The sequence below is a fragment of the Zingiber officinale genome, chromosome 6A (assembly GCF_018446385.1).
Source record: "Zingiber officinale cultivar Zhangliang chromosome 6A, Zo_v1.1, whole genome shotgun sequence".
NCBI classification, from domain to species: domain Eukaryota; kingdom Viridiplantae; phylum Streptophyta; class Magnoliopsida; order Zingiberales; family Zingiberaceae; genus Zingiber; species Zingiber officinale.
Window position 1 is genome coordinate 39896042 of NC_055997.1, and position 72089 is coordinate 39968130.

The following is a 72089-nucleotide window of genomic DNA, read 5'->3' on the forward strand; positions in this document are numbered from 1 at the left end:
TAATTCTCTGAAAGTTTCTTGCATAAAGTTTTATGTTTAGAAACTTCTTAATCTTGATGTCAATGACTTAGAAATTTATCTTGACTTAGAAATATTTCCCTGAAAATTATTGAAATATAGTTTTAAAATTTTTTTTGTCAACCCTTAGATTTCGTTTGTACCCCATTTTTATTGTGATCAAAGGGGGAGAAGGGAAAGTATAAGTCTAGGGGGAGGTAGAAAACATTGAAAATTAAAATTTGGAATGTTTGAAATTTAATTTTTTCTATCATGTTGCATGTTATTGCAATAAACTGTTTAATTTCATATCTATTGTTGACCCTAGCTTAACTTGGGTTGATCACACCAAAAAGGGGGAGATTGTTGGAACCCCAAGGTTGTTTTGGTGTGATCAACAAGTTAAGTTAGGTCTTGCGTTGTTTCTAACCTTGTGTCTAAGTGTGCAGGAGCTTAGGAGCACAGGTACTCGAGCGGAAGACGTAGCTAGCGAGAAGGACGGCACGCTGTGCGCCCGAGGGACGAGGTGCTGCGGAAGAGTACACCGGCGGACGAGAAGGAAGTGTGCGCGGTGGTTCCGAGGTACGAAAGCTGGAGCGGAAGATTGCTCGGGGAGCAAGAGACGCAGCTAGCGCGAAGGTCGGCACGGGGTGCGACCGAGGGACGAAGTCTGCGGATGAGTACGCTGGGGACGAGAAGGAAACACGCGGCAATTCCGATGGACGAGAAGCCGGAGGGAAGCACGCTCGAGAAGACCGGAAGATGGGTTCGGGTGAGCCCTATTCCGGATGTCAGAGATCACCCAAGCAAGCGGAGCCGGAGCAGAAAGACCCGGACCAGAGGCGAGCTGAACCAGAGAAGAAAGCACGGACCAAAAGTCAACTGGATTGACTTTTGGCTCCGGGGCGCCCGGAACTATCCGGGGCGCCCGGAGCTGTCCGGGGCGCCCGGAATGGACTTTTCAACAGGATCGAGTTTTGACTCGATCCGACCGTTGGGGGATAAAATTTATCCCCCCCAGGGCGCCCGGAACCCTTCCAGGCGCCCAGACCAAGACTATAAATATAGCCTTGGTCCAGAAGCTTAAATAGAACTCACTGATTGTAAATCCAGTGCTTGCACACTCTCTTTTAGTCTAAGCTTCTGTTTTCTGCACTTCAACGCTGTACGAGGCTTCTCCGCCAGAAGGAGTTTTATTGAGCTTAATCTTCCTTGGATTAACAACCACATTGGTTGTAACCAAGTAAATCTTTTGTGCCTCGCTTTTCTTTATGCTTTTAATTTACTGCTTAGTTTATTTATGCAAGTGTTAGCCTAAAGAGTTCGAGGAGGGTTTGTTTTCCTTTTTGTGTTAGCAGGATATCCAACAACCCCCTCCTAGCCGGCCCAACGGTCCTACACCGAGGACTGATCTACTAAAGGATCAAGGGTTCGTCCACCTCAATAATACGCCGTGGAGTAGGTGCAAGTAATCTCCGAACCACGTAAAAGAATCGTGTTAATGTTTGTGTTTTTACTTATTGCTTTCATTGTTTTAGTTTTTGTATTTCCGCTTGTACACTAACATCTTGTTGAGAAGAAAGGGAATTGGGGGTGACCTAGCTATCCAACCCCCCTTATAGCCGGCCACCAATCCCCTACATATTTCGGTATATACTGAAATACTAAAAAGTATTAAATCTCATGCCAATATATTGATATGGTATGTATGATATACTAAAATTTTTAATATTTTTTTCTCCCTGAATAAAACATCATAAAAATTGAAAATTAAAATAAATTAATATTTTTTTATTAATTTTAATGTCTTTAGATTCATTAAATTTTCAGCAATTAACACATGCACCTAAGTTTTTGAATTTACCAAAAGGCGCATACTACTTTGGTATTTATTAAAAGACACACATTTTTAAGTGCACTTCCCATGGACCTAGAGAGCTCCAATTGCACTCGTTTCAGTTCCTATGGATTTATGAGGTTTCAAGGATTTTAAATATATTATCCATTATTTATTTCAACTTTTTAGAGGTTTTAAAATATAATAAAAAAGAATCACTAAAAACCTTCACATTGGGCATGATATGGAATCATATCAGACCTAATGTTAGCCTGATATCATTTCATATTAGGTCCATGCCTAACGTGGATATTTTTATTGATTCAAGGGTATTTCAGCTTAAGACAATAAAGAATTCAGCTCAGACATATGTGTCATTTAGCATTGAAATGATTAGGGATCAAATTTAAGTTGTTAGTGGCCAGAAAATACAATAGAAATTCGCACACTGTTGATACATCAATTTCTATTCTCGTTCTATTTTTTCCCCTCTATGGGAATTGGTGTGATAGATGCCACTTGTTCCCTAACCTTCTTGAGGGTTACATTTACTTCACATAGGTAAAGAGCCAAAACAAGGTATTAACAAAAACAACAACTTCCTGCATTCACATTTCTGAAGTACCATTTCTGAAATAAAGCCCAGCAGAATTCCTTTGATGAATCTGAATGCTTTTAAGACAATAAAGAGTGAGTTCATTGGAATGATGGAATAACAAATGATATTACTATTTTTACGAATGCTTGGCACAAAATAATTTAAACTTGATACAAAGACTTTGTGCTGCTGTTCTACCTCATGAGTTGAAACAATATGTTGAGATGGTTGTTGCATGTGGTTTAGACAATTTGGTGATTCAATCCCAGAGAATTGTGAACTAACTTACTTGCTTTCAGCAACCTTTGAGATAGGAATTGCTCACCCCATTACAGTAGCAAGGTTTTTGTACAATTTCAATTCTATTTTTTCAGAATTCTCCAACTTCTGTTCCTAAAAATTCTCTACAACATATCCACAATACATTCTCTAGGACCAACTTACATTAACACCTCTGAGATTTTTGTCGATATCAGGCCCAATGTGGATTGCACCCATTTCTTTCTTATTATATGTTAATACCTCAGAGAAGCTGAAATAAACAATAGATAGCATATTTGAACTCCTTACAATCTCAGAAACCCACAAGAACTAAAATGAGTACAATCTGAGGTCTCTAGGTCAACTAGTGGGTTTTGATCGAAATCCACTGATGGATCTACAAAGCTTTGATAATACCCATTTTAGTTCCTATGAATTTCTGAGATTGCAAGGAATTCAAATATGTTATCCATTGTTTATTTTAGTTTTTTGGAGGTGTTAAAATTAATAAAAAAGAATCGACAAAAACTTCCATGTTGGGCTTAATATTGGGTCTGATATGATTCCATATCAAGTTCACGACATTTCTTAAACTATTCAAAGCTCCTCACCTCCACCTCTGAATAATGCACATGTCGAAAAAAATAATTCACGGTTGGTGAGGTTGGCTCAGTGCTGATGAGTTTCAAGTTCAATTTTTATAACCGACCTCTCAAATTGTGAAGAAGAAAAATGGTTGATGGTTCACCAGTATCATACCATTGTTATGAAGACTAAACTTTGCTTTTGACAGTATCAACAATTATAAATGTATGGTAGCATAAGAGAATTCATTCAAATTTATAGTGTAGAGTTCATATTTTCACAGAATAACTGACTATGATTGAGCTAAGATATCATGTTTTGTTAAGTTGTTGGGCTTGATATGAAATCATATCAGGCCCAACATGAACTTGATATGATTCCAATCAGGTCTAATGTGGAGGTTTTTAGCGATTTTTCTTTATTGCATTTTAAAATATTCAAAAAGTTGAAATAAATAATGGATAACATATTTGAACTCCTTAAAACCTTAAAAATCTACAAGAATTGAAATGCGTGCAATAAGAACTCTCTAGGTCCATTAGTGGACCTAGAGATCTCATATTGCATCCATTTCAGTTCTTATGGATTTCTGTATTACAAGGAGTTAAAATATATTATCCATTATTTATTTCGGCTTCTCAGAGGTGTTAACATATAATAAGGAAGAATCATTAAAAATCTCTACGGTGAGCTTGATATGATTTCATATTAGACCCAACCTGATATTATTCCATATCAGACCCAATGTGGAGATTTTTGTCGAGTCTTCCTTCTTATATTTTAACACTTTCGAGAAGTCGAAATAAACAATGGATAACATATTTGAATTCCTTGTAACCTCAGAAATCCCCAGGAATTAAAATGGATATAATTTGAGATCTCTAAGTCTATCAGTGAATATTATGGACCTAGAAAATTTCAATTACATCTATTTTAGTTTTTATGAATTTTTGAGATTATACTATCTATCATTTGTTTTAACTTTTTCAAATATATTAAAATATTATAAAAAATCAATTAAATCTTATAAAATATTATTTATATGTTATACGTGTATGTAATAAAGAATAAAAAGAAAGAGAAGAGAGATAAGAAAAAAATAAAGAGAAGTTGTATGCAGAAAAAAAAAAAGCAAAGAAAGAGAAAAATAGTAATAAAAAAGGAAAATGACGGAAAAAATTAAGATGGTAATGATAAAATGGACAGTGCCCTTGAAACGGCGCACCTTTCAGAAAAAATTGCCGTTAAATTTTTATAAACATGCTCTTGCGCGGTTTGGGATCCAAAGCGAGGTGCCCGTCTGATAGATTGCAATAATTTTGCCAGATTTGTTTGCTTGGTCGGAAAGCAACAAGCGTAAGTTTCCTCCGATCTTCTCTTTCTTCCTCGGTTCTTCGATCAGTGACTCTCCATCTTCCTTTAAGATTAGGGTTTAGGCTAAGTTTTTGACTCTTGGCCGACGGAGCGAGCCAAAGATGTACGCGAGCCAGGCTGATGGCGGAGCAGCCTCCCTGTTCTCTGGAGGCGGATTCATGCCCTCGCAAGCTACCCAAACGCCTGATACTGGCTTCTTCAAGGTCCTGAATCTTTACTAAGAAAAAGAAAAAGAAAAAACGCCACTTTTTCCACCTTCGGCCTGCTTTCTCTTTAATTCTTTCTGTTCCTTTTCCTTCTTCTGTTCTTCAGAGCCGTGGCGGCGTTCAGGCTGTGCTTCCCCTCACAGTGAAGCAGATCAGCGAGGCCTATCATTCCAACGATGACAAATCTAATTTCGTTGTTGATGGCGTCGAGGCTTCCAATGTAAATTTCGCCGAAACCTTACTCCGACAATGACCTTTGATTATTTTGCTGTTTTCATCATTTGTGGCTGGCGACAGGTGAGGCTATTGGGGCTTGTGGTAAACAAGGCTGAGAGGGTCACAGATGTCTCATTTTCCCTTGATGATGGTACCGGAAGAGTCGATATCAATCGCTGGTGTGTTTCACTGGATTCCCTTCTCTTAATAACTGGTAAGTGTGAGTGTTAATATCTTTGTCAATGAATAGATCTTGTTTTCTCCAGGGTGAATGAAACATCGGACTCAAATGAGATGGCCATAATCCAGTAAGAAGCTGATATATCCTGATTTTTTTTCCTTTGTACTTGTTCTTAGGCATTTGCTTTGCCTCTTGACTATTAATTGTATTTTGAAAGGAATGGGATGTATGTTACCGTCAGTGGTAGCTTGAAAGGTTTCCAAGGAAAAAAACATGTTGTTGCCTTCTGTGTCCGGTGAGATATTTGATTGCCCTTCTTATACTGGTCAATTGGTTATCCTCACTAGTCAAACTTTTATGAAAACTCAAGTTCATTCAATAGCTAGTCTCCCTTGGCATCTTGTAATATTGTTTATTTAAGCCCATGAAGCTTGAAGCAATCTTTAGGAATTTCTTCAATGAATATGTAACCATTGTAGAAAGACAACGCACATGTAAAGAAATTGTAGTTCTTTTTTGTGGTATGGAACAAAAATGATTAACTACTGAAATTAGCTGATTCATTAAATTGTTTATGTTGTATACCAAAATATGTATAGGGTGTAAAATGTAAATACTACAATAGTTAGGGAGCTATATGTAATTTTCTTTTGTGAATAATAGAAAGAGAATAGAGGAATGCAAAACCTAAGTTTCATTCTTTTTGTTATATGGTATTCGAACATCGATCCTTCTTTTTGTTGTGTTCGACTGACTTTAAATCTCTGCTCCTCTTTTTGATTGCTTTGCAAGTGTCACTACATGGATGCTTTCAGTCAATGAGGCATCCCTCTTCCCATCCATAGTGGAAGGCCTCACCCATTTTTTAATTTTCTCTCATCATCATCTCGCCTGCCCTAATATAATCTTCCACAATGTCGCTGCCAACTTCAAGCTTATCCTCCTCCCTAGTAGACCTCCAAAAATAGTATCCTTTTCTAAACCTCAAGTTGACATATTCTCCATTTCTCTTCCTCTAGAAATTGTCAACGCCTACCATAAATTTCATCTTCGCCATATATTGTTGTAGCATGCCATGTCTCCCGCCAACTCTGATGTTGAGTAACTTCCCCCTAGCCTTCTTTCATCTTCCACTCTCCGTCCTAGTCCATTGCCAGCATTGCTCTAGGTATTCATTTGCATATGTTCCTTGCATCCACATGGATGCAATTCATCCTAGTGCTTCCAATGACACAACTCTAGCTTCGCTCCAAGCTTCCTCCAGCTTATCTTGATGCTCCAACTACTCTAGTTGCGCTCCACATTAGAATTGGTGCAGATTCTATGATCTTGAAGAATTGATTTGATTTCTCAATCATTGATTAGGAGTTGTTGAATTGTTTCTCCTCAATCAACCTATGGAATTAGTTTGGTTCTCCTAATTGCTAGGGTTTTTATTTGGCTTATCTTAGTGTTAAAAAGCATGCCCATTTTTTCTTTTCATACGTCAAGACCATGTCAATACATCTCCATTGATTTATAGAAGTATATTTATTGCTTCTTAGCTCACATAGTCGGTTCCTCATTATGGATTTTAGATTTAGAAGCCTTTGAACACATTTTAGATAACATATACTCTTTCATATGCTACTTCCACTAGCTAGTCATCTCAATGCCACTATAGTCGATGGGTCTTGTTGGTTAAAGGTATTGATAGTGTTTCTCTTTCATCATTTTTACATCTATTGTTTGCCTTATATCTTCTTGAATTTTCATTGGATTTGTTGTTGACCACATCCTTGAATTATTTTGTCACATCTAATGTTACTTTTGTTGTCATCTAGGATTTATGCTTATTTTAGTTTGAAGGATAGATAAGTCAAGCAGTAGATTGCACGAGAGTTGAGATGTTGTCCACTTTTTGCTAGATGTGGAATCATTCGAAGGATGGATTATCAATGCATTTGTGAATTAATTTTTTGGAAAATTTGACCCACCCAAAATTGAGCAGAAATTCCTTATAAACCAAAAATCCTAGGAATTTTTGTTTGAGAGACTTCTCTTTCTTCTTTTGCTTCTGTCAAAGTCATTGGCTGCCTGCAAGTCACTTGTTGCTAGCCCCTCCTTCCTCTTCTTCTTTTTCCTCTTCTCTTTCCTCTTCTCGAGTTCTTCAATTGTTGCTTGCTCAAGAGCTCCTGGTCCACCCCTCCCTCTTTTACTTCTCCTCCCAAGCCTATCAGTCGTGCGTGAATCTGCCGTATAAACCTCCTTCCTCTTTTGCTTCTCCTATTGAACTTGTTAGTTGCAAGGAAAATAAAAAAAATGGCATAGTAGGCTTTTTTTTTTAACTCTCTTTTTCCTGCTTCTAGTGCGGTAAATCAGAAATGGATAATCTTTTTTATCTTCCTTTTTGCGGCAAATTAGTGCCCCTATGTGTGGTCCGCTCCTCCACCATTCTCTCTTGTAAGAAAATTAAGGATCAATAAAGTGATTAACATATGATATTGTTCTTGTGGAAGATGCTAGTTGGATATGGCTCCTCTGTCTTCAATTCTTGTGGTCACTCCATCACTCTCAGAAATTCACAATCGTCGTGGTCACCTTAATCTTCAACATTTAAAACCGATGATACCCTCTTTGTCTAATCTCTCTTGAGTGTGAATCATTTCAACTAGGTAAACATGCTAGTGCCTCATTTCTGAATAGAACGCATGAGTTGCATTTACACCCTTTACCTTAATTCACTTTGATATTTGGGATTCAAGTTGTGTAAGTTATATCCTTGTGTAATTGATGACTACTTTTGAATGATGATGATTTCCAATGAAAAAGCATTTTAAACTTTTTCTTTACATTTTGAATTTTATGCTGAGATTAAAACCCAATTTGGTGTGACAATTAAATTTCTTTGCAATGGCAATGCTAAAGATGTCTTTTCTTATATGTACCAATCATTTTTGTGAAACCATTATGTTGGTGCTGCGGAAGTGATTTTGATCGCTAGAGGAGAGTGAATAACAACCTGCAATTAAAAATGATTTATTTCTCTTGCAAACTAACGGGCAAGGACACATATTAAAAACAAAAAGCAATCATAAAAGGAAAAAGGACATGAGAGATTACTTGGTTATAACTCGGGTTGTTAGTCCAAGAACGATAAAAGCTCCACTATCTTCTCCTTCTTCAAAAATGACTTGGCGGTCGAAAAGCCTCTTAGAACGGTTAAACACGAAAGCAATAAAACAAAATTGAATGAAAATGAATACAAGTGTGTTGTGTTTTTTGTTTTCCGAGCTTCAGTCATATTTATAACCTTTATCTCGATTTAATCGTTGTGTTGAATCTCTGGTTAATCGTATTCTCTTTGGTCACCTGTACGATGTTGATGTGTCCTCAGATTTTATCTGCTTCGACAATGCCTCTAGATAACCCAGCCCTATCCGGGCTCCCGAAAGCGCTCCGGTCCTCCGGAAGCGCTTCGGGCGCCTGGATTCTGCTAACGTGGATGTCGTCCTGATCCGTTTCGGTGACGGCTACTACTGACATGGCGAGAGCATCCGGGCGTCAGGAGAGTTTCCGGGTGCCTAGACTTCGGCCGTTTGGAAGTGATCCAAGCTGGAATGGTCAACTTCTAGACTTGACCATTTGCTATCTCCTAGTCGCCTATATATATATATATAACTGGTCACCTAGACAGACTTCGTCTTGATTGCCGTTAATCCTGCTTGGGAACGCGCTGACGAACAAATCACCAATGAGTTGGCATGGATGTCAACTTGTCGCTAATAGCCTAGGGACAACGAGGATCGACGAGGAGATTTGTTGGACCTGGACAAAAGAAAACCCAGGAGAAGAGGTTAGAATGACAGTTAGGGTTCCCTGGTATAGTCACTCCAACGTTGAAGTTAGGGAATGGAGAAGAGCGATAATTAGGGTTTGGATGCGTCTATTCGCATACTTGTAGCCGTGTCCCCTATGTCCTCCATGTGTCCTCTCCTCTTGTGAGATTGTTATTTACTTCCTGAAATATTCCGAAATCTCGAAATCCACATGAGCATTATTTTCATCTTGAAATAGTCCTGAATCCCGAAATCCACTCAAGCATTATCTTCTTCCTGAAATAGTTTTGAATTCCGAAATCTACGCGAGCTTTATCTTCTTCTTGAAATAGTCTTGTATTCCGAGTAGAGTCACCAAGGAGATTGGTTGTTAAGGAGATGGGGCACCTTGGAGTCAGGGCGCCAAGGAGTTTAGATCGTCAAGGAGTCGAGGCACCTTTAAGTTAGGGCACCACAGAGTCAAGGTCGTTAAGGAGTTGAGGCATCTCGGAGTCGGGGTGTCGTAGAGTTGAGGTCGTCAAGGAATTGAGGCACCTCGGAGTCGAGGGCGTTAAGGAGATGGGGCACCGAGGACACTTCGGGATGGGGGTCGATTTAGCTTTTTCCCTAGCCACTTTAGCCACATGGCACTCTCATATTACTTCCCGGATCATAAGTCTCCCCTTCAAGTCTAGTTAAAGGAGGCGAGAGTCCGACCAACTAGACTTAATTATGTTTAAACAAACTAATCCTAGCCATCTCGATCGTCCAAGCCACATGGTAGATCCGTTGCGTATTTTTGAAGAGATTACACATTAAATGTCAGCATGCTTCTAATGTGGCACCTTTAAATGCAGCAATCCCTTTTAAATGCGCTGCCTACATCATCTCCCTCGATTCCCTAGCCTAGAATGAGCCAATGTGTCTTCAAGGTTGCATCACATTAATGTGATGTAACCTAAGGCAGAGAAGACTAAGCATCCTTCATCACGTAATGATTATTAAACTTGATTCGTTCCATGTACCTGATTCTACGGTTGAAAATTTGTCCCACTATGTAACTGCGAGGATCAAATGACTCTAGTTAACCGAGCCGGGATATATTAGGCTAGATAAGGATGCCCTTCTCCTTGCGCCCTCGTTAATCCTGTGTCCGTCGTTAATCTTCTTCATTTTGAGCCTTCTGTTGGGGTTCAATCAAAGTCCCACATTGGAAAGATTTGGTAAAGATCGTGACGTTAAAAGGATACATGATATCTGCATTGGCATGAAGCTTTTTGGGTAGAATCCAAGAGCAAAGCTATGAGGGCCTAGGTCCAAAGTGAACAATATCATACCATTGTGGAGATATACGGACATCCTTTGGGCACAACAAATTGGTATCAGAGTCATGGTCCGGACCAGATGTCATGTGGGGTGACCTTGAACGAAGTTGAGGGTGGACCTGGAGCAGGTCAGGATGACTGGATGCTTGCGAGTAGGCTGGAGCAGGACAAGGTGATCGGATACTTGCAGGGAGGCCCCGAAGCAGTCTGGGTGACCGGATCAAGCTACTTAGGGGGAGGTCCGAAACAGGTCAGGATGATCGGATGCTTGTGGAAAAAGCCTTGAAGAATGTCAGGGTGACCGGATACTCGTAAGGAGGCCCGGAGCATGTCAAGATGACTGGATGCTTGCGGGGAGGCCTGAAGCAAGTCAAGGTGATCGGATACTTGCAGGGAGCCCCCGAAGCAGGTCAGGGTGACCGGATCAAGTTGCTTACAAGGAGGCCTGAAACAGGCCAGGATGGCCGGATGCTTTTGGGAAAGACCGCAAAGCAGGTCAGGGTGATCGGATACTCGCAAGGCGGCCCGCGGGGAGTCCTGGACCATGAGAGTAACTGTGGTCCTTCGTTTGAGGGGAGGATTGTTGGGGTAAAGTCCCACATTAGAAAGATTTGGTAAAGATCATGGGGTTAAAAGGATACATGATATCTCCATTGGCATGAGACCTTTTAGGTAGAACCTAAGAGCAAAGCCATGAGGGCCTAGGCCCAAAGTGGACAATATCATGTCATTGTGGAGATATGTGGATATCCTTTGGGCACAACACCTTCTACACCTCCTTGCTCAGTAAGTCTTTCAGGTCCTCTTGGTAGTTCCTTGTTTTAATCGACCTTCGATCAGGTATCCTTCTTAGCTTATGATATCCTTCATGGTTGGAGAATTGTCTTCTGCCCCTTGGTATAAGTCGGTTGAGTCTAGCTTCATCGGCTACGCCTTAGATCAGTTAAAAATCAAATATAGGATCCCGACCAATTACCTGATAAGGCTCCCTAACAGTAATGACCGGCTGGATTGTCCTCCTGGTTTTGTGACCGTTTTTAGAAGTCATTTTCTGAGTGGGTTGCACTTTCCCATTCCGATGTTCTTTGCCGAAGTGTCCCAATATTTCCGCATTCCCCTATCATAACTAGGTCCTAATTCGGTCTGGATTTTGACTGAAGTGGTCATCCTATTTTGACTGTATCGAATTCCTTTATCCCCTAGGTTCTTTCACTACTATTACCCAAAGAAAATGGAGGATGAAGTGAGTCTTCTTTTTCTCCTCAGGGTGGGGCTCAAGCTTATTGACGACCTCTTGTCTTCCCACAAGGGATGGAAACACCTGTTCTTCTTTATCAAATCTCCGAGTCCAGTGTCTTGGCCGACCTCGTGGTAGCGCGAGTTGCTAGCACCTCCTTCTCTGAAAGATTGCCACTTGGAATGAGGTTATTTCAATGCATCACATAAGCTTCAAGATTTGAAGTTCGACAACACTCTTTACTTGAGGAGGAAACTATTTACTTTGCCGAAGTCCCAATATTTCCGTATTCCTTTGTCACGGTCCTACTTCGTTTCAGATTTTGACTGGAGTGGTCATCTTATTTATCGAATTCTTTTATCCCATATGTTCTTTCACTAATACTTTTACCTAAAGAGATTGGAGGATGAGGTCTTTTTTTTTCTCCTCCAGGACGGGGCTCAAGTTTATTGATGGCCTCCCGTCTTCACACAAGGGATGAAAACCCCTGTTCTTCTTTGTCAAGCCTTCGAGTTTAGAGTCTTGGCTAGCCCGATGGCAACGCGAGTTGCTAGCACCTCCTTATCTAAAAGATTGCCACTTGAACGAGGTTATTTCAATGCATCATAGAAGCTTCAATTTGAAGTTCGATAACACTCTTTTACTTGAGGAGGGGATGCTTCACTTGTTAGGGCGAGTCCCCTTCCGATTGACAACTTCGTTCAATAAGAATTTTCATAATCACGAGCTTTGATATCTAAATGAAAACGTATCTTCTTTTGTAACCGACACCATGCTGAGGTCATCGTTGAACAAGGTGATGAAACTTACTGCAACATAGTGGGAAGTTCGCAGGGTCACCATTGTTGATCTCGCTGAGGAGGCAACACCCGAAGAGAGGGCACTCCCGACTCTGACCGAAGCTCCCACGGCGATGGTTCCTTGGGAGGTGATGAAAACGCTAGAGTTGGGGACACCTCTTAGATGCACTAGGAAGAGGTGACGCTTGCCAAGAACTTCTCCTGACCATTTGGGTCCATCAGCCTCGTCACAGGTTCCTCCCATCTCCCGAGCCTGCTGATCCCTATTCCTGTTCATCCTTCAAGTGCACCAGTCGAATTGGAGAATCGCCCAACCTTGGTCGACTCTCCTCAAGTGTAATCCAAAGGGTCACGACTCCTACGCTCCTCGTGGAATTGGGAATTCCTATACTGGAGTCGGTGCCTCCCATCGTCTTGTGAGTCTAGGGCTAGTTGGGCCTTGGGCAGATCGACAAGGCGAAGATGACGTCCTGGTTGCTATGGAGGTATCCCAAGAACCTTCCTAAGGAGTGTGCAGGCTGGATCTCTTCCTTTACGGTTTGGCAACCTTTGGGTGGAAGAACTCCGAGGAAGTAGTCAAGGGCATGTCCATCCGGGACTTGGCTAAAGAGCTACTGTTGAATGGGGCAAACCACATGTCCCAACTAATAGTGTTTGGGCCTGTGTAGCTGAACTAGAGTCTCAACTGGCTGTGGCTCCTTCTTAGGAGGTTTTGATCGCAGTCCAAGAAGAAATGCCCCTCGTACAGTCGGAGATCAACCATCTGAAGCGACAACAAACCAACCTGCTTTTGATCAGATGACGAACACCCGATTGAGGCATGGAATAACGAAAGCAATGGTAGAAAGGATTAGGATGACGTATAGCGTGAGTCAACTGCAGATAGAGATAGACAAGTTGACATTTGTTGCAACCACACACCAAATAGAATTGGATGCCGCCACAGCTAAGGCAATGGTCGTCCAGGTTGATTTGGAGGCCGATTGGAAGGAGCTTGGGCTCCTGAAAGTGGAGCTAGGAGCCACTCTAGAGAAGGCCAAGTCGGTTAGGGCCTTGGCGGAAGCCCAACGATCCGAGTTAGAGGTTTCCCTTATTGCAATCGAGGATGCTCGAGCTGAGGTGTGGCCCCATGAGTCCTCCATGGCTGAACTATAGACATTGCTTGGTGTCTCTTAGTCGCAGAGGGGAGAGCAAGATGTCCGAGCTTCAGGAGTATCAGGTGGGAGAGAACGAGCACTGAGGTCATCAGGAAGAAAGAATTCCTGCGATCTGTTAGCACTTGCATCATCTGAATGGTGCAATGCGGAATCGATGACACCCTCAAATAGCTAGTGGAGAATGAGATTCTCCTTTTCTAGCTATTGACCTGGTAAAAACCAACAACAACATTTTCGACGGAGATGTAGCCGACGTTTAGGAGATGTTAATATAAGACTATCCTTTATAATAGTTCTTTTGTGAACTTAATGAAATTGTTTTAGGAGGGTTGTACTGCTTCCTATTAATATTGTAGCGACTGGAATGATAAGGTATCCATTCGGTCCTTGTACGAAGGGGGAGATAACTATCATTGTTTGGAGGATTTCGACTTCGACTATGTCCGAGTCGGAGGAGTTTAGACCTTGAGAAGGACAAGGCGATATACGTACGGTACACGCTCTACCCTTGTATGAAGGGTAGGTTAATACCGTAGCCTGGAGGATCTCAACCCTGACTATATCTAAGTCGGAGGAGTATGAGCCTTGACAAGTCAATATGGTACATGCTTGACCCTTGTACGAGGAGGGTTGCTACTATTTTAGCCTGGAGGTTTTCAACCCCGTGAGTTTAGGTCTTGAAAGGACAAGGAGATATAGTACGAGCTTGACCCTTATATGAAAGGGAGGTTGCTACCGTAGTCTGGAGGATCTCGACCTCGATTATATTCAAGTTGGGGGAGTTTGGGGCCCGAAAAGGACAAGCGCGGTACGGTACGCGTTCGACCCTTTATGAAGGGGAGGTTACTATAGCAACCTGGAGGATCTCAACCCCCACTATGTCCGTGAGAATTTAGGCCCTGAAAAGGATAAGACGATAAGGTACACTCTCGACTTGTGTATAAAGGGGAGGTTACTACCGCAGCCTAAAGGATCTCGATCCCGATTATGTCCGACTCCTGGGAGTTTGGACCTTAAAAGACAAGAGGATATAATACGCGCTCGACTGTGATCCGAGTTTGACAAAAATGCCAATTTATTGATAGAAAAAAGGAAATACAAACTTACTTTGCTGAAAAAAAAAATCCTAAGGATACTGAAACTACTTAAGATGAATAGGGTTGGCACTCCATGGTCGATCAAGCTTCTTGCCATTGGCGTCTTCCAGATAGTATGCTCTTTAGTTCCTCTTGTGGATCACCTGGAATGGCCTTCCACTGGGGTTGTAGCTTGCTAACATCCCGATAGGCTTGACCTTTTTCTAGACAGTCTCTGGAAAGCGAGAGGAATGACCGATTTGTTGTACTTGAAACACATCCATTGTCCATAGGCTATGAGTCGAGTAGCTGCCTTTTCTGGGGTTTCTGAGATCAAGTCAAGATCCAAGAGCCGCTGCTTGGGGTTATCCTGTCCATAGGTGCTTTTTCGAATGGACTCTTCCCCGATTTTCATCGGGACAATTGCCTCCTCATCATAGACCAGGTGAAAGGGAGTCATCCTTATACTCTCCTGAGGCGTGGTTAAGCCCAGAGGATACTTGATAACTCATCTACCTAACCACCCTCAACATGACCAGCTTAATCTCGAGCTCTCGAACTATCTCTCAGTTAGTCACCTTTGCTTTCCTATTACTTGTGGGTAAGCCGGCGAAAGCATGTTGAATTCCAAATCCTTCGCACCACTCCTTTAGTGGGCGACCCTAAAATTGACGGTCATTATCTGAAACGAGCTTACGAGGTATGTCGTATTGGCTCACAATATTCTGCTATAGGAACTCCTCGACGTTCTACTCCGTTATACGGGCTAGAGTCTCAACTTCTACCTATTTGGAGAAGTAACCAACGGTGACTAGGAGAAATTTCTTCTATTGAGGCTAAATTGAGAAAGGGCTTACAATATCCATGCTCCATTGATCAAAAGAATATGATAAGGTCTTTAAGAGCGCGGTTAGGTGATGAGAAAGGTTCTAATGCTTCTGACACAAGCAGTAATAAAACGGGCAATGTCCGCTTCATAGTCGGCCAAAAATATGTAAGACCTTTAGAGCGAGTGTCCTCCCTCCATCGTGATTTCTGCAAATACCTTTATGAATCTCTCGCATAATATAATCTGTGTCGTCAGCACCCAGGCAGGAGGGGGCACGAGAAGGAATGTCCATACATCATGTCCTCGATCAGCGTGAAACGAGCATCTCTTCTTTCGAGCAGTCAAGCTTGTTCTGGATCGACATGCAGAATTCCGTATTTGAGATAAACAGTAATGGATGCTTTCCAATCGACAGGCTCTTCCGTCTCGATGCTTGATCGACCTGTGAAATTAGCAGTTCGAGATACATAATTGTTCATTCTCCAACTGGCCCGCGCTTGCCAGTTTAGCTAACTCATCCACCTTTGATTTTTTGCGTAGGAATTTTTTTGCTGAGTCACTTCTTGGAAATTGCCTTTTCATTTCTTGAAAATGTCCATAGATCGTCGTAATTGATCATTCTTTATCTCGAGGTTTCCTTTTATCTGTTGGGTAACCAACTGGGAATCTGAGTAGATGATTACTTGGGATGCCCCGATTTGTTTTGCTGCGTGAAGTCCCGCAAGCAAGGCGTCATATTCGGCTTTATTATTGGATGCCCGAAAGTCGAGTCGTATAGAAAGCTAGAGTATATCCTCCCAAGGAGAGATTAATAATATTTCAACTTCACTGCCTTGCCGAGTGGAAGATTCATCCACGTAAACCTTCCAAGCCCCATCTACTTCCCGCTCATCAAGAAATCCGCTAAGGCTTGAGCTTTGATGGTTAATATTGGATATTGTATTCGTTGAGCGTGGTCCACTTGATTAGGCTCTAGAGGCTTCTGATTCGTTAACATCCGACATAGAGTACTATTGGTAAGGACTGTCATTAGGTGAGCGAGGGTCAACCCAAGAGCCAGCTTTTCCATGTTGTTGTACCCACTCTCAGCATCCTTCAAGAAGTAGTTAAAAAAGTAGACGGGGTGTAGGTAGCCATCTTTCTGTCGAAGTAAGACCATGGCAACAATTCCTTCATATGCCGATAGATACACCCATAGCATTTCTCCTGTGATCGGCTTGGAGAGGAGCGAAAGACGAGACAAATATTCTTTCAACTCAGAAAAACTTCATCACATTTCTTGTCCCATTCAAATTTGGAAGTTTTCTTCAGCACCTTGAAAAAGGGTAAACTTCGGTCGGCTGAATGAGAAATGAACCGAGAGAGGGTTGTAATGCGCCTGACCAACCTATATGCTTTCTTAAGGATTGAGGGAGGCAGCATATTTTGAAGCGCATGGACTTTATCGCGATTGGCTTCGATCCTCCGCTCGGTCACTATACACCTAAGAAACTTCCCACTTTTGACCTATAATGGACATTTATTGGGGTTGAGTTTGAGCCTGTATTGCTTGAGGGTTTAGCATGTCTATTCAATATCTGAATCAAGGTCTTGGATCGAGAAGATTTGATTAAAATGTCATCTACGTATATCTCAATATTCCTTTCGATTTGATGTTTAAACACCCAGTCCATAAATCGTTGATAAGTTATTCCTGCATTCTTTAGACTAAACAATATAACTGTATAATAAAAGATTTTGTGAACAGTGATGAAATTAACTTTTTCTCGATCTTCATATGCCAAAGGAATTTGATGGTAGCCTTGTTAAGTATTCAATATGCATATAAGTTTGCAGTCAGAAATAGAATAAACTATCTGATCAATACGGGGGAGAGAATAACAATCCTTTGTTAAGGTTCCGAAAGTTGATGCAGACCCTCCACTTACCCTTCGACTTGGATACTAATACGATATTGGCAAGCCAAGTCGGGAATTGAACCTTCCAAATATGTTCGACTTCCATTAGCTTATTGATTTCTGTCTGAATCACTTGGTTTTGTTTGGGCAAGAAGGTTCTCTTCTTTTGTCTAATGGGCCGAACTGCGGGCAATGTGCTTAATCGATGAACCATCATAGTCCGAGGAATGGCTATAACATCCTTCAATGACCAAGTGAAGACGTTATGGTTGCGTGAGAGACATGCAATTAATCTCTCTTTGAGCTCAATAGGAAGATTAATGGCAATCCAGGTGACTCCGTCTGTCCGATCGAGATGTGCTTTGCACATTTTCATGGTTCTCTATCGGTGGGGCTACCAACACCTCCTGAATGGCTTGCATAGCAGTATTTTGAGTTCGGGAAGTCTTGTACGAATTAGTTTGGATCACGTCTATATAACATTTCCTAGCCACTAACTGGTCACCTTTTACTTTCCCGACTTGGCTTCCCACTGAGAACTTGATTTTCTGATGGAAAGTGGAGACTGTTACCTGAAAGGTGCTCAACGTCGACCTTCCTAATATGACGTTATAAGCGGAAACTATACTTATAATAATGAAGGGTGTACGTCGAGTCCGCATTAGTGATTCTTTTCATAGGGAGAGGGAGACTTCATGCCCTGCGAAACCATACAGGGGTATAATTGGGATGGAGTACCTAGTCGAAATCCATTTTAAAGATGATGTTAACAGAACTGCCCGTATCTATGAATACACCTTTTACATGGTAGTTGGCGATGAAAGCCTCAATCAACAAAGCGTCATTATAAGAAGCCTCAATTCTTGTCAGATCCTTGGGCCCAAAACTAATTGAAGCCCTTTCCTTTTCCTCGACTAATACTTATTACATAGCTCTCCAAGCTTCTACCGCGCTTGAGTGGAATCTCTATCCATTGGTCCTTCTGATATCATGTTTATAGTCACTCGGGGATCGATCTTGCCTTTATCCTTTTTCTTTTCATCCTTTCCATCTGCCTGCCGGCGGGATCGGGAGGAGCTTTGGGTTTCCTTGATGGGGGAGTGAGATTGCTGACTTGAGCGACAGTCAACGTCGGTACCATGATTAAAATGACATTTGTAAGACTTGGGAGATCTTTTCTTACTGGACCAACTCCAAGCCTTCCGTTGATCAGCGACTCGTCTCAATTCTCTTGCATATTGCTGGCATTCTCTAGTGGAATGAGTCTCTAGTGGAAAGTACAATACCAACCTTCGGAAAACTCCTATCGAGACTTCGAGGTCGGGACCACTTCTACCATCTGCACATCCTTTTCTTCTCTTCGATTTGTGAATTCTTGGTTTTGTAAAAGTGGAGGGGCCCTACGATTTGGCTGAATAGAGTCAGGAGCCGGGGTTGGCGTTTCTTTTCTCTTGGCGGACTAGACCTCCTTGACTTGAACATACTTAAGTGCTCGGGCCTGCAACCTGTCGAAGTCAGCTAAAGGCTTTTTCACTAGGGACCTGAAAAAAATCCCTATCGTTTAAACCGAAAACAATGACTTGTACCTCTAGAGTGACCAAGAGAGCATCCATGGCCACTCGATTAAACTGTTGTAGATATTTATTCAGAGGTTCTTTGGGTTTTTGTTTGAGCGCAAATAAATCATGTGGAGTTTTTATGATACCTTTGGTTGGTGGCAAAATGTTGCATGAAGATAGTTTTGAACTCCTCAAAAGTTTGAATAAAAGAGGTAGGAAGGCGGCTAAATCACCTCTGCATCGATCTTAAGAGCGTTGTTAAGAAGAATTAACACTTGACGTCATCCGTGTATTGATGTACTACATATATGATCTTCTGATTGGTAGTGTCATTATACTCCCCAATCTGTAATGCTCGAAAGTCTCATGGCAACTCGTCTAGGAGGATGCTCCTCGAGAACGGAGGATCCCAAGGTGCTCTCGCTCTTGTAGACATGGGGGTTTTTTCCTTCAAAGCATTTCGTTGGATCTTCTGTCATCCACCTCAACGTTTTGGTTTAGGTCTTAACTTAGTTTTCCTGCGTACGACGCCAATGCGATCCTACATCGGAACGTCGACGAATGAATCATCGGGAGTTGGTGTGGATGTCAACTAGTTGCTTGGCGACAATGAAGATCGACGAGGAGATATGTTGGAACCTGGATAGAAGAAAATCGAGGAAAAGCAGTTAGAATGACGGTCAGGTTTCCCGGCATAGCTACTTCGACGCTCAAGTTAGGGAATGAAGAAGAGTGATAATTAGGGTTCGGATGCGTTTATTCACGTACCTACAACCGTCAAGGAGGACTACCTTTTATAGGACAAGAACTAATCCCAATGTCCTCCATTTGTCCTCTACTCCCGCAAGATTGTTATTTGCTTCCTGAAACATTCTGAAATCTCTGAATTCCGAGTAGAGTTTGCCAAGGAGACGGGGTGTCAAGGAGACGAGACACTTTGGAGTCGGGGCGTTGTGGAGTCGAGATCATCAAGGAGTTGTGGCACCTCAGAGTTGGGCCGCCATGGAATCGAGACACCTTAGAGTCGAGGCGCCAAGGAGACGGGGTGTCGAGGATGCCCCGAGATAGGTCCTGGCCACTTCAGCTAAACTACTATTCTTCCGTATACACGTGACACTATCATATTACCTCCTGGATCAGTCGTCTTGTGCAGTCTTTCTTTCGGCTTGTCGTCCCTCGGATGCACCATGCTCTTCCGGCTCGCTCCCATGTGTTCTTATTGCTCCACTGAAGTACGTTTCCGTAGCTCTTTGTACCTCGGCTGCACCAAGCCCGTTGACTCATTTCCTGTGTCATCCTTCTCGCTCGTTTGCATCTTCTGCCATTGCTAGCTGTCTCTGATGCTCCTTAGCCATTGCATACATGTGTGTTCTCCTAAGTTCTTGTATACTTAGACACATATTAAAACACCACAATGACATAACTTAGGGGGCGTTTGGTTTAGGGGAATAGGAGTGGGGAATGGGAATGAGAATCATTGATTGCCATTGTTAATGTTTGGATTATAGGAATAGGAATGCAAATAAGGGAATGAATCCTTGAAATTGGGTAATAACTCATTCCCATGTACCTCCCCTTCAATGAGTCATTACCCTATTTTATCAATCAAAATATTCCCTTATTCCAAAAATACCCTTAACCTAAAACTAAAATTTTCTTCCTTAATATCAAATATCAAAATATATTTATTTATTTTTTCTTTCATATCACTTCTCTCTCCTTGTTCTCTCTCATCATATTTTCTCTCTCATCATTTTATCACACTTTCTCTCTCCTATCACACTCTCTTTCCTTTTTTCTCATTACACTTTCTCTCTCATCATACTTTCGCTCTCCTCAATTTCTTCCATCGCACTCTCTTCCTACTTTCTCTCTCATCATACTTTCTTTCTCCTCAATCTCTCCCATTACACTCCCTTTTTTCTTTTTTTTCTCATTACACTTTTGCTCTCATCACACTTTCTCTCTCTTCAATCTCTCTTGTCACACTCCCTCCTTTTTTTCCTCGACATACTTTCTCTCTCATCATACTTTCTCCTCAATGCTCTCTTTTTTTCATCACACTTTCTCTCTCATCATACTTTATCTCTCACCATACTATCTCTCTCATCACATTCTCTCCTCATTTTTTCTTATTACATTTTCTCTCTCTTCATCCTCTCCCATCGTACTTTCTCTCATATCATATTTTCTCTCTCATCTTCTCTCATCATGCTCTCTTATCACACTCTCTTTTCTCATTTTCTCTCATCCACTTTCTCTCTTCATCCTTTCACATCACACTTTCTCTCTCTTCATTCTTTCTCATCACGCTTTCTCTCTCATCATACTTTCCCTCTCATCATTCTCTTTCATTCATCTTTCTCTCACATCTAATTTTTTTTCTTATTTTTTTTTATGGGTAAAAAAGGAAATTTTGATTTATTCCGATAGAAAATATGCAACTAACTAAACATTACTTTTAAGAGTGATATCAATGCTCATACCCATTCCCATTCCACAATCCAATGATTCCTATTCCGATTCCTATTCCTAGGAAAGAACCAAACGCCCCCTTAAACTTATTTGACATCACATCAAAATACCACTAGGGGTTTTAACATTCTCTCCCTTTTTAATGTTCATCAAATTAAGTTTAAATTAGAGTAAATCACAATAAAATAAGAATAATGCAAATTTTAACTCCCCTGTATTTATGCCTAATTTCTATTTATCTCTCTTTTGATGACAATAAAAAGGTGGGGTCGAGATTAATTCAAAATATCTCTCCTTGGTTTTGAAATTCGTAAAAAAATATCTCAGAAGTATAAAAAAATCAAAAATATTTATCAAGGGTAAAACTCAATATTTCCTACCACGTAAAATTAGTTCCATAATTTTTTTTTTAAATTTCAATATACATATTTTTCTAAAAATAATTTTAGAAATATTTCTGTGTCCAAAAATCATGAAATTGTACCAACTCATAGAAAAAAATGCTATATATTCACAAAAAATATATTGCATACAATTTCGAAAAGAATATTTAGAAAATAAATTCTTGATTTCGTGTATGCACATTGAGTCAACCATTTGTAAAAAAAATATTTGTAAATTTTTTTTTATGATTGATCATTCTAAAATCTTTCTATATGCTTAGAACAAATTTAGACACCAAAATAAATTCATACTTATTTGATTTATTAAATATTTTTGCGGAATGAAACATTTTGGCATTTTCTGATTTGTCCCCTAGGGTATTTAAAATTACATTTTAATCTTTCATACCCTAATGTTAGCTAAATTTTGTTCTTTGATTCTTTAACATCATATTCAAATTATTTGAACCAATGAAAATATTTTCTACATGCTCCCTTAATTGTGTATTTTCATCTTTGACTTTTTTGAATTCTTCATTATTAGAGCATGAATTTTCCAATTTATTTTCTAAGTCAAGTTTTTATCTTTTTCAATTCTATATGCTTAGCCCTTAGTTTGCATAATGAATTAGAAATCATTTTAATAGCATCGTACAATTAATCTGAGGGAAGATTATGTACCTCACTTGGCGTGTCGGATTTGTAGGTCGAGGCTCCCCCTTCACTTTCTTCGCTTGCGCTTTGTGACTTCTTCTTGATGAGTTGTCATTAGTGCAAGACCAGCTATATACTTCGTTTCTGAATTTGAAGATGAGGTTTCGCTCTTAAGTTGCTTTTAGCATTCTTTCCTTGGGCTTAGCTTTACTTTTCCCATCTTTCTTGAGTTTAGGATAGTTGTCATTGATGTAACCTTCCTCGTAACAGTTAAAACATCTTACCTTCCTCCTCTGTCTTTTCTTTAATAGTTTCGATGCTTGTCTCTTGTCAAAATTGTTAATTTTAAAAAATTTACCCATTTTTTTTACCAAGTATGCTTGTTATCTTTATCCAAAGATGTGTCTGATCCAACTCGCTCTTCTTTGCTTTTAGAGCTATGTCGTGGTTCGTTGTTTCTGTTTCTTTCATACCTGCACATCTAGATTTCCTGTAATTCCTTAGTTGAAACAAATTTTTCTAAATTACTTACCTGAGATTTTTTGAAATATAATAGGAGTCTACAATCGATAACCATTCTTGTGTTCTTAGAAATGCAGTGAGTGCAGATCTAAGCATGTCTCGGTTTGTGATTGCTTCTCCGAGGTTGCTGAGGCGGGTGAGGATCTCTTACAACTTCGCATGGAATTGTGCAACCTTCTCACCCTTTTCCTACTGGAGGTTGCTGAGTTGATTTTTGAGCATATCTCGTCTTGTCAGTTTTGCTTTTGAGGTGCCTTCATGGAGTTTCTAGAATTTTTCCCAAAAATCTTTGGCAGAATCATAGGTGCCAATCCTGAAACTCAATCTTACCATTAGCCTTGAACTCGTCTCGTTGTTTTTTGGTCCATAGTTGTTCCTCCATTTCTTCACTATCCTTATTCTTGGGCACTTTGAAGCCATGTTTTATACAAAGCATAATATCAAAATCAGTTTTAAATAATACCTCCACTTTCTTTTTCCATATAGTGAACTTGCCCTCAAACTTAGGTGGATGGATATTTGATCTAGCCACTCCTCCTGATCTAGTTGCTTAGTCGGTAGTTAGTCCTTCTGAGCAGTCTGGTTTTGATACCAATTATTGAAGCGGTTGAAATCGCTAAAGGGAAAGGGTGAATAGCAACCTGCAATTAAAAATGATTTATTTCTCTTGCTAACTAACTAGCACATTATTCTCCACCGGTCTTCATGCTTGCATACACCCTAATAAAATGCTGTAGTAGAAAGAAATGAGCTATCCCTAGTTGAAATTGTTCCAAGTCTTCTTCTCCATGTGCATGCTCCATTTCCTTTGGGAAGATGCACTTCTTGCTATGTTGTCTTATAAATCGTATGCAGTCTTCCACTCTCCATGGAAAGATCTCTTTTACGCTCCTCTTCCAAGAATACAATATATTCTATTTATGAGTGGTTGGGTGCACTTGTTTTGTTCACTTAACATTTATATGTCAAGAAGTTTACTAGTTTAGAGGATAAACTATAAACTACAGTTTAAAAAGTCATTTTATAGTAAATATTGTGGTTTATAATTTTAACTATCTTAAAATCAATAAAGGCAGTAATTAATTAATATAATATTCATGATATGTTTAAAATTAATATTGTATTTACCTTGATTAATATAAGTTATATTAATAACCTTGATTAATAGAAACTTTGTAAACAATTTGTTGATTATATTATTTATAATTTAGATTTTCAATTAAAACTTGAATTATTTATAATTTTTATTACTAAACTCTATTGGAATTCAGAAATTTCTCTAGGTTGAGATTCTTGAGACTTGGCATTCCTCAAGCTAATGCTTTTGTGTTAGCTTGCTAACGCCTGATTTGCCTCCTCCATGCGATGACCTCGTCTCATCTTCTTGATGATTGAACTACACCACTCTCTACACCACCTAACAAATGGGCCCCTTTATGTCTTCTTCGAAATCTCCTCTTTTCAAAACCTCAATTATGCTTGATGTCTTCTGCTTTTTCATCTACTCCTATATCTCTTTCTTCCCCATCAAACGTGAGAAATGACGTATCTCTATTCAGATGATATTATAGAAGGAAACAATAGCTATTCAAGCAAAGCATTATGATTAGGTCAATATGCATAGATGTCTCCTACAAGTAGCTATCGATATGTGGAGGTATGACTTATTTTGGAACAAGGCTGATTAGAGTGAGTTAAGCATTATGATTAGGTCAATATGCATAGATGTCTCCTACAAGTAGCTATCGATATGTGGAGGTATGACTTATTTTGGAACAAGGCTGATTAGAGTGAGTTTATTCTACATTGTGATGTGGTTCATGTATTTATTAAGCTTATGGAGTATGGTTGTGCACATGATGGCGTACTTAGCGCAGCTTAATTTATTCATAAGGTCTCAACCCAATTTAGGTCCTACTTGAGATTCTGAATATCTAGGACAATTTGGACCTTTGGTTTGAAAACCATGATATTCCCTAAAACATGATGGCCCTTCAAGATGATAATGGGATGGCCATGAATTTGAGATGAGTTTGGTTTTAATGGATTGAATAGTGGGTACTGAAAACCTTTTAATTTAATTTTTTTGGACAACATATTAATTTGATGCTAATGTATAAATACTTTATTTGAAGATGGTAACATTGTGACTACATTTTGTGCTTTTACTTCAATTCAATCCAACTAGACTTATTCAATGGTTACTGCTAATCATTTTTTGTCCCAAATTTTTGAGGTTGTTTTTTCTATAAGCATCGCTTACATTTGTGTATGCTATTTGTATCCATAATTGGTTAATGTTTGAGTATTATTGGGGTAGTTGGTCTAACTCTAAATCTACTTGCCTTTGATTTTGTTTCCCCATAATCTGTGTAGTGGACGTTCTTGAATTTGAAACTTTCTAGGCCAAAAAATATTCTCTTAAATGAAGGTATCCATGCTTGGCTGCTCAGGATGAGCCTCATGAAAACCTTTATTTCCTGAGGAGGTTCTACCACCACCACATGGAGACACTCTTTAATGCAATCTTTTAGCTTTAGCTGGTTGTGACCAAGAAATCACAGGATTTACTTGGTCGGTTGGAAATGTTAGACACATTAATTTGTCTTGTCAAAACTACTCAGAGCTCATGCAGTCCATGTTGAACTTATCAAAATCTGGACTGTAGCTGTAAACTTATCTCTCCACTACAGATCTAGTGCAAAGCCTAGCATTTCATATTCATCATTTGTGTTCACATGATAAGATTACATCCCTATTGTTCCCTTATGCCACTTAAAGATTAAATTTTGACAATCAGATTTTTCCACATTTAAATCCTTTGAACTAAATTTCTTAAACTCTTCAAGAAAGTTCCAGTCAAAGTAATTATAAATTATTTTGCCAACTTGTCCTTGAATTATCCAATAGTAGTTTTGCTAATTAATTAAGTACTTTTTATTCTATTCAATTCGCAAAACAATTTCATAATTTTCTTTCTCATCAATTTCATAGTTTTGCTAGAATTTTCCAAATTTATCTATTTTTTCAATAATTTTGATTGACTGGATTCAAATTCAATTTAATTCATAATTATTATTGTTATTTTGTCTCTCTCAGTGTTCTAAAACACGCCTTAGGCGGCGCTGTCTAGGCGTCCGACAACTGCGTCGGAAAGGTGTTGGACGACCCAGCCGCAACCGCTTGGGCGGCCTAGCCGCAGCCGTAGCCGCCTGGGCGGCCCTGGGCATCACAAAAATTCAGTTTTTTTTCCCATTTAAATCCCTAAATCCTATCTGATTCATCTACTCATGCCGGTTCAACTGTCTCTCGCCTCCTCCGGAAGCATCTACTCGATGATCGATCGACAAGTTTTTCAATAATTTATTTTGTGCAATTTTTTTTCCTCCTGCGACGCTTCCGGTGTCTCGGGATGCTGGCACTGGATGCGCCCCCAATGCTTCTGGTGTCGCCGGAAGCCTCTAGTGAAGTGTCTGGTGCCGCTAGAAGCTTTTGGCGTCCTCGGACGTGTCCGGGAATGACGTCTGCCGTCGTAGGATGCGTCTCGCGAGCATTTAGCGCCGTATTTTTTTTATTGCCTCTGGAAGCATCTACTCGACGATCGATTGGTAAGTTTTTCCAATAATTTATTTTGTGCAATTTTTTTCCTCCTGCGATACTTCTGATGTTTCGGGACGCTAGCGCTGGATGCGTCCCCAATGCTTATGGTGTCGCCGGAAGCCTCTAGTGAAGTGTCTGGTGCCGCCGGAAGCTTCTGAAGGCCCCGGACGCGTCCGGGAATGACGTCTGCGTCGTCGGATGCGTCCCACGAGCGTTTAGCACCGTATTTTTTTTAAATTTATTTATTATTTATTGAATTCAACAACTCCTCACTTAAATAGGGTAATTCTAATAAGATTTTGTACACCCTAATTAAATTATCCCAATAAACTATATAAAAATTATATTTAAAAATAAAAGATCTTTATAAATTTTATTAATTTATTTATATTCTAATAATATTATATTTAAAATTTAAAAGTCTAATAAATATTATTAATTAATTTATATTCTGATATTTTTTAAGAAGGGGACCTTGGCACAATGGTAAATATTCTAAAAAAAAAAAGGGCAGCCTAGTGCATGAAGCTCCCGCTATGCGGGGTTCTGGGGAAGAATCCATTGTACGTAGTCTTACATTGCTTTTTGCAAGAGGATTCTAATAAATTTTATTAATTTATATAAATTACATTTATATTTTGAAAATAATTTACTGATTTATATTGTTGTAGCCATGTAATCCCCTATTATTTTTCTCCATGTATTTTGGAAACAATATTTTGAAAACAATAGCCTTGGCCCAACACTATTATTTTTTTCCATGTATTTGTGATTTCATTTTTTTTTGCTCGATTTTATGTATTCATGCTTATGCTTGTTGTCATTTATTTAGAAACATGTTTTTCTTTTGTTTAAATGTCATTTTCAATTTCTCCCTTTGTTGATGGCCTTAATATATAAATTGATAGAGTAATTAAATTGATATTGTTCTCTCTTCTGGTATTAGAGCACTAGACCATCATGTAGTAGTGTTTAACAAAATTACTGTTTGAATCTAAATTTGTTCCAAAATAAGCTAATAGTTGTGTTTTGTGTACTTTACAAATTCCCATTGTGCCTTTTTTGTATGAGTTATTTAGGTACATCTAGTAGTTTGACTAAATTTGTCAAATTTTGCAAACGAACACTTTGTTGTTACTTTATTTTCTAATTTTGACTACTTTAGGTTCTCTTAGTAATATTGACTAAATTTTATAAATGAGACTAATGAGTCGTATGTTGTCCTTGGAGTTTAGTGTCATTCCATGCTCTCATTTATACTGTTTCAGTACCATAAGATCATCTAGTAGTAGTTTCGACCAAATTGCTAGATTGGCTAAACAATTCAAATCACTTTAGATGAGCATATATATTAAGTGATTTATATCCTAAATTTATTCTTAAATCACTTTTCAGGTTATCACAATTATAATGGTAAGCAATCCATCTTCGACAACATCCGTCACTCAACCCGAATATGGAATTCTTAGGAGAAAGTCAAATGACATTGGATGAATTATGAGATGTTGATTGATTCTAAGAACTTCGACAAAATTTAAATGCAAGTTGTGTGAAAAAATGATATCGGGGCAGTGTATAGGATCAAGGAGTAAATAGGAAATATTTGGAAATGTATCTGGTTGTCGAAAAACATCTCAAGAAGATAAAAATAAGTGCAAACAGGTTATTTTAGAAGGGAGGAACAAAGAGAAAAATAAAATAATGAAAGAACAAAATTGTAGAGCAGAGGTGACTATTTCTCTAGACAAAGAAGGTCCTGAAATTGAAGGGATCGATATGCGTCACTAATTGTTTCAGAAAAATGTAGGTTCCATTGGGAGTAAAGTGCCTCGTCAAAAAAATACAAATGAGGCTCTTTTCAAAGAGAGAACTCAACAAGTTCAACAATATGTTGAGAGATGGGATTATGAAAATGGAATCCCATTCAATGCTGTTGATAATGATAACTTCAAGCAACTAATGGAGGCAGTGGGTCAATTTCGACCCAGATTCAAACCTCCAACTTAATATCAGCTTAGGGAGCCACTGTTGAAAGACGAAGTTGAAAGAACAAAGCAACTCCCGAAGAAACATGAAGAATGAACAAAGAATAAGTACTCGATCATGAAAGATGCATGGAGTGATAGAAAAAAAACATCTTAAATTTGTGTTAATTGCAAGCAGGGTACTGCATTTTTAGTCTAAGGAGTCTTCAGATGAGGTACATACAACTGTACTTATTTTTGAATATGTTGACAAGTGTGTTGAACAAGTAGGAGCTCAGAATATTGTTCAGATTGTAACAGATAATGCCACCAATAATATGACAGCAGCTAAATTGATGAGAGAAAAGCGACCTGAGATCTTTTGGAATTTATGTATAACTCATAACGTTAATCTCATGCTTGAAAGTATTGACAAACTTCCACGATATAAAAAGGTTATTGAGCAAGCCAAGTCTTTTACCATTTTCATTTATGCTCACCATAAGACTTTGTTATTAGTGAGAAGTTTCACGAAGAAGAGAGACGTAGTCCGGCCAGGAGTTACTAGGTTTGCATCAAATTTCCTTACATTATAAAGTTTGATTGAAAAAAAAATCTAGTTTAAGGGTCATGTTTACAAGTGATACGTGGGAGAAATGTAAATGGTCAAAAACAAACAAAGGGAAATTGATTCACTCTACTGTGATGAGGATGAGTTTTTAGAATGGTGGGACACTTTGTTTGAAAATATTTGCCAAGAGTTCTTCGATTGGTAGATAGAGATAGAAAGTCATCCATGAGGTTTCTATATGGAGAGCTTCTTCAAGCTAAAGAAGATATCAAGGTGACCTTGAACAACGTGGAATCAAATTATCAGTCTATCATAGTGATTATTAGTAAAAAATGGAGGATAGACTTGATACATCATTGCATACCATTACATTTTTATTGAATCCCTATTTTTACTATAAAGATAGTTCCATTACTTTTTATGAGGAGGTCGTGATGGAGATTTTTGAATGCATAGAAATTTTGCATGCCAATGAGTTAGATCTACAAGATACAATTATTAACAAGGAATTTACAAAATACAGAGATAAGACTGGGTTATTTGGAAAAACATTGGCAATAAAATTATGTGAAAAAAAACGATGATACATTTGATCCATGTGCATGGTGGAGTACATATGGTGCTGACACACCCAACTTGCTAAGAGTGACGTTGAGGATACTTTCATTAACTATAAGTTGGATGTGAAAGAAATTGGAGTGCATTCGAAAGAGTAACTTTTAAACTTTAAGTCTTTAATTAAAATACAGTATTAATTTCATGTTACTGACTATAATATTTACTCTCTTTTTTTAATTCATACAAAGAAGAGAAATAGGTTGGATTTCAATAGGTTTAACAATCTAATATTTGTCCAATTTAATGCTAGATTGTTGAACAAATAAAAAAGAGAAAAAGAAAGGAATGTCGATATGTTTCTTGCAAAAGATGCTTCAAATGCACAAGGTTGGATTGTGGATAGTGGGGAAGATGATGAAGTTGAACTAGATTCCGGGATCACATGACAAATGGTTAATGAAGCAAGTAGAGCAAATGAAAATCTACAAACCAAAGAAGCTATAGAGTGAGAGAACTTAGGATGATTTTGCATTCGAAGAAAAAGAGGAGGATCACAATGATCATATTGAGTTTGTGTCTGATGAAGAACAAGTTGTTGAAAATTTTGGAGAAGAAGTAGAATAAATATGTGATATTTGGTTGTGTAATTTTAAACTCATTTTAAATTTGATGTTATTGTATTAGAGTATGTGATTTATTATGTAATTTACATTGATACCATATAATCTGCCTAGCGGCGCCTATTCCTCGCCTAGGCGCTAGGTGCTGGTCTGGTGCCCGATTAGCGCCTAGTGAATTTTAGAACCTTGGTCTCTCTAGTTCTAATTACTTTGTATGATAATATTCAACTCATGCTAGTAGTAGAACTACAGTAGAACTACAATGACTTGTTGATTTAATTTTGAGCAATCAAATAGTCAATGGTTAATTAGACTCATTTTATAAATATATTTCAGAATGTTATAAATCCAAATCATATTCATGAGAATGTGACGAATGGGAGCATAAGATTCAGGTCTTAACCACATTCTTAGGATTCATGTATTTAACATATGATTTAGTGATATACATACAATGCTTCTGAGCATAGAACATGCTCATAGGCCATGTCAATGCTTTGCTGGCTCAGTTTATTTGACAATCTTTTTATCTTCCGCCACATCTAAAGTCTTAAAAATAAGATGGGGTACATGAGTGAATTTCTATGAACTTTTTTTTTTAATTGGGAATGTTGGAAGTCTGAACTTTGTTAGAACCTTGTACAATCCAGTTGTTTTTCTATGGACCTTGTGCTTTCAGAGTTTCACTTCAATCATAATCTCTACTGTGACCTTTGGTACTTTTTTTTTTCAATATGTAAGTGACTAGATGGTTTTATCTATACACAAAACTAAGGATAGATGAATGCTGAAAAGAATGCCACTGAATTTAGTTGCTAATTGGAAAACATTTGCCTTTTCTTGTTTCTTAATGATTTTCTTGTAAGTTGGAACAAGGGGCTTATGCATTTCATTGGTTTTAAGTATTATAAAAAGAATTTGATCTTGATGTTCTTTCGGTCTGTTCTTAATTTCTGCATTTGTACCTCTCAGGCTAACTTAGCTAAAATATAGAGGTTGGAATTTATTTTGTGTTCTCTTATTCAAAAGCTAAATGGTTCTTTTATCCAACGACAGCCTCCGAATGATTCAGGAGCTGGTTCGTATCAGTTATTAGTGCTCTAATTAAACAAACATCTAATTTGTGGTTTATCTCCTCTCCTGCCAGACCTGTTACTGATTTCAATCACATCACCCTTCATTTCCTCGAGTGCATACATGTCCATCTGGATAACATTCGAGTGAAGGTAATTGACATTCAAAGTGTTTTTTTGGCTACAATGTGCATAGCTATTCTAGCACGCCATCATGTTTTAGTCCCTGCTAAAACCTCTGTTTTTTCAATGATGGTATGATCTTCAACAACATTTTGTTTCGTTTCAGCCTAATGTGGCTGTGGGAACAGCAGCTCCCTTTAGGAATGATGCTAAGGGTTACCAAATGCCTACTGCAAATCAGGTAAAGATGTCATAATGCTTATTTATTCATGCCATTTGTGTTGACAGATGCTTTAATTGCTATTTTCATAAGTTGCGTTCTTTTCTTTTCCTTACAGTTCCCCACGCATTCAGGTAGCAGTGGTTCGAACAATGTGCTGAAGTTGGTCTTAGATGTTTTTCAGGAACCAGCTAGCCTGTAAGTAATGCATCTTGATTTAGTTTCTTCTCTAATCAAATGAGATCTGTGTTTTTGTTCTTTTGTACCGTTTAGCTATCACCGTCTTGAATTATTGTCTTCAGAGCACGTGAACATGGACTTCATGTGGATGAAATAATCCATCGCCTAGGGCTACCCGTGGCGAAGATCAAGTCTCTCTCTTCGCTTATTGATTTATCTATCTATACATCTTCCTTAATTTTTCTTTCTTTCTACAGGGAAGCTATTGAATATCATGTTGACATAGGCAATATCTATTCGACAGTTGATGAAAACCACTACAAATCCGCATGCAATGGTTGACCATTTCAAGTGACCTTCTAGAAAATTATGGGATTGCCCTCTCAAGCTATAGCATTTTAGTCCCCCTTTTTGTTTCCCCGTTTCTACTCGTCTTATTTAACTATTTTTTTTTTAATTATGGACTTTTGTTCGACATTATGTAACTAGCGTTTACATGGTTTTCAAGGAAATTGGCGAATCTGATTTATTTTGCTTGAACCTGGATCGTTATTATTAGTTTGTCTAATAATTCCATTGAAGTTTCTGAAATGTCTCACTTATTGTCTGCTTTAAAGAAAAAGGAGAGAACGCTAAATTTGAGAATAGGGGAGGTAAGCATCTCCTTTTGGATGCTATTAACTGGGGGAAATAAGAAAAAAAAATAATTAATCAAGTGGGATAACGTCGAACTTGAGGTGACTGGTCCAGTTTTATGAAAAATTTTTATCGGCCATTAAGATAAATCAGAAAGTACTTGTTGCGGGTGATCTAGAAGTTTAGTATTCTTTAATTATAAGTTTCATCTAGAGGAAAAATCTTTGTAAATACGTTGTATTTATTGTCGTATTTGTAGGGATATGAAAGGATAGCAAAGTCTATAAAAAAAGGTAAAAAGATAATTGAATCATTTTCATCATTTCATCTACATCCAACCTAATTTATCTATCATTGATAAGCCCTAAACAATTTTATTTTTATTTACTCTCACGGGTATAGTAAAATAATTTTATTTTTATTTACTCTCATGGGTATTGAATTGATATTTGGATAGTAGATTATCACATGAGAGTAGGGATTGAATTTCTAAGGAAATAATATCTTAGAGAATAAAATCTCTCATACTTAGAGAGGCTGTTTGGTCATTATGATTTATTCCTTTTATTTTATTGTGAGGTCGGGACGTTTGGAATGAGCGAGTGATCTTATGTTACATAAATACTTTTATTTGAATAATGATTTGGTAGGAGGAACAAATAAGGATGACTTTGTATTTATAAACTTGTATTTTTTATAAATAAAAATTTTAAACATTTATATCAAAAATTAGATATAAAAAAAGGGAAAACGATATTTATATAATAACTAAAGCGAGAGAAGAAGATAAGAGATCTTATTCAAATAATATGTATTAAAGATGAATGTTATATGATATTAGTAAACAATGAGGAAATAAAAAGTGATGGAAGAGATATTTTTATTAATTTTTTAATAAATGTTTAGATGATTAACTTAACTTAGGTAATTTAAGTAGGTTAAATGAGTATAGAAATTTAAATTTTTACCGTAGAATTTAAATTTCAGAAGTAGAGAAAACTTTAAATGAGATATAAAATGAAAAAAATAGTTGATCATATGATATTTTGATAGAAGTATGAAAGTGTTTTGAGAAACAAGATATTGAATGATTTACAAAGTTATTCAACCTGATATTGAAAACTATACCTAATTAATGAAGAATAAGTACTCTACTTCTCTTATATAAGAATAGAAAAGACGTACAAAATTATGTAAATTATATAATATTAGATTAATGAGTTATGTATGAAATTTTAAGAAATAGTAATAGAAAAAAGATTAAGAAAAAAATCATGGTTACTACAAATTAATTTGGATTTATGTTTGGAAAATCGATAATTGAAGTTATATATCTACTCACAACTAATTTGAAAAACATGGAGAATAGAAGCAAGACTTACACATGATATTTAGAGAATTCCAGATAAGAAAGTTGTTATCATAATATATATTGAACTAATTAAGGATATATATGAGAATGTGGTGACAAGAGCAAAGACTTCAAGCGGATCAACCGAAGCGTTTTCACATAAAGATAAGGTTTCATCAATGATCAACTCTAAATCATTATTTTTTTATACTAATTATGGATGAACTTACTAAACACATTCAACATATAGTTGCCATGATACATGTTATTTGTAGATAATATTATTTTGATAGATAAGACACGTGAAAGAGTAAATGCTAAACTTGAATCTCGGTGAGGAACGCTAAAAGTGAAAGACTTTAGGCTTAATAGAGTAAAGACATAATATATATAATTTAAGTTTAGCAATATTAAATGTAATAAGACAATTGTTAAGATATGAGATGACAATTGTCTGTAATTGAGAGGTTTAAGTATTTAAGATCATTTTTGTAAAAGGATAGAGAGATTGAGAGAGATGTCTTATATAGAATAAAATGTGATGATTGAAATAAAAAAAAATGTTAGGTATTCTTTATGATTGTAAAGTATTTCTACGACCTGAAGGAAAATTTTACAAAACGATGGTAACCTATTATATGGAGTTGAATGTTGGACTATGAGTCGAGTACATAAAAAAATGAGAGTTGTAGAGATGAGGATGCTAAGGTGAATGCACGAACATACAAGGATGGACAAAATAAGAAATGAAAATATTAGAAAGAAAATCGAGATTGCATCTATTGAGGTTTAAATTTTGAGAGACATGTTTAAGATGAAACAACTATGTACTTAGACGATAATCAATGATTCAGATATGAAACTATGATAAATGTGTTGTTGCAATCAACTCCAAGATTTTGGTATTTTGACAATATATTTAATGGAGTCTAGTCAGATCAAGATTGACTAGATGGCTAGCAAGGGAAGGGTAAGAAGTCTTCCGAGTGACTAATCCTAATTATGATTAGGTAAGGGAAGTCCTAACTGCGGTTAGGCAAGAAAAGTCCTCGTCGTGGCTAGGCAAGGAAAATCTCGACAGATCGTGGAAAACAGATAGAATTCGGTAAGTCTAGGGGATTCGATATCGAATCCCTGGTGGGCTAGTGAGTGAAGTCAAGTGGTGAAAATCCTAAGGGAAGGTAACCCTAGATCTTAGTGAGTGAAGCCAGGTGGTGAAAATCCTAGGGGGAGGTAACCCTAGATCTTGGTGAGTGAAGCCAGGTGGAGAAAACCCTAGGGGGAGGTAACCCTAGGGGGAAAAGTCTTGGAGGAGTGAACTCCAAGCAAGGTTGACTGAAAGGCTTCCGGTCGAATGTGCATGGTCGATCAGACCAACGAATCTTGGTAAATCTAAGTTTAGTTTTACCATATTATTTTGCATTACTATTATTGTTGTTGGCTAATTTAGTATTGCAGGAAAAGTCTTAGTGGATCAGACGATCAGACACTGAGCAGAAAAAGTCCAAACAGGTTTTGAAGGACCAACTATTTGGCAGGTAGGTTGAGGTAATCAACTGGATGGAATGACAAGGAGGTCTTGTACCCGGAAGGGACAAATCCTAGGTCACTGATCCAACTAAAGAAATCGGGAGGTTTCCAAATTGAGATCAAGACAGGTTTTACTGTCTATTCCTATTCATACATTATTATGTTGGGCTAACTTTGTTTTACAAGAGTATTTTTATACTTGAAGAACTAACTCTATTTTGTAGAAACCAGAAGAATCTGTCGACCGAACCTAGGGATCGGTTGATCGAACATAGCTGACTAAGCACAAAGTTCATGTCGAGCAGAACAAGTTTGGTATGCATGAGGATTGGTCGACGGAACCCATCTATCAGTCCATCGAACCTATTTTGGAGAACAAGCTGGAAGATCGAATCTCGGCAAACTTGGAATCAGGAGGTTCGGTTGACCGAACCCAGGGATTAGTTGACCGATCAATAAATGCACATTAATCGTGCGAAGATCCGATCTCAGCAAAGAAGGAAGTGAGTGTGTTCTATCGACTCATAAGGTGATCGGTCAACCGAAAGGATCAGTCAATCGAACCCTTTTTCGGTCGGCCAAAAGAGGTTATAAAAGGACCTCGAGATCAACATCGAGTATATAACTTCTTCTGTGTAATCCTCTACTCGTGCTTCTACTATCCTGCGCCTCAAACTACACGTGCAAGCTGCTAGGCCAAGAAGTGTCGATGAGCTTCATCTTTTACTATTTGTCGGTATACTTTACATTTCAGTTTACATTATTTATAAGAAGATAGTAGTGTGTTACTATCATTCTTTTCATTATACGAATTGCTTTTTTCTGAAGGTTTTAGGAAGAAGAATTATAGTGAATTATCCAACGGTGCGATCAAGAATCATGGGTAGAGCTATCAATTTAGGTTGACCTGTCGGGTTGGCCCGTCCTGTCAAACAATTTATGTGGGTCAGGTTGGAATTTTATCAACCCAAGCCTGTCACGGGCCGACCCGTCTAGGCCTGCGACTCGCGTGGATTGACTCGCGACGGGCTTGGGTTGGCCCATGGGTTGAGAAACACATATAAACTAAGCTTTATATAAATTTATTATCTTTCTTTGTTATAATTTTGAAATAAAAATAATACTTTTCATCAAATATGTGTACCCATTTGTATCCATTTATATTTAAAATATCTATTTCGGGATATATTTGATTGATAAAATCTTTTCGAAGTAAAACGTTGAAGATATGAAAGGTTTTTTTTTTTAAAAAAAAAAAATTATGAACCCACGGGTTGTCCCGCCTAACTAGCAACCCACCTTCGATTGGGTTGGGTTAGAGATTTCCCAACCTGCCAAGTTGATGGATTGGCCCGTCCCACCCCGCCAAATGGTTGACCTGCCACGAGCCGACCCACCCCGCCATGGGTCGGCCCATCTGACAGTTCTAATCGCGGGTCTTGGAGTAGGAATCGACATAGGCTCCGAACCAAATAACCAAACGAGTCACTTACATTATTTTTTTTTTCTATTCCACTGCTTACTTTGATAAAATAAAAGGTTTTTAAAACAAACGATATTCACCCACCCTCTCTATTGTATCTTTTCGATCCTTCAAAATGTGCATATCAAATAAAAAAAAAAGAAGATAAAATAAAACTTAGTAATAATAAAATAAGATAAAATTTATTTAAATATAAATGATGATATAGTAACAGATAAAGTATAATAATATAGAAGCTATATAGTTGACTAGGATAAGGAGGTATGAGGTGTAACAAAATTTTTAACTTTTTATCATCAGATATTATGATTGACATTGACAAATTAATGTTGTGAAGAAAGAATAAGGAAAAGAAGTAGAATGTTATACTTTGTCATTTACTCTCCCTTTCGCTTATTTATTTTTAAATTTGGAGAATTGGAAGAAGAGTTTGAAGGAAGGGGGAAAAATATCGATAATTTACCAAAACACATAGATGATTTTGCATTTTCCCTATTTCAGTATTTGGTTTTGGAATTGTCAAAACAACATAGTCTCACTAAGTTCATTTTTCATTTTACCCTCTTTCCTCCTTCCTCCTTTATTACTGTTCATTCAAAAATCAACACCACAATACCATATTGCCCTCGTTCTCTTCTCTCGATCTTCTCCCTCTTTGTCTTCTCGTCTTTCTACTCTTAAGTGCCACGCCCGTCATGGAAGGTCATCTTGAGTTTTGCGATTGGGAGATCTTGATGGCCCTCGACGTTGGTGAGGATGATTGGAAACCCTCATAGAAGCACAACTCCGAAGACGGATTCATCGTGCTCGACAACTTGATGTTAGATTTACACAAGGAGCGTCATAAAGGAGTCTCCTTTGATGGAAATGACCACGATGAGGAGACGGTTGAGGTAGTGACGAACGATTTGAAAACCCCTAGTTGGGTTGATCCAGATACGAAGGGAAAGGGCATCAGTTTTTCGGAGGGGGTATTGATTTGGATGGTTATGGGTTCGATGAGCCAGAGGAGGAGAAAAGATTGCATCTTGGTAGCCAAAAGAGCGAGCTTGGTGGTGCTAAAGTGTCGAAAATTATCGAAAAGATATATGAAGATGGGGAGGGTGAAGAAGTAGTGGGTACCATGAAAATGAGAATTAAGAAGCTCGAGGAAGAAGGGTGTGAAGAACACGTGGAGATTGGGACGAGAGAAGAAAGTGTTGGCTTGGTGGGAGCTCCTGTTTGAGCTTCTTAAGTTCTGTGTTTTGTAACTTATTATTATCTATTAATTGTTTTTTCTTTAAAATTATTCCATTGTTATTATGCTTTGAGTTCATTGCAAAATAAATATTAAGTCTTAGTTAAAGACCTAAGCAGTGCGTCTCAACGAAGTCTTCTTGGTGGTGAGACACCTTTCGATTCTAAGATCTCAACTACCTGGATTGACCTCATGGTTAGTTCTAACCCTTTTGTGAGATGTTTTGTGGCTTCACCCAAGGAGAGTTGGCTCGAACAAGGCATGAGATGATTTTTCCTATTAGTTGTAGAGCTCATCCACCTAAATAGTTACCTTTTCAAGGAAACATTGAGTCCCTAATTGCTCCTAGAAACTTATTTTCTTTGTTACAAGGTTTTATGCTTGTGCAATAGTCATCTTACTTATATTGTTTAGTTTTATCATTGATGTTGATCTATGTTTGAGATTAGTAATGAATGTTCTGTCTTTTTATCTATTTATCGAAATAAAATTGGTTGTATTAGCTTTCAAACAATTTGTTTGTTTATCTTAAGGAGCTCACAGAGAATGCTGAAGATTATTGATTGAAAAGTTAAATCACAGACTAGATTATCTTCAAATATTATATACATTTTTAATGTAAGATATAGAATATAATAAACATAAAAGGGTTATAAAGATAAAGTTTTCGGAAATCAGCAACACAGAAAATCAAAAACACCGTGTTATTGATTTCTGAAAATCAGCAGTAATATGGTGTTGCTGATTTATGAAAATTAGCAACACTTGTGTTGTTGGTTTCTGAAAATCAGTCTCTTTTTTTGTTGATTTATAGAAATCAAAAGTTATGGTTTCTTAAAATTTGAGTCAACAACATGTTGTTACCAATTTTTTAAAATAAATAAGATTGTATTCTAAATTTTCTAAAATCAGCAACACAACACTGATTTTCAAAAATCAGCAATACTGTATTGTTGCCCTAAACTTTAAGAGACTATAACGTTTAATTGGGATTGAATCACAGGACGCACAATATATCAAATTGAAGATCGTTTAGAGATCTTTGATTTGATATTTTATACGTCTCATGGTTTAATCTAAAGTTAAAAGTTATAGTCTCTAAAATTTAAGTCAGTAATACATTATTGCTAATTTTATATTACTGAAAAATCAGCAACACAATACCTTGTGTTGCTGATCTTTAAAAGGTCATACTTTTGATTGGTTTTAAATCACGGGACGCACAATATAACAAATCGAAGCTCATTTAGAGATCTTTAATTTGATAAATTATGTGTCTTGTGATTCAATCTCAGTCAAAATTTATAGTCTCTCAGAGTTTAAGTTAGCAACAACGTATTGTTGATCTTCAAAAGACCAACCACAACGTTGTTGCTGACTTAAACTTTGAAAGACTATAACTTTTGACTGAGATTGAATTACAAGACGAACAATTTATTAAATCAAATATCTCTGAATGAGTTTTGATTTAATATATTATGCGTCCCATGGTTTAATCTCAGTCAAAAGTTATGATCTTTTGAAGATCAGCAATAAATTGGCAACACAATGTATTGTGTTACTGATTTTACTGATGATCTTCAAAGATCATAACTTTTGACTGAGATTAAACCACGGGACGCACAATATATCAAATCGAACTTGTTCAGAGATGGCGTGGATGCTTCGTGGCATGGCCTGTACTCAACTTCCAGCATAGAACATGGGCGGTCGTGCCTAGCGCACGACCCGTGTCCAGTTCGACTTCTGATCCAAAGTGTTCGTGCCTAGCAGCACGGGCCGTCCTCAACAACCAGCAACGAGTATGGACGCCCATGCCCTGTGGAAAGGCCAGTGCTCGGCCGCACTCTATAGTCACAACACCCGATACGGATGCCCATGCCGCCGGGCACGATCCATGTTCGACTACCACTCCAACCACCATTTAAGGAGATCTCTCCAATTAGATTGGGGATTCGATCTGGAGACCGTCTGAGGGTTCCAAGGAGGCTTGTGGAGGAGATCCACGGAGAATCCAAGCCATCTGGTAGAATGGGGAAGACTAAGAGCATCTAGGAAGAGGATTCTTCGATCAATCCAAAACCTCTTCTCCTATTTCTCTAGTTCTCTGAATTTGTAATCGGATTTTTGAATTGTTATCATGATTGAGCTAGCTATCTTTTCTTTTCTCACTTTAACTATTGATTCATGTGTTTGTGACATAGTACATCTCTTATTAGGTCTTGACAATTAAATAGGTTTAGTAAGCTGGTATTCAGTCACCAGTCCCTGCGGATTCTATCTTTATTACTTGACAATCCGACCATACACTTGCAGTTTGATCACATCATTAAGTCAGGAATAATGTGTTGATGATCTTCAGAAGACCAAAAACTCTTTGTGTTGTTGATCTTTAGAAGATTAATAACACGTTGTAGTAGCTATGAAATCGTAGTTGCTACAACTACAAGTTATAACTTCGAGAGATCATAACTTTTCATTTGGATCGAATTACGGAATACATAATATATTAATCGAATATTTTTGAATAAGCTTTAATTTGATATATTGTGTGTCTCATAGTTCAATGTCAGTCAAAAACTATGTCCTCTTAAAATATAGTTCAACACATTGTTGTTAGTCTTTGTTGTCGAATTTCTAAAGACCAACAACACATTGTTGATCTTGATCAACAATATGTTGTATCAGCTATGAAATCATAGCTACTACAACTGTAAGTTATAATTTTAAGAGGTAATAACTTTTGATTCGGGCTGAATTACGAAACACATAATATATCAAATTAAAGATCTTTAAACAAGCTTCAATTTTATCTATTATGTGTCTTATGTTTCAATTCCAGTGAAAAGTTATGACCTCTCAAAATTTACACTTCAACACGTTGTTGCTGGTCTTACTTGTTGAATTTTTAAAGACCAACAACACGTAGCAGCTACAAAATTGTAGCTGCTACAACTACAATTTATAACTTAGAGAAGTCATAACTTTTAATTTGGGTTAAACTACAGAACCCATAATATATTAAATTGAAGATCTCTGAACAAGCTTCGATTTGATATATTGTGCATCTCGTAGTCCAATCCCAGTCAAAAGTTAAGACTTCTTAAAGTTGAACTTGTAGTTGTAGCGACTACGATTTCGTAGATGCTACTATGTGTATGCTGAGTAAACTTTGAGAGGTCATAACTTTTTACTCAAATTGAACTATGTGATGCACAATATATTAAATCAAAGATCTTTGAATGAGGTTTGATTTAATATATTGTGCATCCCATAATTTAATCTTAATCAAAAAGTTATGATGTCTCAAAGTTATAACTTGTAGTTGTAGCAGCTATGATTTCATAACTGTTACAACGTGTTGTTGATCTTCTAAAGACTAGCAACACAGTCTTCTGTAGACTAGCAACCATTAGCCGGTTTCATTCCAAAAGTGACTGACGGACCTAGAGATGTCAGATTCACTCCAAACAAAGTCTTATGTACTCAGCTCAGTCTCCTTATTACAGTAATGTTATCAAACACCATCGTGATATACTATATTGAGAGCAGTGATTTTTTTCAACTCAATTCAAGTATGATATACTCACTGACCAATATCACAAATGAGTTCCTTGGACTTCCATTATTTTTAATATATCAATTTTTAAATTTTTTTTAAAATATCAAATTATTGTATAATATTAATTGTTGTTTTATCTAAATTATTATGCTCTTATAGTGTATTATTGTTGTAAAACTCAATAAAACTATTACTGTAAATTTATATTATGACCTTCAAACATCATCTCAAATTGTTTAGAGATTTTCGATTTAATATATTATGTGTTTAATGGTTTATGTGTCTAATGGTTAAGTTATCAATAGTGTGTTGCTGATCTTCAAGAGACCAAAAACTCTTCATATTATTTATCTTTAGAAACCAACAACATGTTGTAGCTTCTACGAAATCATAGTTGCTATAACTACAAGTTATAACTTTGAGAAGCAATAACTTTGATTCGGGTTGAACCATGGGACGCATAATATATCAAATCGAAACACGTTCAAATATCTTTGATTTAATATATTGTTCATTCAATGATTTAGTGTAAATCAAAAGTTATGTCCTCTTAAAATTAAACTTGTAATTGTAGCTGTTATAATATGTATGCTCGATACATTTTGAAAAGTTATAATTTTTGGCTCAGATTGAATCATGGGATACACAATATATTAAATCAAAGATTTCTGAACGTACTTTGATTTGATATATTATGAGCCCCATGGTTCAATATCAGTCAAAAGTTATGATATCCTAAAGTTTAATTCAACAATAATGTGTTATTGATCTGCAGAAGACCATTGGACTCTTCGTGTTGCTGATCTTAAGAAACTAACAACATGTTGTAGTAGCTACCAAATCGTAACTGCTACAACTACAAGTTATAATTTTGAGAAGCCATAACTTTTACTTCGGATTGAACTACGGGACTCAATATATCAAATTGAAGCTCTTTCAAAGATATTCGATTTGATATATTGTGCATCTAATGGTTTAGTCTGAATCAAAAGTTATACCCTCTTAAAGTTAAACTTGTAGTTATAGCAGGTACGGTTTCGTAGTTGCTACATTGTGTATGCTGGATAAATTTTGAGAGGTCATAACTTTGACTCATATTAAATCATATGACGCACAATATATCAACTCAAAAATCTCTATACAAGCTTCGATTTGATATATTGTGCTTCTCATGATTCAATCTTAGTCAAGAGTTATAGTCTCTCAAAATTTAAGCCAACAACAACGTTGCTTCTAGTCAACATGTTGAAAAAATTTATCATACTTGAATCGAATTGAAAAATATTGCATCTCTCAATATAGTGTATCATGATGTTGTTTGACAGCATGGGTGTAATAAGGCGACTGAGCTAAGCACATAGGACTTTATTCGGAGTGAATGTAGACATTTCTAGATCTATTAGCCACTTTTGAAATAAAACTAGCTGATAGTTGCTAGTCTTCAGAAGTTCAACAACACATTGTTGCTGGTCTTTTGAAGATCAACAACACATTATAGCAGCTACAAAATTGTAGTTACTATAACTACAAGTTATGACTTTGAGAGGTCATAACTTTTAATTCAGATTGAACTATGAACGACACAATATATCAAATCGAAGCTCATTTAAAGATCTTTGATTTGATATATTGTGTGCCCCATGGTTCAATCTGAATAAAAAATTATGATCTTTTAGAGTTGAACTTGTAGTTGTACGAAGTTTGATTTGATATATTGTGCATCTCATGATTCAATTATAGTCAAAAGTTATGACCTATTAAAATTTATCAAGCATACATATTGTAGCAACTACGAAACCATAGCTGCTACAATTACAAGTTTAACTTTAATATGAAATAACTTTTGATTCAAAATAAACCATTAGACGCATAATATATCAAATCGAAGATCTTTGAATAAGCTTTAATTTAATATATTTTGTGTCCTATAGTTCAACTTGAATCAAAAGTTATAACTTATAGTTGTAGTAGCTATGATTTTGTAGCTGTTATAACATGTAGCTGATTTCTTAAGATCAGCAAAATGAAGAGTCCAATAGTCTTCTAAAGATTAACAACATATTATTATGACCTAAACTTTGAGATACCATAACTTTTGATTGAGATTGAATCACGGTATATACAATATATCAAATCAAAGTTTATTTAGAGATATTCAATTTGATATATTATGCATTTCATGATTCAATCTAAGCCAAAAGTTATGGCCTCTCAAATTTATCCATCATATACATTGTATCAACTATGAAACTGTAGCTGTTACAATTATAAGTTTAACTTTAAAAAGGTATAACTTTTGATTTAGACTAAACCATTGGATGCACAATATATCAAATTGAAGATCTTTGAATGAGCTTTGATTTAATATAATATGTGTCTCATAGTTCAATCTGAATCAAAAGTTATGACCTCTCAAAGTTATAACTTGTAGTTGTAGTAGCAATGATTTCGTAGTTGCTACGATTTCGTTGCTGCTACAATGTGTTGCTGGTCTTCTAAAGATCAACATCATGAAGAGTTTTTGGTTTTCTGAAGATTAGCAACATGTTATTGCTAACTTAGCCATTGGAAGCATAAACCATTGGACACATAATATATCAAATCAAAGGTCTTGAACAATTTGAGATGGTGTTTGATGATCATACCATAAAATTACCATAATAATTTTATTGATTTTTACAATAATAATATACTAGAAGAGCATAATATTTTAGATAAAGCAACAATTAACAGTATAAAACAATTTGATATTTAAAAAAGTTAGAGCAATAATTAAAGATATTTTATTGAGCTTCGATTTAATATATTATGTATCTTGTAGTTCAATCCGAATCAAAAGTTATAACATCTCAAAGTTATAACTTGTGGTTATAACAACTACGATTTCATGGTTGTTACAACATGTTGATGATCTTCGAAAGACCAACAACAACGTTATTGCTGATTTAAACTTTAAGAGAGACTAACTTTTGATTGAGATTGAATCATGAGACATAATATATCAAATTGAAGATCTATGAATGAACTTTAATTTAATATATTGTGTGCCTCGTGGTTTAATCTCAGTCAAAAGTTATGGTCTTTTGAAGATTAGCAGTAAAATCAACAACACAATACATTATGTTGTTGTTCTGCAACACAATATATTGTGTTGCTAATTTTACTATTGATCTTCAAAAGATCATAACTTTTGACTATGATTAAATTATGGGATGCACAATATATCAAATTGAAACTCATTCAGAAATCTTCAATTTACTATATTGTGCATTTCATGATTTAATCTCAATCAAAAGTTACAAACCCTCAAAATTTAAGTTAGTAACAATATTGTTGCTGGTCTTTCGAAGATTAGCAATATGTTGTAGCAGCTATGATTTCATAACTGCTACAACGTGTTGCTAATCTTCGAAAGACCAGCTACAACATGTTGCAGATCTTCGAAAGACTAGTAGTAACATTGTTGCTGACTTAGACTTTAAGAGATCATAACTTTTGAATGAAATTGAACCACAAGGAACACAATATATCAAATCAAGGATCTCTGAACAAGCTTTGATATGATATTTTGTTCATTCTATGATTTAATCTCAATCAAAATTTATGATCTTTTGAAGATCAACATCATAATGTATTGTGTTGTTGATTTTCAGCAACATAAAACCAGCAACACGATGTTACTGATTTTTGAAAATCAGTGTTGTATTGCTGATTTTTAAAAAAAAGTATTCAAAAATCTACAACACAACACAAGTGTTGCTAGTTTGGGAAAGAACGTGTTGTCAACTTAAATTTTGAGAAAGCATAACTTTTGGTTTCTGGAAATCAGCAACGCAGGGCTGATTTTCGAAAACCAACAACACACATGTTGCTAATTTTCGGAAACCAGCAACACCATATTACTGTTGATTTTCAGAAATCAACAACACGGTGTTGCTGATTTCTAGAAACCAACAACCCAAGTGTTGCTAGTTTATCTTTATGGCTTTTATGACTTTGTTTATGTTTATTATATTAGATATGTTATACTAAAACTGTATATAATATCTAAAGATAATTTAGTCTATGATTTAACTTTTCAATCAATATTTTTCAACATTCTTTGTGAGCTCCTTAAGATAAACAAACAAACTGCTTGAAAGATAATATAGCCAATATTTTTTTTAGTAAATAGATAAAAAGGCACAAAACATCCATTACTGATCTCAAATATAGACCAACATCAATGATAAGACTAAACAATACAAGGAAGATGACCATTACACAAGCATGAAACCTAGTGACAAAGAAAATGAGTTTCCAAGAGCAATTAGGGACTCAAAGCTTTCTTGAAAAGGTAAATAGTTGGGGTGTTTGGATGAGCTCCATAATTAATAGGAATAATTATCTCATGCCTTGTTAGAGCCAACTCTCCTTGGCCAAAGCAGCCAAATGTTTCACTAGAGGGTTAGAACTGACTATGAGGTCAATCCATTAGTAGGTAGTTGAGATTTTAGAATTGAAATGTGCCTCACGATTGAGAAGGTTTCGTTGAGATGTACTGTTTGGGTCTTCAATTGAGATTGGAGCGGCTTCTGGGGAGAGGAACAACTATTAAAAGAGAATCCTTGACATTCTATCTAACATTTGTTTAGCAATGAACTCTGATATATAGTAGCATAAAAGCAATGAAATAACTTCAAAGGAAAAAGCAGACAATAAGTTGCAAAGTACAAAACTTTAGAAGTTTAAACAGGAGCTTCCACCAAGCTATCACTTTCTTCTTTCATCCTTTAACCAAATCATTCTACAAGCCAATGTTTCAATTTCCACATGTTCTTCACACCCTTCTTCCTCAGGCTTCTCAATTCTCATTTTTATAATACCCACTACTTCTTCACCCTTCTCATCTTCATGTATCTTTTTGATACTTTTCGGCGCTCTAGCACCACTAAGCTTGTTCTTTTGACTACCAAGATGTGATCTTCTCTCCTCCTATGGCTCATCGAACCTACAACCATCTGAATCAGTACTCATCTCTGAAAAATCGACGTCCTTCCCCTTCATGTCCAGGTCAACCTAACTAGGGTTTTTTGAATCTTCCATCGTCGCCACCTCAACCGTCTCCTCATCGTGGTCATTTCTGTTGCATCGAGATGCACGTGAGAGGAGGTGAATCATGCAATTTTGAAAACTTTTCTTTTATTTTAATTTTAAAAAATAAAGTATGCACAGTGAAAAATTAAACACGAAAATAAAAATAAGTAAAAAGACACTCTTAGTTTTACTTGATTCGGAGTCTTCGGCGACTCCTACTCCAAGACCCAGATCTCACAGCCTTATCGACCGGTAATTCACTAATAACCTCTTTTGGAACCGCCGGAAGAGGGGATCGAGTACAAAAAGAATAATAGGAATAGTGTAGCAAGCTACACTTTCTTTTTGCAATAATTAAGTACAAAATTTAAACTTTGTTACCCAACACTTTTTATAGATAGTCGACTCGAGTTTAGTGTTGGACGACTTCTTAGTGTTAGTTGAACGTGGTATATTCGTAGCAAGGCAGCAGCAGGAAGCCAGAGCAGTCAGAACGCCAAAAGGATGCGTAGATGCTTGTAGAATTAATGATTTTGAAACCTTGGTCGAATGTCTCTTTTATAAGGAATGGAAGGCACCTTCCATAGCATTGAAGGTTGCTTCAATTCTAAACTCTATCCCTTAAAAAGTTGTTCCTTATCGTCGACGACGTCTCTGCCTTATCCTACCGAAGGCGACTTCCAAGCACTCGAAGGTGCCTTCCATGAATAATGCTCAAGGCACCTTCCAAGCTCTTGAAGGCGCCTCGGGTACTGTTCATCTAAGGCCTTTTGTACTCCCTTTGCCCTACAAAATATGTTAGTACAACATAGAAATATTTACCCTGCAATATAAGATTAGCACAATGATAATATGATTAATTTATAACTTAAACTTTGTCCTCCAGACCAAGATTTAGTCAGTATCTCAATTTAGATTTTTGAAATGGACCTAAATTAGACCGATGCCTACTGTCTCTTCAACCAGGATGCGTTCTCACCGAGTCACTTTCCTCTAGTGACTTACCTTCACTTAACAAGTGTGAGTTACCTCCTCGACGTCCAATCTAACCCACCAAATCTTCCTGCCAAAATCGTACATCCGGACTTCCTCCTGTTGGGAATCAAACATCCCGACCTCCTGCCAGAATCCCACATCTAGACTTTATCAATCAAGAATCGCACATCCCGACTAGACTTCCTGCCTGGTATCAGGTTCTCTTAACCTGTCAAGTTAGTCAACCCTGCACACTTGGTAATAAGATTAGATCAAGAACTTATCTAACTTTAATCCATTTTCATTCATCAAAATTCAAGTTTGATCATTGGTGCCAAATGCACCAACAATTTCCATCAAAGAAGGCTCCTTTACGGCGCTCCTCGCGTGAATCTAACATGAAGTAGTTGAGCATGATGCGTCCGTCGCCGGAGTTGCACTCCTGTGAGGGTTTCTAATCGTCTTCATCGACGTCAAGGCCCATCAGGATCTTCCAGTCGTGGAACTCGAGATGGCCTTCCATGGAAGGCGTGACGCTCAATACCAGAAAGATGAGGAGGCAAAGAGGGAGGAGATCAAGAGAGGAGAACGAGGATAATATGATGTTGTGATGATGATTTCAGATGAACAATATTGAGGAGGGATAGGAAGGAGGGTAAAATTGAAAATGAACCTATATTATTTGGACAATTCTAAAATCAAGTAATTAAATGGGGGAAATACAAAACCACCTAAGTGTTTTGATAAATTATTGAAACAATATCAATTAAATTGTCTTTATTCCTAATATTTTTCTGCTTGTCCTTTTCAATTCAATTGCCTCTTTATTATTGTGTGTCTTGTTCATTTACCTTGATTCCTTATTGATTCATAAACAAGCTATATTGTTTTATTTATGCTTAAAGTTCATAATGTTAGGACCAAAAATAGCTAGAGGGGTGCGCTTCGTTGCTGGGCGTTGCTTGTTTCTTCTTGGATGTGCAGCGGAAAATACAGAAACAAACACAAGCACGCTAACACTAGGATTTTACTTGGTATCCACCTCACAAGAGGTGACTAATCCAAGGATCCACACCAACGCACACACCCTCCACTATGAATAACACTCCTTTATGGTAACTACCAAAGGCGGAGAAGCCCTACAACACTCTCAATACAAGAAGAAGAAAGGGAAATACAAGTTAAGCAAAAGCTTACAAGATGTGCAGTAAAAACCCTAACCCTAACTTCTTCCTCTTGCAATAGATCCGCCTCTTGACTTGGAAAGCCTCCAAGAACCTTCAAGAACTGGCGATCACGTGCTTGTAGAGAGCTGTGGAGGAGCTGGAATGAATCTGAGAAGAGCTCGTAAACCCGACGCAACGGTCGGATCCCGATCGATTCGAATGTTCCGAATCGATCGGGGAGGCTTTGGATCGATCCACGGATCGATCCAGAGCGCCTCTGTGCTCAGGAAACGCGCCTGGATCGATCCACGGATCAATCCATCGCTTATCGCGCGAAGCAGTATCGTCCCGATCGATCGGCTGATCGATCGGGACCTCTGGATCGATCCACGGATCGATCCAGAAGCTTTCTGTTCGCTGGGAAGAATCTGGATCGATCCACGGATCGATCCAGCACTTGGTTTTTACCCAAAACCAAGTCCCAAACCTCCCTAACCAACATCCGGTCAACCTTGACCTGTTGGTACATCATGCCTCGCATCTGGTCACTCCCTTGACCTGCCAGGACTCCCCACCAAGTGTCCGGTCAATCCCTTTGACCCACTTGGACTTTTACTCGTCGTGCCAAGTATCCGGTCACTCCATTGACCTACTTGGACTTCCACCAGATGTCTGGTCAACCTTGACCCATCTGGACTTCCTTCCTTGCCAAGTATCCAGTCAATCCTTTGACCTACTTGGACTTCCCAACACCAGATGTCCGATCATCCTTGATCCATCTGGATTTCCTTCCTTGCCTGGCTTCACTCACCAGGACTTTCACCTAGCTTCACTCACTAGGGTTTTCCATCTGCCTAGCTTCACTCACTAGGACTTCCCATCTGCCTAGCTTCACTCACTAGGACTTCCCATCTGCCTAGCTTCACTCACTAGGACTTCCCATCTGCCTAGCTTCACTCACTAGGACTTTCCATCTGCCTAGCTTCACTCACTAGGACTTCCCAGTCAAGTATCCGGTCACTCCCTTGACCTACTTGACTCTTCTTCAATCAGTATCTTATTGTCAAACATCTAAACCCAAACCAAGACTCAGCTTGGTTAACCAGGTCAACCTTGACCTGAGGGATATTGCACCAACAATCTCCCCCTTTTTGATGTTTGACAATACCACAATAACACTTACAATCCCACATGTAAGTTAGGCTAATCCTATAGCCTCCTTCTTCATGCCACTAGGTAATGAACACATAAGTTAAGCTTTTCATTCTCCCCCTAAGAGGGCAAACTCCCTCTAGGTAATGAAAACCTAACTTACTTCCTTTCATTCTCCCCCTATTGGCACACATCAACCCCCTACTAATAAAACACATCAACCCGTCTTTGGACACACATCAACCTATGCTCCAATTTTGGGCACACTTCAACAACTCCATCTGTTGAAGACTCTCCCCCTGAAGAGTTGCTCATCGTGATCACAACTTCACTCATTGTGATCAACACAATAATGAAGGTCCCATACCCTTCATTTATCCTTAACTTCTCCCTCAATGTAGACAAATACCCAACCTTGAGCATTTTCTAACCACTTGAGTTCCCACTTGAAATAATGAGGATATCCACTCCCCATTTCAAGTTCAACTGCTCATCCATGAGCATTCTCTTAACAGAAGGTTAACCACCTTCCAAGGTTTATGAAAAATAATTTTCATGTCTTTAAAGAGTCCCTCCCCCTAAAGACATGGTGGTAACTTCTGTCATTGCACCAACAATGACTTGGAATCCCTAAACCTTTAGGAAACCCAGATTTAGAAGTTTTGAGGTTCAAATGTTCAAAATTTGAAACAAACCTCAACCTAAACTTCAATGAAGTCTTCCTTAACCATTCCATCCTTGTTTTCAACACGAAAACACCCTTTTTATGTATACAAATGTATTTTAAGGGTTTGGAATGAGTACCTAGACTAAAAATAGGTTTAAAGTGCTGAAATCAGGCTTTCCTAGCCAAAATCAGCAACTTGGATCGATTGGAGTTGGGTTCCAATCGATTGAACCTTTCTGAATCGATCCACTGATCGATTCAGAATACCTGGATCGATCGGCTGATCGATCCAGCGAGCTACTGCTCGCGAGATTTGCCTTCTGAATCGATCCATGGATCGATTCAGGCACTCCAATCGATCCATGGATCGATCGGAAGTCTGATAGTTGCTGAAATTCCATTTCAGTCAACTTCAGAAACCCCCTAGAAAATTCTACAAAAATCGAAAAATTATGAAATTTCGTGTAGACATTGTTTAGGGCATATATTATCAAGAAAAAATAGTTTTCTATGAAAATACATCATATTTTCAAAGATTGACACAAACTTGAAAACTTGCAAAAACTTTAGTGTTTTCTTTAAGTTTGTGTCTAACTATTCAATGGTGATTACTATCAAAAGATAGCCTTCACCAAGGTTTTCCAAAATCATTTTGAAAACTTTTTCAAACCAATATCCCACCATATTCCTTGGGCTTAATGCACATGACTTGTACATTAGCTTTCCCAATGATGGGAAAACACATAACTATGTGTTTTGATGAACCTAAAACTCAAAAGAATGCACTAAATCAACATCTTGAGTTTTGTTCATCATCCTAACATCTCACTTGTATCTAATGTGCACTAAAACACATACAAGTCATCTTATAGGTCTTGTGAGATGTAGATTTTGGTTTTGCCCTAATCTAGGGATCATGCATATCTATCTAGGTATTTTGGAGATATTAGACACCCACCTAGGATGTCACTTGTTAATAAGTGTTGTTAAATGCCTTTTGTCCTTAATTACAAGGAATTAAACTTAATGCATGATAATGTTATGACATACATCAAAAAGAAATAATTTTCAAAAGAAAATATCCTATAATTACATGATGTATGAATGTCATGACATGGTATTTTTGGATTTTTCATAATAAAACATGAACGCAAAAATAGACATGATGTCATGACATATGATGGGCAAACAATCATGGCAAGATTTAGCATAAATAAAATATACCTAGATTAACTATCTAAGTATCCTTAAAACCTTAGCTAAACTTACAACTTAAACCTAGATTGCCCTAAAGTGCTTCAAGAAAATGCCAAAGCCTAAATTGGCATTTCTAATTCCCTTGATTAATTTATGCCAGTCGAAATTAAGCATATCCTCAAATGTTGGCATATTTCATTTTTCCACAAGAGTAGCACTTTAAAAGGCCGGATTGCCTTTAATTCCCTCAGAACATACCAACATCCCAACTTGGTAGCTCTTATGAATTTCCCAATATGTGCCTTTTAAGATTAAAATCAAATTTTCACCACTAGGCACATTTTACTCTTTCAAGGAGTAAATAATAGTTCCATTTCATTTTCAAAGGTTAACAAAACCTTGAAAATGCTCCTTGAGTGTCAATTTCCTCAAAGTTGGGTTAACTACCCTTCTAATCGGAGTTGACACTCTCTAACCCATCTATGGGGTAGAGAAGATGCTCCTAGGAACCCAACACCTATTGGTGCTCCTTGGATGCTCTAGGTACTCACTAGGGATAACTTCCCTAGATACCTTCCTAGTGACCTTGTTGGGCTTCTTAGAAGCCTTGGTCACATTTTCTAGGTCAACTCTAGGGATAGCCTCCCTTGTGACCTTGTTAGTGACTTTCTTAGACTTCTTAGAAGTCTTAGTCACTTTGGTTGCAAAAATACTCTTAGGGATGACTTCCCTAGTATTCTTGACTTGACCACTAAACCTAGGGTTTGTTCCATAACTATATGGAACCCTATGATAACTAGGCACATCCTTCTTAGCCTTTGGTTTGTATCCCAAACCTCTATGGCTATTTGATGGCTTTGACTTTCCTAGCCCTAGGTTTTGCTCATTTTGCCCTTTTAGGATATTTTCCATCCTTTTTAGGGTCTTTTCCATTTTATCAAGTCTTGATCTCAAGACTTGATTTTCTATCATTAAATCCTTAGAATTTGGTTTTTCATTAAGTCCATGAGCATTTTTGTTTCTAGGCTTGTATCTACAATCCTTAGAGTTCTTGCCTAGACTTTTACCTACATTCCTAGCCTTAGGTGTAGTAGTTTTGGCATGTAGGGCCACATGCTTTTCCTTAAAGCCCTCATGCTTCCTATTCTTATGGTAAATCGCATTAAAATGATAAAAATTAGAACTATCATGCTTTTTACCATAATGTAAAGGAGTAGGCTCAATAAATGTTACCTTCTTCTTTACCTTGGAGGCTCCCCCTTGACTAATGCCTCCTTGAGCCTTGACTATCTTCTTCTCCTTGAGGCATTGACTCCGGTAATGCCCCTTTTGATTGCAAGAGAAGCATATAATATGCTCCTTGCTCTTCTTTGTGTTGGGGATGGTCTCCTTGGTCTTCACCTTGCCCTTTTGTGCCACTTGGCCCTTCTTCTTGGCTAATTTAGGGCACTTGCTCTTGTAGTGCCCATGTTCCCTACATTCAAAGCATATAATATGATTTTTATTATTAATTGAAATATTTATACCTTTGCTTGTAGGGGTGGCATCTTTTTCTTTGGATCCGGAGGTAGAAGCTTCCTCTTGATCGGACCTTGATTCTCCTCCATTTGATTTTTCTTGACTTGTGGAGGTAGAAGCTTCTTCCTCCTCTTCTTCTCTTGACCCGGATGTAGAAGCTTCTCCTTCTTCTTGATCCAGTGTCACCAAGGATTGCTCCCCCTCAATCCTAGAAGTGGAGGCTTCATCATCTTGAATATGAAACAAGGAGTATGCTCCCTCCTTGTTCCCTTCGTTGCATTCCCTTGAGGATGAAGCTTCTTGGATTTCCTCTTCTTCGGAGGTTGAGCATCTCTCAACCTCGGAATCCTCCTCTTGGTCTTGCTCCAAAGAGTCACCCTCTCTGGATTCTGCTTGCTCTTGTACAGTGGAGGGGATCTCTTCATGAAGCTTGGCCAATTTGCTCCATAAGTCCTTTGTATCTTCAAATTCTCCAATTTTGCAAAGGATGGTGCTTGGCAATAAATTGACCAAAAGCTTGGTCACTTTTTCATTGGCCTCGCACCTTTGGATTTTCTCCGAGCTCCATTTGCTTTTCTTGAGAAGCTTGCCCTTGGAGTTTGTTGGAGCTTCGAAGCCTTCCATTAGAGCAAACCATTGCTCTATCTCCATCATAAGAAAGGTTTCGATTCTTGATTTCCAAGAATCGAAGCTTGTGGATGTGTATGGTGGAGCCACCCTTGTGTCAAATCCAAGTCCATCTTGGAATTGCATCTTGAAGTTGAGCTTGATAAAATCTTGAACTTGAAGAATTTGCTCCAACTTCTTCACCCTCTAGCTTTTCTTGATATGCTTGACCCTTCCGGCGATGATTCCGGTGAAGAGCGGCCTTGCTCTGATACCACTTGTTAGGACCAAAAGTAGCTAGAGGGGGGGTGAATAGCTCGTCGCGTTCGCTTGTTGCTCGGCGTTGCTTGTTTCTTCAAAGATGTGCAGCGGAAATACAGAAACAAACACAAGCACGCTAACACTAGGATTTTACTTGGTATCCACCTCACAAGAGGTGACTAATCCAAGGATCCACACCAACGCACACACCCTCCACTATGAATAACACTCCTTTATGGTAACTACCAAAGGCGGAGAAGCCCTACAACACTCTCAATACAAGAAGAAGAAAGGGAAATACAAGTTAAGCAAAAGCTTACAAGATGTGCAGTAAAAACCCTAACCCTAACTTCTTCCTCTTGCAATAGATCCGCCTCTTGACTTGGAAAGCCTCCAAGAACCTTCAAGAACTGGCGATCACGTGCTTGTAGAGAGCTGTGGAGGAGCTGGAATGAATCTGAGAAGAGCTCGTGAAGAGATTTCCGAAGACCACGCTCGCCTGCGGCTTTAAACCCGACGCAACGGTCGGATCCCGATCGAATGTTGATCGATCGACTGGATCGATCCACGGATCGATCCAGGCTGCTACTGGCAGGATCGATCCACGGATCAATCCATCGCTATCGCGCGGCAAGATCGTCCGATCGATCGGTGATCGATCGGGACCTCTGATCGATCCACGGATCGATCCGAAGCTTCTGACCGCGGGAAGAATGGATCGATCAGCGATCGATCCGCACTGGATCGATCCGTGGATCGATCCGAAGGTTTTTACCCAAACCAAGTCCCAAACCTCCCTAACCAACATCCGGTCAACCTTGACCTGTTGGTACATCATGCCTCGCATCTGGTCACTCCCTTGACCTGCTAGGACTCCCCACCAAGTGTCCGGTCACTCCCTTTGACCCACTTGGACTTTTACTCGTCGTGCCAAGTATCCGGTCACTCCATTGACCTACTTGGACTTCCACCAGATGTCTGGTCAACCTTGACCCATCTGGACTTCCTTCCTTGCCAAGTATCCAGTCAATCCTTTGACCTACTTGGACTTCCCAACACAAGATGTCCGATCATCCTTGATCCATCTGGATTTCCTTCCTTGCCTGGCTTCACTCACCAGGACTTTCACCTAGCTTCACTCACTAGGGTTTTCCATCTGCCTAGCTTCACTCACTAGGACTTTCCATCTGCCTAGCTTCACTCACTAGGACTTCCCATCTGCCTAGCTTCACTCACTAGGACTTCCCATCTGCCTAGCTTCACTCACTAGGACTTTCCATCTGCCTAGCTTCACTCACTAGGACTTCCCATCTGCCTAGCTTCACTCACTAGGACTTTCCATCTGCCTAGCTTCACTCACTAGGACTTCCCAGTCAAGTATCCGGTCACTCCCTTGACCTACTTGACTCTTCTTCAATCAGTATCTTATTGTCAAACATCTAAACCCAAACCAAGACTCAGCTTGGTTAACCAGGTCAACCTTGACCTGAGGGATATTGCACCAACACATAACCTATACGGAAACCAAAAGAAAAAAAAAGGGGAAATAAATAAAGAAAGTAGATAATGTATTCCAAACTTAGGTGACGTTTGGTTCTCTCCTAGGAATCAAAATGGGAATGAGTATCATAGTATTGTGGAATGAGAATGTGTATGAGCTTGAGTATCATTCTTAAAAATAATATTTGGTTAGTTGAATATCTTCAATCGGAATAAACTTAAATTTTCTTTTTTACCCTTAGAGGAAAATAAGAAAAAAAAATAGATAGAAGAGAAAGTTGATGTGAGAGAAACATATGATGAGAGAGAATGATGAGAGAGAATAATGAGAGAGAAAGTGTGATGAGAGAAAATGAGGAGAGAGAGCGTGATAGGAGAGATTGAGAAGAGAAAAAGTATGATGAGAGAGAGTGTGTTGAGAGAGAAAGAGTGATGGGAAAAATGAAGAAAGAGAAAGTGTGATGAGTGAAAATGAGAGATTGAGGAGAGAAAGTATGATGAGAAAGTGTGATGGGAAAAAATGAAGAGAAGGAAAGTGTGATGAGGAAAATGAGGAGAGAGAGTATGATGGAAGAGAATGAAGAGAGAGAAAGTGTGATGAGAGAAAATATGGAGAGAGAGTATGGTAAGAGAGATTGAGGAGAGAGAAAGTATGATGAAAAAAAGAGAGAATGAAGAGAGAAAAAATAATGAGAGAGAGTGTGTGATGAGAGAGAATATAGAGAGAAAATGGTAGAGAATGTGTGATGAGAGAGAATGAGGAGAGAGTGTGATGGAAGAGAATAAAGAGACAGAAAATGTGATGAGATAAAATATGGAGAGAAAGTATGGTAAGAGAGATTAAAGAAAGAGAAAGAATGATGAGAAAATAAGGAGAGAATGAAGAGAGAGAAAATAATGAGCAAGAGTGTATGATGAGAGAGAATATAGAGAGAAAATTATAGAGAATGTGTGATGAAAGAGAATGAGGAGAGAGAAAGTATGTTGAGAGAGAGAAAATGTGATGATAGAATGAGGAAAGAGAAAGTATGATGAGAGAGAACAAGAAGAGAGAGTGAAATGAAAGAAAAATTGAACAAATATACTAAGGGTATTTTCGTTCAAAACTTAATTCTTATTCCCATTCCATCAAAACTCAAGGGGGGAGGGGGGTGGGTTTTATTCATACCCAAGTTTTTGAGTTTCATTCCAAAATCTTGATTCCATTCCCATCAATCAAACACAAGGTTTGAGAATGAATCCATTCCCTCATTTCCAAACCTCTAAACCAAACGACACATTGATTAGCTATTAAGTTTCTTTTCTAAAACTCAGTATAATAGTTGGAAGGCAGAATTCATTTCTGAAAACTATTTTCCTAAAATAATTTTAAAAAATTTGATATTATGTAGATAAATATTATATAATAATATTACATATTTGAAATTGTATTTTTAACCAAAAAGATTAAATGTGAACATTGTTTATGCAATACTAATATATAAATTATAATAAAATGGAAATAGGAAAAATATAGGTTACACAACTTTTAACCAAACTAAACATTTATTAATAAATATAATACTTTTGAAATTACGATTGACTAAGAGCATCGACAGTGGAAGCTCTTTCAGAGCTCCCACTGTGACGTGGCAGCTGGGAGAAACCTCCCTCCCATAGTGGGAGGAAGGTTTTTCATTTAGACGAAGAAGCGGCTCTATGGTACAGAGCCGCTTCTTCGTGCTTTTTACTTTTTTTTATATATATTAATTTTTTTAATAATTAAAAAACAAATGAAAATCTATAATTTAATTTGAACAACGACTAATTTTTATAGAGCCGCTTCTGTATGCCGTTGAACAACGACTAATTTTTAGCCGTTGTTCAACGTTTTAATTTAATTTTTTAATATAAAAAAATTTATAAATATGAGATCTATTTCATTCATTCCATTGCTATCTTTGCTCTCAACTTATTTCTTCCTTTCATTCCCTATTTGTATTTGAGATGGATGAAAATCTTAATACTTCCTTTACGAATCTTTTGAATTCTTCAAATGCGGAAAGAAATTCATTTTCTCAAAATACTCGCACTCCTCCAAATATCCAATATCCTCATATTTTCTCTCACACACAATATCCTCCAAATGTTCAAAATATTTCATATGTTCCACAATATTCTCCAAATTTCCCAAATTCCCAAAGTTCTCAAAAATTTTTGCAAGCGTGGAATCCAAGTAACGCCGCCCTAGCTCCATTTGGTATGTATCCATCCCAAGATTGGTCAGCAATGGATAGCCAACTTGGGATGCCTTATCCTTACGTATTTTCTCCTACTCAACATCCTGTTATACATTCGAATGAATCAAGAAGGGAAACTATTGATCCATCTATCAACGACAAAGAATCTCTAACACCATCATTTGTTCCTGCAACTCAGTTGCCACCACACTCATCACAAGAAGAGCGTGAAGTTGAGCTAGAGGAAAATGAATCGAAACGAAGATTTTGGATGCAATCATTGGTAATGACCAGAAGGATCAAGTTTTTTGAAAACATATAGCTGATTACTACAACAAACATCGCCCCACTGGATCTATGACTAGAAGTCATCAGCGGCTGAAATCACATTATTATAGATTTGCACCAATGGTAAATGAATTTTCTGCAACTTATAATAATTTTTATACTCATCGTCAAAGTGGTTGGAGTGACAAGAATGTGTTGGAGAATGCATTGAATATGTGGAAAGCCAACAACAAAGGCGAGGATTTTAAGTATATGCATGTATGGAGGGTTCTCAAAGAATATGAGAAATATACTCCACAATCAGTTGCTCAATACTCTAACAAGAAGACAAGGGCATCCGAATCAGGGGGAAACACTTCAACATCAAATCCAGATACAAGTGTTGATTTAGATGACACTTCAACATCTAAATCAACACTTGTATCTGGATTTGATGTTGAAGTGTTTTCCCCTGATTCGGATGTCCTTGTCTTCTTGTTAGAGTAATGAGCAACTAATTGTGGAGTATATTTCCCATATTCTTTGAGAACCCTCCACACATGCATATACTTAAAATCCTCGCCTTTGTTGTTGGCTTTCCACATATTCAATGCATTCTCCAACACATTCTCGTCACTCCAACCGCTTTGCCGATGAGTATAAAAATTATTATAAGTTGCAGAAAATTCATTTACCATTGGTGCAAACCTATAATAATGTGATTTCAGCCGCTGATAATTTCTCATGGATCCGATGTTTGTTGTAGTAATCAGCTATACATTTCCAAAAAAACTTGATCCTTCTGGTCATTACCAATGATTGCATCAGTGCTTATAGTTTCCCATGACTTCGCAAGGACCACATCTTCATCGAGAGACCAAAATCTTTGTTTCGATTCATTTTCCTCCAGCTCAACTTCACGCTCTTCTTGTGATGAGTATGGTGGCAACTGAGTTGCAGGAACAGATGATGGTGTTAGAGATTCTTTGTCGCTGATAGATGGATCAATAGTTGCCCTTCTTGATTCATTCGAATGTATGACAGGATGTTGAGTAGGAGAAAATACGTAAGGATAAGGCATCCCAAGTTGGCTACCCATTGCTGACCAATCTTGGGATGGATACATACCAAATGGAGCTAGGGCGGCGTTACTTGGATTTCACGTCTGTAAAAATTTTTGAGAACTTTGGGAATTTGGGAAATTTGGAGAATATTATGGAACATATGAAATATTTTGAACATTTGGAGGATATTGTGTGTGAGAGAAAATATGAGGATATTGGATATTTAGAGGAGTGCGAGTATTTTGAGAAAATGAATTTCCTTCCGCATTTGAAGAATTCAAAAGATTCGTAAAGGAAGTATTGAGATTTTCATCCATCTCGAATACAAATAGGGAATGAAAGGAATAAATAAGTTGAGAGCAAAGATAGCAATGGAATGAATGAAATAGATCTCATATTTATAGATTTTTTATATTAAAAAATTAAATTAAAACGTTGAACAATGACTAAAAATTAGCCGTTGTTCAACGACATACAGAAGCGGCTCTATAAAAATTAGTCGTTGTTCAAATTAAATTATAGATTTTCATTTATTTTTTAATTATTAAAAATTTAATATATAAAAAAAAATAAAAAGCACGAAAAAACTGCTCTGTAACCACAAAACCACTTCTTCGTCTAAATGAAAAACCTCCCTCCCACTATGGGAGGAAGGTTATGGGAGGAAGGTTTCTCCCAGTGGATGCTCTAAGTTTGCAGAATTTTCCTTCAACTTGTCGATTGCCGAGCCATTGGAATCAGGTGCGGCTCTCCTAAGTGGCAAGGGTAGCTGTTTCCTTTAATAAAATATCCCCATCATTTTATAGTCGAATATCCGAATTTTTATATATGTATTTATGCATAGGGAGAATTTATACGGTTCATTTTTTGTTCAGGAATATCTTTTGCCCCCTTGGGTCCTTACCAACTCATTTTTTTAAATAATTCATGCATTTAACTCAACTGATTAATTTTAAAAGTGACTAAGATCGGAATATCTTTTGCCTCCTTAAGTCCTTACCAACTCAATTCTTTTTAATAATTCATGCATTTAACTCAACTGATTAATTTTAAAAGTGATTAAGATCGGAATATCTTTTGCCTCCTTAGGTCCTTACCAACTCAATTTGTATTTAACTCAACTGATTAATTTAAAAATGACTAATCTGATCCCATGACAATTTTTCTATCGATAAACAACTAAATCCTGAAAATAACCAATCCGATTCTAAAAAATTCTCACTGACAAACGATCAATTTTTCAAAATTTATCGTCCACTAAACGAAAATTCTTAGAATATGTCATAGCTATGTTCAAATCTTAAATATATGATTAATTACGTAGAATATGTCATAGCCATCGACTGTAACCCTGAGGCCTTCCAACTCCCAAGAAAAAGATCATTGTAATGTCTTTTATCATCATTTTGTTGTGGCTTCAAGCTCTTTAATACATTGTAGGAGGAAAGTATGTAACATAAGCATTTAAAATATGAAGTTGTGATTCTTAACCCCTCTAAAATTAAACTCTTATCATTGATTGGTTTAATTTTATTTTTCTTCTATAAAATAAGTATCATATTTTATATGAATTCTTACAAATGTTTGCATACTTAGTGCAAACTGAATGAATGAGTTGAATGAAGACGAGGAATTGAGCAAGTCAAACAAAAACCAAATAAATAAGACAAGCCATAAAAAACTAATTAAATGACCAAAAATAAGCCATGTACTCTGATTAGATTAGAGGAGCCGAGCAATTTGAATAACTCAGATTAAGTTAGAGCTGATTGAGTCAAAAAAGTTGATTGACTTGACCAAGTAAATAGAGCAAAAATTAACCAAGTAAAAACATGCCCGATTTATAATACCAAGTATGCCCTTTAAACACCTTTGATAGTAGAAAGACAAATTTATTTATTTTTACCAAAATCTAACTGATGAAAAGCAAACTCTAAAAGACTAATCCTCCTCCCGGTAGCCAAACACTACCCACATCGTTAACCTTCCAACCATGTTAAAGTTCCAACAATTAAGAGTTTACTTGGGAGTTCGCCAGGGCAAGGTGCGAGGTATGTGATCTTCTTCCTACAATAGAAACGCCATTAATGAATAGGTAAGCCTGTGGCACCTAGACACTTCTTAAGAGAAGCTTACTTACCTCACAACGTCTATGTCGGTGACATAAATGTACCCTGCAACGTTACTGCAATGAAACAAAAACATCAATAGCACAAGCTAACTTTGAAGCATATATACTACACGAGCAAAAAACCTATATACAGAAATTTAGAATTTTATTCAGAATGAACTCAAAGATGAAATTTGCAACCATAAATGATTTGCAATTACATCAGAGATATTTCATTTCTGATAACTGAATTTTAATTTTTTTGTCATCCTTCAGCTTGTAATTTAGGTATCTCATGGTCCAAACATAATTATAATCTGAGCAGAAAAGAGGAAAACAACGAATTAAAGACCCTACCATATTTCTTTTAGCCCATGTGTCCAGGTATTTCTACCATTCATTCACTTGGAGGTGGTCAGCCCACACACATGGAAGTTTCTCGCCGACCACTAGGTAAATCCAGGAAGTGTAAATGGATAATTAAAGACCCTACCATGATTGTATTAAGGATGGTAATTTTAGCCGTACAGTTAAATCAATATCAATGAGGCAACCTTCTCCAATGTCATCTCATCATGATCTACAAGTTGGATACCAATAAGAGAATCAGGCTCAGCACCCTATCGTCACCTAGTGTTGATACTCTTTACTCTAAGGGAGGGTAAAGAATGGAAGGTGCGAAGAGAAGGGGAAAGAGAAGACGAAGAGAGGAGGGAAGAAAACTGTTTACTTAATTTTGAAAAAAAAAAAAAAGGGAAAGAGAGTGAGAATGAAATAAAAAATGATAAAAAAAAAAAAACAGTCCCGTGCACACGAAGCTCCTGCCAATGAGGGGTCCTGAGGAAGGGTCTTTATCCTGTTTCAATGAGGCAACCTTATCCAATGACATCTCATCATGATCTACAAGTTGGATATGAATAAGAGAATCAGGCTCAACACCCTATCATCACCTAGTGTTGATACTCTTTACTTTAAAGGAGGGAATAAAACGGAAGGTGCGAAAAGAAGGGGGAAGAAAAGACAAAGAGAGGAGGGAAGAAAACTGTTTACTTAATTTTGGAAAAAAAAAGAGGGAAAGAGTGTGAGAATGAAATAAAAAATGATAAAAAAAAAACAGTCCGGTGCACACGAAGCTCCTGCCAATGAGGGGTCGCGAGAAAGGGTTTTTATCTTATTTTGCAAGAGGCCATTTCTGAGACTTGAACTCATGACCTCAAGGTCACATGGTAGTTAGTAATTTTACCATTATGCCGTGGCGGAGTGAGAATGAAATACACAAGTAAATTCTCTTTTCCGTTTTGATCTCCACTCCTTCCCAAGCGCACCCAACCTAACTCCAAGGTCAGCAAGCACCATAACCCCCATTCTATCCTATTTGTCCAAGAGCCTCAATAGTCAATTCGCCAACTGCCCAAACACATAGGCACCAACATGAACCTCGATGAAGCCTCCTCTCCCTTCTAACAACAGCAGCGGGGATGTGTCTTGCTGCTGCTGAGGGTCAACAGAGAGCACAATGACATGTTCATCAGACAAGGATGAGGGATCATATAGCTGTATAACCACACTAATGAAATTTCAATTAACATCTAGGATATAAATGCCATTTCACCACCTTCTGTCCTAGTTTCGGCGGTTTAGACAAAAGCAACTGACACATTATTATTCAAAGTTTGAAAAATTAAATAGTCAGTTAAAAGTCCTTTAAGTAACAAGTCAAAACTTGCAAGTAATTTTAATAGCTAGTCACCTATATTTATTACTACTTTATGTTTTCTTTTCTATATTGTAAGAGTCCACTTACTAGTATAAATGCGTTTTTTGTACTGCTGCAGTAAAAAATAGAAACGGGGAATTCTAAGAAAATTCTTCCTAGTGTGTGATGCATAGGATTCTTTATGTATGATGTCTAAGTCACTACCATGTACTAATGGTTTTTTTAAAACTAAATTTTGAATTCCTACCCACATATCTTCAAACTATCAAACATTCTTCTTGTGTTCCATCATATTTGGTATCAAACGAGCTGAGAGGAGTTTGAGGAAAGTTAATTGATAGTGAGCAAGTTGAGATACTCATTCATGTGGCCACCAATGTGCAAAATTGCCCAATTTACCAGCCTATTGAACGATACAAGTGACCACGTAGAGTTGGAAAGACAAGTGGATGAGCTATTGCCAAAGGGTTTAATTTGTGAAAGTCTAAACTCATATGCTGTGCCTGCATTGTTGGCATAAAAACAAAAAATAGTAGTTGGCGCATGTGCATTAACAGCCATGCGATCAACAAAATCACCATCAAATATTAATTCCCAATTATCCAACATGATGTTATGTTGCATATGTTGGTTGGTTCTTTTATTTTCAAAAATTGATTTAAAAAGTAGGTATCATAAAATACACATAAAGCTTAGAGATGAATGAAAAATAACTTCTAAAACTAAAGACAACCTTTATGCAAGACTCGTTATGTCTTTTGATCTTTCCTATGCTTCTACTATATTCATGGGCTAAGTACTAAAATAATTTATCAAAATAATATGTTATTTATTTTGACATCTCAATTTATAGCAAGAGTAGAGAGAATCATATTACACATTTTGTACAAGTTATGAGAATTCTTTGCAAGGAGAAGTACTCTACATAAACTTAAAAAAAAAATGCTCCTTTATGCTTTCATTTGTGGTATTCTCTTCAGTTTTGCGGTGTCAACTTACAAATTAAAAGCCAATCTGGACAAGGTAAAAGCAATTCAGAGTAGCCAATGCTACAAGAAGTCAGATACTTTCATAACCTAGCAATGTTTATTGACTATTCAGAAAAAATGTCAGCACTAATATGGCCCCTATAACTGACTCCTATAGCTGACTGTATAAAAAAAGATTAGTTTGTTTAGACCAACACAACTCCATAAACTTTTCATAAAGGAAAATATCAATTGAATCACCAATTCTTCAACTACTAGATTTTTCAAAGGTTTTTGAAGTGACATATGATGTATCTAATATTGGATTCAAAGGCATAATAGGCTAAGAAGGGCATCCTATTGTATTTTTAAATGAAAAGCTGAATGAAGCATATCAATCATATTTCACTTGAGACAAAATTTTATGCACTAGTGTAAGCTTTGCGCCACTGGCAACATTTCCTCCTTCCACGAGTTTGTTCTATGCTCTCATCACCATTCTCTTTAATACATCAACTTTAAGAAAAACTAAGTAATCAGTTTCCTTAAGAATATTCCTTTGTAATAAACACAAATCAAGTATTGAAAACAAACCACTTGAAGCACTGGGTACAACGATCCATATATATTCTTTCTTCAATGTTTACACAAGCGATGATGTTTGAGCTACTCAAGAAAGATTATCTTTCGTGCAAAGACCTCAACATATACTTGCTACCTTGTGGTGGTGGATTGTTTATCAAAAATGAAATTTTATTCCATGTTTAAAATCTTCAAATGTTGTCCACATTGCTATGCTCTTCTTTAACGAAGTTGTTCATCTTCATGGTTTGCCATTAATAATTGTTTCTTTTTGATCGAGATGTGAAGTTGACAAGTTACTTTTGGTAAACCTTGTGGAAAATAACAAATATAAAGTTGAAGTTTTCTTTATTTTCACCCTCAGCCAAATGGTCAAATAGAGATTGCCCACAAAAGTTTAGATGGTTTACTTTTGTTGGAGAGCATGACACATGGGATTAAATTCTTTCTATAGTTGAATTTGAATATAATATTTTTGTGAATAGGTCCACTAGATGCAGTTCATTTGAAATTGTTAGGTAGAAAGTCAATTAATTTGGTTCCTTTAGTATTAGAGGCAACATAAAGCGTTGAAATTGATGTTTTTAAGAAACACATATAAGATACACACAATGATATCATGCAAAAAAATTGCTGAGTAAATCAAAGGTATAAGACACATGTTGATTTGAAAAGAAAGTTTGTTGAATTTAAAGCAGTTGATATGGCTATGGCTTGTGCAAGACTTGAAGAATATCCAAAAAGGGTCTATAAGAAACTACATCTTTAACATTGAGGACCTCACCTCATACTCTAAACATGAAGATATTGTAGCAAGTAATGGACCTAATGCTCTCTTGCCATCAATTCAAACCTTCAAAGAACACATTGAAGATGAAATCGACCAACAAGAGGTGGTTATTAAAAGTATCTTGTTAAATATAAAGCACAACCCCTTTCTGAATGTACACGGATTACTAGTGATGAATTCTAATAGCTAAACCAAGATCCTTATGAAAGATTCTATGTTTATAAGTTGTCAGGAATAAGTTTTTCTCACCCAAAGAGAGTTGATGGAGAGAAGTGACAATCTCCTCTTAAAGTCTAAGCACAGAAATAGATTCAAGTCCACTATTTAATTTGGCATACTTAGGAAAATGATGAACCATTTAGGAAATAATGTAACGTGTAGTAGTTTCAATGTTTGAAAGTCAAAGTTTAGTAAGTCAAAAAGTCAATTAAAAAGTTTTTAATTTAGTCAAATAGTTCTTAAGTTTGTGATTAGCAAGAAATCCTAAGAGTCAGTTAAAGTATATTTATGTGAATTCTTTTATGTTTTTCTTTCCACCTACTACTATGAAATATAAAAGTGAGATTTTTAAGAAAAAATCTTCCACTGTGTTATATAATTTGCCTTCAGTGTGTAGCCTAGGATTCTTTAGGTGTGATGCCCAAGTTACTACCCACTAATACCTTTGAAACTAAATTCAAATTTCTACTCCACATGTCTTCAAACAAGCAAACCATCTTCTTGCGCTGCATCAAGGATATCCAAAACCACTACAACTTAAATTTAGAAAGATTTTCTAGGACATGATAAACAAGTACCAAGGTCTCCTGAATACTTGACAAATTACTAGAAAGAATTACCTGGATATAATCTGATCAGGCTCCTTTGCATATGAAACAGCTAGAACAAGATGGAGTAAGTCACGATTTATGTTAATAGCAACTACTCGAGTAGGGTCGGCTACAGGTTCCGCACCAATAGGCAGTGCAGAACGAGGAGCCTGTGGGCCACCACCAATTCTATAAACAGAAATGTCACTAAAGTTGACAATATTTGAATGTGGGGAGAGATCATTTATAGGCCCATAGAAGTATTCCTGCAAAGAAATCAGCTAGCTAAGTAAAAAACTTGTGAAAAAAATTCCTACATATCAAACAAATAAACACAAAACTTGCATAGATTACATTGAATAATTTAGTCTAGTCATAAGGCAGCTGTGGTTAAATAAAATAACAGACATTAGTAAAAGAAGCTAGTACAGTCCACAAGCCATTTCATCCCGAGTTAACCGAATGCAATGGCTCTTAACAAGAACTTAAATGAATACAACAGTACAACAATAACAATTCCTTATGCATATGCCTAAAGTGGCTTGATATTTCTCCTAACAATGTAGTATCAAAGGCAAGCAAGAGTAATTTGACATCTCGTACCTTGACAAAGCGATTGAAATATATTATTCCGACAAATTAATGAAACTTGATACTTCTTGACACAAATAATGTCTCATGTGCCTTTGTATCGATCATGTTGATACCAACACCCTTTGTATATGGACACCCTTGTGTGCTAAAAATACATGTCAAATCAAGATGAATTGAGATAATATTATTTTTATTTTTATTTTATCTCCATAGAAGATAATGTTCAAATTATATCATTCTAGATAGAAAATAGAATTTGAAATGAAGTATATTGTTGTTTTATCTTTTTCTTCTTATCTCCTTTCTCCTTTCTCCTCCAATTTGCCACTGACATCATAGATTGGAACGTTAGCACGATACCAAATTAGTATCATTATAGTCAAAGACTAAAAACACTGACACCACTTGAGATTTTATACCTTGATCTTGATAATAGTGAGTAATCAATAGAGTTGTAGAAGCTGTGTAGTTAGATATAATTGGAGATGAGAAAAAAGTATTAATCGTATTTAGATGACACTCAACACAGGCTTGCATAAGCACAAGCAAAGAATAAATATGGGGTGTCTACAATGTTAGCAAATGCATATTTAATCTACATAGTAAGTGGTCCCTGATTTCAGAGTATGAACACAAAGGAGAACATTTGTTAAAAAAATTCTTTCACCGCATTCACGATGAAAATTCACAAGTTGCACTTACTCTGATTTTCAAACTCCTAGCCTTTTGGCGTACTTTTTGATTCCTCATAACTATCCCTCCAGATTTATGGAGTTTCACAACATCTACTTTAGGCTTGGTTTTTAAAACTTCTTTAAGCATGCTGCAAAGTTTCTCCTGAAGACAATACAATAAGAGACCAATAAGAAACGCAAATGCTCTCTAACAAGTACCGAGAACAATATCTGCTAAACAAAAGTGAATTGATGCACTCTTACATGTGAACTATTAATGAAGAATTCTATAACATAATAGAACTACATTTCCAAGAATAAAGATGTCCAACAAACAAAAGGATTATTTAGAAATTCAAGATTTGTGTAGCAATCAAATTTTTATCCAACTTAAATAAAAGTGATTTGTCGTTAAATCTGGAACACTTGAGACATAAGAGAAATTGGAAGTCAATTAGTCCAGTGATATCAACATTCAACTGACATCCAAAAACTAAAACAGCTCAATAATAAAGCAAGATTGATTGGTATCTGGATATACAAACTACCGATGCAACAAAGACTTTCAATGCAACAAAAGAACAAAGAAAGCAGGAGAGATATAAGTTACCTGGCCCAAGACTAGAACCACGTCACAATTAAATGTATCAATAGCATTGAGAAGTAACTACATGCCAATCAAAAAAGTTGGATGTGAGTTTAGAAGACAATTTAACATTGACCTTGAAAATTAAAGATTGATGTAGTTTTCGCTCTCAATAAACTACCTCATAACCAAGGCCTTCCACCCATCCCATAGTATTAATCACCATGCCTGCAGCTCTAGCTTCAGCATTTCCAGAGAACTGCCTCTCTAGGGTTCTAGCCAACTCCTTCACAAACACTTTATAAAGATCACCATTTGCACTGTCCAAACAACAAACCAAGCATTAATTGCATTCACAAATATCAACTCATAAGACAAATCTATCATGAAGCATCAATTGCAACAAAGTACAGAAATAAATGCTTACGTAGGAGATGTGTGCCCATAAAAATACACAATAGGCATTTCTAGAGGAATTCCTTCCACTGCATCTATAGGCATCTCAACTGGAGTAGCAGCTATGCAGCCAGGAATAGTTATGTAGCCCTGACCAATGTCCAAATCCACATAGGTCGGTTTCCATCCTTGTTTACAAGCCCAGCTTAGAAGCATTTTGCACAAGCTACTCTTCCCAGAATCTGTGGGTCCCACAACAATCACCCTAGGGCCCTGATATACAAAGGTATTTGACATTTAAAATGCTAATTTGAAACATATTGAAACAATTTTAAAGTAATGTGTGTGTATTTGAAGTGGCAGGTGGCAGTCAACCAAAATTTTAGTCATTTTCTACTGATTTTGACACACTCAAGAGTAATTGAGTAAAGAAAGATAAGGATAGGTATACGCTACTCAGATGTATCTCACAGTATCACTTGAAAAATATTTTTAATAGCAAATGGCATTGCTTCAGTCCAGCATAAACCAGTTGTAATGACATATCCAAACCAGTATTCAAATATATATTGGCACACATAAATGTTCTCTTGGAAACTATGTTCATGTCCAATCTTGAACTGTGACATGATCATAAATCAACATGCTGTATTTTTCAGTTTCTAACAAAAACCCAACAACATCATCAGGGTTTTGTAGTCAGATTCTAGAAGAAAAATAAGTTTTACAGGTAATCAGAAACCTAATAATATGAAGTCTGGCCTATTCTATCCTAAGTATTCAAAACAAAAATCATCAGATACTGTCCGATTGGTCAGCCATTGTCGGACACTAATTTTTCTATGTAGGAGGGAGCGATACTCATCGGGGAGGCACTTGTTGATGCTGTATAAGCAGCTGTGCAGATAAGGAGCCAGAAGATCAAGCATGAACATGGAAGATGCACTATGTGACTATACAATGTCTGAATGCTAATACTTGGTTGAGTTCTAATAGTCGGACTTATCATATATTCTCAACACTAACAGTCTAAGTGAACATTAATCTTCTTATTGATCACTTGTAAAAATTTATAGAAACAATGCCTAACGTTTGGCTGCATCCATGTTAGATACTCTTATCTGAGCCTCAGTAATATAGGTTGTGTAAGTGAATACACATTAGATGTAGAATTTCCTATGTTGATTATTATTCTGTTAATTTATGATTTTCTGTTTTGTAGAGGAAGGGTGAACAATTTATATATATTGTGTGGCAAAGCATTTTGATTTATGTGAATGATAATCTGGTATGCATTTGGGGCATGTGACCATAGTATTGAAATATGATTGAGATTGCCACCATGGCGTTGATTTTAGATTTCTTGTAGATAAACTCTAAGATTTAATAAACTTCATCAGATACAATTTATCATCATATAAGCCGTATAAGATACCTCCTAGCTCTAATAGACCACATAAGAAGTTAACATATACAATGAACGTATTTTGTGACACTCAATGCCATCAACATGCTATTCTCAAGGATCAAATATCAAAAACAGGTGAGGATACCTGCGGAGAGTCCACATTGCTACTATGTGATGCTTTTGCTTGAGCCCTTCTTGCATCAAGTATGGCATGAACATTCACGTAGCTCACCATGGGTGTCTAGATCAATCAGCTGAAATAATTAAAAGACAATACACGAATGGTGCATCAACAATTAATTAATAGCTATACCAGGCTACCTCATCTGCCACATACTCCACTTCGCTGATTCCATCCAACTCGATCGTGGCGCCGTTCCAAGTGAACACCTAATGCATAAGTTCGTATTTTCTCCATATTCACTTCCCATTTATAATGCCATGAAGAAAATAAGAAAAGATGGCTTACTGCGATTTTGCTGCGTGGTGAGATGGAGAGCCAATTGCTAGGAGGCAACTCAGTACCAAATATTTCAGCTGTGCCAGAGAGGAGGCGAATGCGAAGGGGCATGTCAGGGCCAACCTCGACTCTGAGCTCACTCTCCTTCGCTAATTTAAATTGTCTGGACGAGGCCATAATTAATAGGCAAAGGCGGTTGAAATGCCCAGAACCCTACTCTGATAACTGTGGCAATTAGAAAAAGTCAGAATTCAAGATCATCAAGACACTCATTTTTATCCTCAAAAATTTCAGCCCACACAATATCAGATGAATAAATCTCTACTCCCCATGAGAGCAAGTTAGCATTCAAAACATCAAATCACTATTTATCCACATAGTCCAATATCAAAGGAAGCAAATATCAATCTTATCATCCTGTTAACTAACCACAACTAACCAGATTTATTAAAATCTCATAGGCACACTCAACCGTAAACTCTCTAGCACCCAATTTATAATCTAATCACCAACTATAATTATCAAACTTATGAATATCATACATGACACTCACTATGTCACCATCAACAACAACCCAAATAATAGATCATCAAAATAGTTATCCACTAATAGATCATCAAAACAAATATCTAGTAATAGATCATCAGACAACCACATAACATTTACTCTCATAAATCATTAGAAATCAACACATCACAATATCTGATCTCACAATATCCCTCAACCTCAAACCATTCTCAACAATGATCAAACATGATAACTCCCCAATGACCAATTTTCATCGTATCGGGTACCCTAATATCCAAAAGATATGAGTATAAAAACTCTACTGGCTAAGTCAACAGGAATATGTAGGTATCATCCATTACCCAGCTAACAATAGCAGAGGCTGGTATGTGCCTCCATCTCGTACTAGTAGTAACAGAAGCTAAAACTACTGATGGTATGATATGAAAAATCTCTAGAGACTATAATCCTTGATCTCTATTAAGGTCAACCATGCTCAATGGCTAACCCATCACATGTAATATGTGTTACAACAACCAGACAGGTACTAAATAAAAAATGTTAATACATGTCACAAACTATAAAATTAAACATCATACCTATATGCCGTCTGGAGATGTTCCATCGCTGTCCAGCCCCCAACTTCTGACCTCAAAATTCCGAACATGAAAATCACTGGAAATCCATATAAATCCGAAACGGAAATCCATAACATATACATAATGGAAAATCCGTGCAATCCAAAATAACTACCCAGTTTGACTCGCAAACTTGGGCTAACCCAAATATCCAGAACACCAAAAGCAGGTGACATAACCCGCTCTGATACCAATAAATTGGTATCAGTTAAATCCCAAAAATTCGTAACACGAAAAACAACAAGTATCGCCAAACTTGGCGCTCTGATACCAAATAAATTGGTATCAGGTTATCCCAAATATCCAAAATACGAAAACAAAGATCGTAAAACCTGGCTCTAATACCACTAAATTGTCATGCCCCGGAGGAGTCCTTGTCCGAAGAAATTTCGACAACACCTCCCCTGTACGGCGGACAATCTGAAACTTTCTACACCACCATATTTCTCAGTCACATGCGGCTGGAATAATAACAATAATAAATAGATAACCACACAGTTTATATAA

General features: G+C 37.2%; 2 protein-coding genes across 5 annotated transcripts in view; one reads left to right on the forward strand and one right to left on the reverse strand.

The window, feature by feature from the left end:
• Positions 1 to 4494: 4494 nt before the first annotated feature.
• LOC121996314 (replication protein A 32 kDa subunit B-like) lies at positions 4495 to 32416 on the forward strand. 3 transcript variants are annotated; one of them, XM_042550246.1, is made up of 11 exons: positions 4495 to 4634; positions 4703 to 4855; positions 4965 to 5078; positions 5156 to 5253; positions 5341 to 5382; positions 5473 to 5550; positions 31428 to 31506; positions 31643 to 31717; positions 31815 to 31894; positions 31999 to 32067; positions 32134 to 32416. In XM_042550246.1, the coding sequence occupies exons 2-11, from the start codon at positions 4754 to 4756 to the stop codon at positions 32216 to 32218; spliced, it is 822 nt and encodes a 273-aa protein (XP_042406180.1). In that variant the 5' UTR covers positions 4495 to 4634; positions 4703 to 4753; the 3' UTR covers positions 32219 to 32416. The 3 variants fall into 3 exon arrangements, with proteins under 3 accessions (XP_042406180.1, XP_042406179.1, XP_042406181.1); XM_042550245.1 differs by having other exon boundaries at positions 4708 to 4855; XM_042550247.1 differs by having other exon boundaries at positions 4715 to 4855.
• A 28743-nt stretch (positions 32417 to 61159) lies between these two features.
• LOC121996315 (protein CLP1 homolog) overlaps positions 61160 to 72089 on the reverse strand; it is a 12349-nt gene continuing 1419 nt past the window's right edge. Inside the window, exons 2-12 of one of the 2 annotated variants that reach the window (XR_006116031.1) lie at positions 70447 to 70662; positions 70299 to 70367; positions 70123 to 70218; positions 68601 to 68842; positions 68355 to 68493; positions 68198 to 68254; positions 67616 to 67750; positions 66350 to 66585; positions 65505 to 65573; positions 61484 to 61528; positions 61314 to 61410 (exon numbers count right to left, since the gene is read on the reverse strand). Coding sequence is in view for 1 of the 2 variants with exons in the window: in XM_042550249.1 (XP_042406183.1) it covers positions 61323 to 61410; positions 61484 to 61528; positions 66350 to 66585; positions 67616 to 67750; positions 68198 to 68254; positions 68355 to 68493; positions 68601 to 68842; positions 70123 to 70218; positions 70299 to 70367; positions 70447 to 70614 (1275 nt within the window). In the remaining variant the exon portion in view is untranslated. Of the gene's footprint in view, positions 61411 to 61483; positions 61529 to 65504; positions 65574 to 66349; positions 66586 to 67615; positions 67751 to 68197; positions 68255 to 68354; positions 68494 to 68600; positions 68843 to 70122; positions 70219 to 70298; positions 70368 to 70446; positions 70663 to 72089 lie in introns of both variants that reach the window. The other variant, XM_042550249.1, reaches the window with a different exon arrangement.

Excerpts from the sequence above, each read along its gene's own strand:
- LOC121996314 (XM_042550246.1), top strand. The coding sequence starts at position 4,754 with ATGTACGCGAGCCAGGCTGATGGCGGAGCAGCCTCCCTGTTCTCTGGA. Across the intron at positions 4,856-4,964 it reads CTGATACTGGCTTCTTCAAG|AGCCGTGGCGGCGTTCAGGC; the intron begins GTCCTGAATCTT and ends TCTGTTCTTCAG. Across the intron at positions 5,079-5,155 it reads ATGGCGTCGAGGCTTCCAAT|GTGAGGCTATTGGGGCTTGT; the intron begins GTAAATTTCGCC and ends GGCTGGCGACAG.